At 46.9% G+C, this 71,623-nt stretch overlaps 3 protein-coding genes and 1 pseudogene across 5 annotated transcripts in view; 2 read left to right on the forward strand and 2 right to left on the reverse strand.

Moving 5' to 3' along the window:
* The first annotated feature begins 16,897 nt into the window (after positions 1 to 16,897).
* Positions 16,898 to 20,909, forward strand: LOC123126509 (CBL-interacting serine/threonine-protein kinase 21-like; annotated as a pseudogene).
* Positions 20,910 to 22,316: 1,407 nt separating this feature from the next.
* Positions 22,317 to 25,185, forward strand: LOC123126525 (cytochrome P450 85A1). 3 transcript variants are annotated; one of them, XM_044546715.1, is made up of 8 exons: positions 22,317 to 23,155; positions 23,353 to 23,536; positions 23,631 to 23,710; positions 23,797 to 23,959; positions 24,033 to 24,139; positions 24,365 to 24,483; positions 24,568 to 24,717; positions 24,910 to 25,185. In XM_044546715.1, the coding sequence occupies exons 1-7, from the start codon at positions 22,412 to 22,414 to the stop codon at positions 24,677 to 24,679; spliced, it is 1,509 nt and encodes a 502-aa protein (XP_044402650.1). In that variant the 5' UTR covers positions 22,317 to 22,411; the 3' UTR covers positions 24,680 to 24,717; positions 24,910 to 25,185. The 3 variants fall into 3 exon arrangements, 2 of the variants coding, with proteins under 2 accessions (XP_044402650.1, XP_044402649.1); XR_006461777.1 differs by having other exon boundaries at positions 22,319 to 23,155; positions 24,568 to 24,743; XM_044546714.1 differs by having other exon boundaries at positions 22,321 to 23,155; positions 24,568 to 25,185.
* Positions 25,186 to 28,274: 3,089 nt separating this feature from the next.
* Positions 28,275 to 32,290, reverse strand: LOC123126557 (D-xylose-proton symporter-like 2). The gene is made up of 14 exons (XM_044546716.1): positions 32,030 to 32,290; positions 31,767 to 31,882; positions 31,440 to 31,518; positions 31,301 to 31,360; positions 31,123 to 31,189; positions 30,902 to 31,026; positions 30,714 to 30,815; positions 30,265 to 30,633; positions 30,042 to 30,089; positions 29,786 to 29,848; positions 29,403 to 29,483; positions 29,000 to 29,098; positions 28,670 to 28,807; positions 28,275 to 28,544 (listed from the first exon to the last, which is right to left on the reverse strand). The coding sequence occupies exons 1-14, from the start codon at positions 32,039 to 32,041 to the stop codon at positions 28,416 to 28,418; spliced, it is 1,488 nt and encodes a 495-aa protein (XP_044402651.1). The 5' UTR covers positions 32,042 to 32,290; the 3' UTR covers positions 28,275 to 28,415.
* Positions 32,291 to 70,650: 38,360 nt separating this feature from the next.
* LOC123126573 (probable NADH dehydrogenase [ubiquinone] 1 alpha subcomplex subunit 12) overlaps positions 70,651 to 71,623 on the reverse strand; it is a 2,758-nt gene continuing 1,785 nt past the window's right edge. The window contains exons 4-5 of the mRNA XM_044546717.1: positions 71,477 to 71,586; positions 70,651 to 71,022 (exon numbers count right to left, since the gene is read on the reverse strand). Of these exons, the coding sequence (XP_044402652.1) occupies positions 70,858 to 71,022; positions 71,477 to 71,586 (275 nt within the window). The 3' untranslated portion in view covers positions 70,651 to 70,857. The remainder of the gene's footprint in view (positions 71,023 to 71,476; positions 71,587 to 71,623) is intronic.

Raw genomic sequence — 71,623 nt, forward strand, 5'->3', positions numbered from 1 at the left:
GCTTTTTGATCCATCGCTCTCTCAAGTAGTGACCATCAGGATTATACAGATCACAATAGGCATGCCTCTTTTATCATTCCATCACTATATCAGGTATATCTTTTCCTCCAAAGGGTTACAAATGTTTTGACCTACACATCTTAAGTTTATGCTGGAAATATATCTTCCAATGCTACACTGTAGTTAAAGTTGAAAATCGAGGATCTATTTTTATATTTAACACCATCTCAAATCATGAGAACCTTAAGATTTGCTTAGTAAATTGCATTGTCAATGACGGTGTTTATTTGGTAGTTATCTCCATAACACATTTTGGCTTATTTTTTCGCATATTATTTTGCCATGCCAAGAACTATATAACTCATGCAGAGATGTTTGTAAATGTACTGCATTTGGTGTCTGCTTTCTCATCATAAAAAAAGAAGAGGCTAAGGTATATTTTTGGTGGCACAAATTTGGTTCATGTCAATAAGAAAAAACTTCCCACCTCAATTTAACTTTTGCAATATATCATTTTTGTGACCTCCAGTTTCTTAAGTTTTTGTATGCAACTTGCAATTGTTCCTCCATTATATAATTCCTTATAAACATCTTTTCATCAATCACAAACCAATATGTGTTGTTCACCGGTGTTTAATGTAGGTCGTATGTAATCCCTTCCACACAAAAAGGCTAGCTATGTACATGTAGATCTACATTTACTAGGTTGATTTATTATAAAATAAACCTATACCTCACAACCAACACACTTTTTTCACCTATATAGGTTAAGGAGATGTATCTGGTCATCCTGCAAATATGTTATGTGGTACATACACTCTATGATTGCCTCCTTTTTTGTGTTATCTCCCATACTTCCTAGGGATTTAGTATTTTGTATATATATTGAACAAGAGCACTGATGAATTGACTTGATGAGTTTTGTTTTAGACATATGGCATTCCAAACCATTTTCAGACCGTTAACTATGCTATTATGATTACCCATTCTGTAAATGATTTTCATTGCCTGACGACCGTTCATATCCATCCAGCCCCACATATTTAATACTGCTATTTTGTTTTTGTCCAAGGTTGAGCTTTGGGGAGTAAACACAAGTATTGTAATTTTTTGATTGGGGACCTCCAGTGTGGTATCTCTGCTTTCATTACTTCTCGGTTAATCCATCATAAGCCCTTTTAGCTTTAAAGATTAAAATTTGTAGCTTATGTGCCTTTACTTTCAGTGGTACTCTATGAATAATCTCTTCCTGTGGATGTAAACTCCAAGTTAGCCATTAACACATGGTTCTAGCAATATGGAGTGTTTGGTCGACCAATTCAATGATTTTGGTGTTATATTGTAATGCAAGTTTTACTCTAATACGTGCAATACTCATTCTTATGTCCATGTGCATTGTACATCGTAGCAAGCAAAGTAAAAAAAATTGATGATCTCCTTCATTGTACATCGTGGCAAGCAAAGTAATTTTTTTTGGATGATCTCCTTCATAACATTTGTTCCATTTACTATGTCGCATATTGTTAAGTGTGTTACCAAGGCATGATGTACTATCCTTTTTCATACATTGAGCCTTTTCATGTCTACCCAAATACGACTTTTGTCTCAGATTGTTAATGAAAAATTTACTACTACAAGTTTCTGCAGCAACGTGCGGGATGTCATCTAGCTTTTCTAATATTCCGTGTATAACCATTGAGCAAGAAATTAAGCTCAAGCGTATTGAATGAACCTCCCACAACAATTGTTCATTCATTTTCCTAGATGGATACTTTTATAAAAAATGTTTAAACATGATTATCACTGCTATATAGCACAATTAAGTGACAATTACACACAACGAGCCAACCAATTAAATTAGACCGCATACAAAATAAACATAGAAGACTTAACCCACGACCGAAGAATAGGCGTTGATGAAGCCATGTACCTAGGGTAGGGTCATGGACCTGTCCAAGGTACCCTCCCCAAGGACATCTCTAGAAGAAGTTGTCTTTCAGTCAACCTGGAAGAATTCCACTCGACGGACTTGAAGACAGCTCGACCATGAAGACTCACTCGACCACCAGGAGATCTGGGGTCACTCCGCATCCAAATGGTCTGTTATTAAGTAGTCTTTATGGCCATGATATCACTTTATGTAAGACGTTACCAGTAATGTCTGGTCTTTATGTACATTGAATCCTCCTCTATGTGGGCTGGCTGGGGTCCTGGCGCACTCTATATAAGTCACCCCCTCCACAGGCAGAAGGGTTCGCACCCCTATATCTCTCACGCATATAATCCAGTCGACCGCCTCCGGGCACCGAGACGTAGGGCTGTTACTTCCTCCGAGAAGGGCCTGAACTCGTAAAACTCTTGCGTGCACAACTACTCCATTGCTAGGATCTTGCCTCTCCCTTAGTACCCCCCCTACACTACTGTCAGACTTAGAACCACGACAGTCGGCGCCCACCGTGGGGCAGGTGTCTTAGCGACTTATTGGAGAAGTTGCAATTTTTTCGATTCCCTTCGTCATGGTTTCAGGCGGAGTTTTGGTCGAGGGCCGCGAGATCCGTCTCGGCGCGCTTACGTTTGTCGTCGATGACTCTGCCTGGCTGTAGGAGGCTCCGCTCGACATCGATGCGCTCCCAGTCCGCGGAGCTACGCACTTTCGGGCGTGCGTCCGCGGTGTCCTCCTGCGGCAACTGTCGACCCAGTATCGGCCGGTTTTTGTGTCATCCTCCCTCCCAGCTTCCCGCTGGTGCAAGCGCTCCGGTCGGTCGAGGCTTTAGCGGTGGGTGAGGCACGCGGTGGCTCGCTAGTCTACCACCGCCCAGGTCACGGCAATCGAGCCCAACGAATCTCTCTATGGCCTGTTCGACCTGTCGACTGGCTCCGCAGAGACTGCATCCGAGTGCGACTCCAGTGATCCAGCGGCAGAGGTCCTGATGGTCAATGGACCACACGGTCCCGCCGGCTTTCAAGGTGTTGAGGGAGGTGACGGCGGAGGCGATCCGTCGCACGTCCATGAGGAATACCTCCCCGAGCCCCTCAATTCGCTGCAGAGGGAAGAACTTCGCCGCCGGAACATGGATGCACTTCACACTCCAATCGTTGGAGAAACCCCTGAGGCTCGCGCCTTAGAGGACACCCGCTTGGCCAACTTGGCTGAGCGCACTCGACTGGAGAACCTTCAGCGAGCACTCGACGAGCGCGCACGGCAACAGATTCCTGACTCCAGTCGACGCCAGCTCTTTCCACCTCTGACTCAGGTATATCGAACTCCGATTGAATTTAGCAGCTGCTGCCCGTATAGCAGAATCAATTCAGCCTTCCCAGTCAGAGGCTTGATGCAGATCAGAGATTTGCTCCGAGCAGCGGGAGATCAGAGTTCAGCTGTATCGCAGTCGCGGAACAGGATTCACAGCAGATCCGTGGCAGTGAGCACAGTCCAGTCGGCTCATAGCCCTAGATCGCCCCCGAGGCGTGAAGGGCATGGAGACCGGCACGATCAGTACAGGAACCGAGAGCAGTAAGATCACCAATTTGATCGCAACGATCGACGTCGAGTACCCACTCCTCCCCCAAGGGGTGGGTCCTATGTGCCTCGACAGCAGGATGATAGACGCCAGCACAGTGGCGGACGAAGGATCCCAGTCGACCCTAGGGAACCAGGCTTTGATGCAAGATCCATCATCGTTCAAGGCCTGGTCGACCAGAACAGAGCTCATAGAGAGGGTAAGACAGAGATGTACCCACCAGCAGCCGAGTGCATGTCTCCGGACCAGAGTGTTTCAGCAGAGCCATCAGAGCCGCAGTGATTCCTCCCAACTTCAGGTTGGCGACTGGAGTCAGTAAGTTCAACGGTGAGTCTAAGCCTGATACTTGGCTTGAATACTACCGAGTGGCTGTCCAGATCGGCGGCGGAAATGACGAGGTGGCCATGAAACATCTGCCTCTTATGTTGGAGGGATCAGCCAGGGCATGGCTGAATCAGTTGACACCCAGCAGCATTTACACGTGGGAAGACCTCTCCCGAGTGTTTGTCAGAACGTTCGAATGAACATGCAAGCGACCAGCAGGACTCACAGAGCTGCAATCTTGTGTGCAGAAGTCGAATAAGACTTTGAGAGATTACATCCAGAGATGGATCACATTGCATCACACAGTCGAGAATGTATCTGATCACTAGGCAGTCTGCGTCTTCAAGGAAGGCGTTAAGTACAGAGAGCTAAGCCTGAAATTTGGTCGAACCGGAGACATGTCTCTGAGTCGAATGATGGAAATAGCCACAAAATATGCCAATGGTGAGGAAGAGGATCGGCTCCGAAGCAGCAAGCACAAGTCAGTCGCCCAGGAAACCGGAGGAGGGAGCTCCAGTCGGAAGAAAAAGCGGAAAGCCGAGCCAGCTGCTCCTGGAGAAGCCTTGGCCGTGACTCAAGGAAAGTTCAAATGAAAGCCCAAGGGGCCTTGGAACCCCAAGAAAGTAAAGGATAAAGAAGGAAACGACGTGATGGATTTACCGTGTCACATCCACACGAAGAAAGATGAAGAGGGTAACTTCATTTACCCGAAGCATACCACTCGACAGTGTCGACTCTTGATACAGCAGTTCCAAGGGAAACAGTCCAAGGATAAGGAAAAAGAGTCAGACAAAGTTGAGGACAAGGGGGATAGTGATGAAGAATATCCTCAGGTCAATTCCACCCTGATGATTTTTGCTGACGTTGAGAGCAAAAACCGACTGAAAGTTATAAACCGAGAGGTGAATATGGTCGCTCCGATGACGCCCAATTATCTAAAGTGGTCTTAGACGGCCATCACATTCGACCAGTCAGATCACCCGACGCACATAGCCACCCCTGGGAGGCAGGCACTGGTGGTCGACCCATTCGTCGAAGGTACTCGACTGACTAAAGTATTGATGGATGGCGGCAGTAGTTTAAACATATTGTATGCAGAGATGCTGGAAGGGATGGGCATTCCGATGTCCAGACTCAGCACAAGCAACATGAGTTTCTATGGAGTCATTCCTGGCAAGAAGGCCGCATCACTCGGCCAGATTGCTCTCAATGTGGTTTTTGGTGACTCCAAGAACTTCCGCAAAGAAAAGTTAACGTTTGAGGTTGTAGATTTCCAGACTGCCTACCATGCTATTTTGGGCAGGCCGGCTTATGCATGTTTTATGGCTCGACCATGTTACGTGTACCTCAAATTGAAGATGTCTGGCCCTAAAGGAGTGATCACTGTTATTGGTAATCGCAAGAAGGCGGAAGAGTGCTTCCAGAAAGGCTCAAAGATCATTGATGCTCAAATGGTGGCAGAAGAGTGGCAGGAACACCAGAGAAATGCAGACCCGAGTGATTTGTTGCGAGCCAAGAAGCCCGCTATGGAGTCAGTGTTTCAGTCGTCCGGTGAGACAAAACCAGTTCACATCCACCCGACCGACCCCAACGCTGCTCCGACTAATATCTCCACAACACTCGACCCCAAATAGGAAGAAGCGCTCATCTAGTTCCTCCGTGAGAACTGGGACATCTTTGCATGGAAACCTTCTGACATGCCAGGTGTACCCAGGGGGCTGGCTGAGCACCGTTTGCGAGTCGATTCAAAGGCGAAACCTGTCAAGGAACATCTGCGACGGTCCGCTGTTCAGAAAAGGAAGGCTATTGGCGAAGAGGTGGCTCGGTTCTTAGCAGCAGAGTTTATCCGAGAGATTTACCACTCCGAGTGGCTCGCCAATGTTATCATGGTCCCTAAGAAGGACAAGTCACTTCGCATGTGCATTGACTTTAAACATATCAATCGGGCTTGCCCGAAAGATCATTTTCCTCTTCCTCGCATCGACCAAATAGTTGACTCGCCCGCGGGGTGTGAGCGACTGTCTTTTTTAGACGCTTATTCCGGGTACCATCAGATCCGTGTGTTTGGACCCGATGAGATCAAAACAGCTTTCATCACCCCATTCGGGTGCTTCTGTTATTTCACCATGCCATCAGCCTCAAGAATGTCGGAGCCACGTTCATGAGGATGATTTAGAAGTGTTTGCTCACTCAAATCAGCCGGAATGTGGAAGCATACATGGATGACATTGTGGTCAAGTCTCGGAAAGGTTCCGACCTGCTGACTGACCTCGCTGAAACATTTGCCAACCTCAGGAGGTATGATATCAAGCTTAATCCATCCAAGTGCACATTCGGAGTTCCTGGCGGGAAGCTGCTCGGTTTTCTCGTTTCCGAACGAGGAATCGATGCAAACCCAGAGAAAGTGGGCACTATACTCCGAATGAAACGACCTGTGTGGGTGCACGATGTTCAGAAGCTTACTGGTTGCTTGGCCGCTTTAAGTCGATTCATCTCTCGTCTCGGTGAGAAGGCATTGCCTCTGTACCAACTGATGAAGGAGTCAGAAAAGTTCGAGTGGACTCCTGAAGCTGATGCAGCGTTTGCAGAGTTGAAAACCCTGCTTTCCACCCAGCCAGTGCTTGCTGCCCCAATCAGCAAAGAGCCTTTGCTGATTTACATCGCAGCCACAAGACAAGTCGTCAGTACAGTACTTACGGTCGAGCGGGAAGAAGAAGGGAAAGCCTTCAAAGTTCAGCGCCCAGTATATTACATTCCTGAAGTCCTAACCCCATCAAAGCAAAGATACCCTCATTGTCAGAAGCTCGTATATGGGATTTATATGACCACGAAGAAAGTTGCTCACTACTTCTCTGACCATACCATCACAGTCGTCAGCGACGCCCCCTTATCAGAGATTCTGCACAACAGAGATGCAACTGGTCGAGTGGCAAAATGGGCGATTGAACTCCTTCCCCTAGATATCAGATTTGAGGCAAAGAAAGCTATCAAGTCCCAAGCAATAGCAGATTTCCTCGCCGAGTGAACCGAACAACAGTTACCAACTCAAGTTCACTCGGAGCACTGGACTATGTTCTTTGATGGCTCTAAAATGTTGAATGGTTCTGGTGCCGGGCTAGTGTTGGTTTCCCCCCGAGGAGATAAGCTCGGATATGTACTCCAAATTCACTTTGATTCCTCCAACAATGAAGCAGAATACGAAGCACTTTTGTATGGGTTGCGTATGGCCATTTCACTCGGCGTCCATCGCCTCATGGTGTACGGTGACTCGGATTTGGTGGTTAATCAAGTGATGAAGGAGTGGGACGTCAGAAGCCCAGCTATGACTGGTTATTGCAATGCAGTTAGAAAGCTGGAGAAGAAATTCGAGGGGTTAGAGCTTCATCACGTACCCCGACTAAAAAATCAAGCAGCTGATGACTTGGCGAAGATAGGTTCCAAAAGAGAAGCCATTCCCAGTGGCGTGTTTTTGGAACATGTCCACGTGCCATCGGTTCAAGAGGATCCTTTCACCGAAGAAGCCCCGCAGCCAAAAAGTGCCACGGATTCGACTGAAGTCGAGGTCCCAGCTGTGGTCGACTTAATCATGGAGGTTCTGGTTATCACTCCCAACTGGACAGTGCCTTACGTCGCGTATATCCTAAGGAAAGAGCTCCCAGAGAATGAAGAAGAGGCTAGGCAGATCGTCCGTCGATCCAAGGCCTTTACTGTCATGAAGGGACAGTTGTTCAGAGAAAGTGCGACTAGAGTCAGCCAGAAATGCATAACACCGGAAGAAGGTCGAATGATTCTCAACGACATCCACTCGGGGACCTGTGGCCATCATGCGTCCTCTCGGACCATCATGGCTAAAGCATACCGAGCGGGTTTTTACTGGCCCAGAGCAAATGAAATGGCGAAGGAGATAGTCGACAAGTGTGAAGGATGTCAGTTCTACTCCAATATGTCACACAAGCCCGCCTCAGCCTTGAAGACCATTCCAATCATCTAGCCTTTCGTTGTTTGGGGGTTAGATATGGTTGGACCACTGAGAATTGGCAGGAGTGGCTTCACCCATGTATTGGTGGCAGTCGACAAGTTCACCAAGTGGATCGAAGCCAAGCCCATTAAAAATCTTGATGCTGGCGTTGCCATCAGCTTCATCAGAGAATTAATATTCAGATATGGAGTTCCGCATAGCATCATCACTGATAATGGGTCAAACTTCGATTCCGATCAATTCAAAGCCTTCTGCGCTTCTCAAGGTACACGAGTCGAATACGCTTCAGTCGCCCACCCCCAGTCGAATGGACAAGCAGAAAGAGCAAATGGCCTAATTCTCAAAGGACTGAAACCCCGGCTGATGCGTGACCTCAAGCACGTAGCAGGCGCGTGGGTCGACGAACTTCCATCAATTCTTTGGGGATTGAGGACTACTCCAAATCGGTCGACTGTGAGAACTCCGTTCTTTCTGGTCTACGGAGCCGAAGCAGTTCTGCCAAGTGACCTGCTTCACAATGCACCACGAGTCGAGCTCTACTCAGAAGTCGAAGCAGAACAAGCCCGGCAGGATGCAGTCGACCTTCTGGAAAAAGAAAGAGAGATGGCCATGATCCGATCGACCATCTATCAGCAAGACTTGTGCCGATTCTACGCCAGAAATGTGAAGAGCCGAGCCTTCCAAGAAGGAGACTTGGTCCTCCGAGTGGACCAACAGAAGCCACACAAACTCGCCCCTACTTGGGAAGGCCCCTTCATTGTTACCAAATTTCTCCACAACAGAGCTTACCGTCTTTACAACGTCGATCGCCAGATTGACAAGCCACGAGCTTGGAATGCGGATCTGCTCCGTCCCTTTTATACTTAAGTTTTCACTCGGATGAGTTGTAATAAAAGTACTTCTGTAGTTTATTTATCAAAGACAAGAGTTTTACAATTTTCCCAGTGATTGTTGTTACTTTTGTCCACATAAAGCATTACCCCAGTGGGTGGCTTAGCTGCGAATCCGTTTTGCCTAAGTTTGTAAAAAATCCTTACCGAGTGGTGAGCCAGCCTTCCACTCGGAGGCTTAGCTACGAATCCGTTTCGCCTAAGTTTAAACAAAATCCTACCGAGTGGTCAGCCAGCCTTCCACTCGGAGGCTTAGCTGCGAATCCGTTTCATCTAAGTTCAAACAAAATCCTACCGAGTGGTAAGCCAGCCTTCCACTCGGAGGCTTAGCTGCAGTCCAAGTACTCGCCTAAGTTCAAACAAAATCCTACCGAGTGGTAAGCCAGCCTTCCACTCGGAGGCTTAGCTGCAGTCCAAGTACTCGCCTAAGTTTAAACAAAATCCTGCCGAGTGGTGAACAAACCTCCCACTCGGGAGCTTAGCTGCAGCCTAGTGTTCGCCTAAGTACAAATACAATGTGCGCTCCGCAAGGAGGACAAAGCGCAGGTCGACTTCTACCTTCTCCTTCCGGGCTACGCCACAAATACAACGTGCAACCCGCAAGGAGGACGAAGCACAGGTCGACTGCTACCTTCTCCTTCAAGAGGTACACCACAAAAAACCTACCGAGTGGAGAGCAAACCTCCCACTCGGGGGCTTAGCTGCAGCCCAGTGCTCGCCTAAGTTTTTGAAAATCCTACCGAGTGGAGAGCAAACCTCCCACTCGGGGGCTTAGCTACAGCCCAGTGCCCGCCTAAGTTTTTGAAAATCCTACCGAGTGGACAGCAAACCTCCCACTTGGGGGCTTAGCTGCAGCCCAGTGCTCGCCTAAGTTTTTGAAAATCCTACCGAGTGGAGAGCAAACCTCCCACTCGAGGGCTTAGCTGCAGCCCAGTGCTCACCTAAGTTTTTGAAAATCCTACCGAGTGGAGAGCAAACCTCCCACTCGGGGGCTTAGCTGCAGCTCAACGCTCGCCTAAGTTTTTGAAATCCTTCCGAGTGGAGAGTAAACCTCCCACTCGGAGGCTTAGCTGCAGCCCAGTGCTCGCCTAAGTTTTTGAAATCCTTCCGAGTGGAGAGTAAACCTCCCACTCGGAGGCTTAGCTGCAGCCCAGTGCTCGCCTAAGCATGACGAGGCACAAGCTGATTGCAATTTGTGCTTCGTTCCTACCTGCAAAAGTGCATCACAAACACTAGTAAATATTTCGAGTGAAGGACAATGATCGTTCGAAGGCAAATGCAAACATATTCAACGGTAAACCCAAGTTCAGATAACGTCCTATGGGTCCAGAAACGCTCAGGCACCAAGCCTGTTAAAGTTTATCGATTACAAAAACCACTCGGCATTCCGAGGCAAATTTAAGGCATCAAGCATAGAAGTTTTTTACTCCTCCTGCGGAGGACTGGAAGGTGCAACGAACTCGTCCAGGTCGATTCCATCTGCAATCCGAGTGGCAGCAGCAATGAAGGTCTCCAAGAAAGATCGGAAGTCATGCTTCTTGGTATTGGCCACCTTGAGAGACGTCAACTTGTCCTCTCGCGCGTCCTTGCAGTGAACATGGACTAGAGATAGAGCAACGTCGGCACCACATCTGGCAGAAGACTTCTTCCATTCTTGCACTCGACTTGGAACTTCGTTCAGTCGAGTCATCAGAGACTCGAGGTCGTTCTGAAGTGTTTCTCCTGGCCAAAGTGCTGTGTCGATGCGCGATGTTGCAACCTTCAGTCTCGCAAGATAGTCGACCACAGCAGCAACGCGAGACTCGAGACGGAGCACGTTCATGGTGGCTTCATCCTTCACAGGAGAGTTGATGGGATCCAAGCCAGTCTCCACTCGACTTGTCTCCTCTTCAAAGTTTTGGCAGAATTCTGTGGATACGATCCAAGGATAAGCTAAGGTTCCTACAATAAGTCGGTGATTACCAGTCGGGTATAAGGAGTTACCTTCGAGCATGAGGAATAACTTCTTGGCGAGCCCTCCCAGATAAGCCTCTAAGTCGTTCTTCTTTCCCGCCAGTTCACTATCCTTGTCACTCAGGGCTATCTTTTCCCTCTTCTGTTGGGTGACCTCCTTGTTGGCCGCGTCGAGAGCAGCTTTCAGATTGGTATTCTCCTCTTCAAGTTTGCTGATTGAAGCCAACTTTTCTTCTGCGAGTTTCGTCTTGTCCGAAGCCGCTTTCTGCGCCCCGGCGAGGTCAAGGTCCTTCTTCTTCAGAGCATCCCTTGGTTTATCTGCAAAATGACAGTGAGATCAGACTCGGGAATGGACAAAAAATAAGGGCAGTCGTCAAGGTTCTCACCAAACATACCTTTTGCCTCCTCATTCGCCTTCATAAAGTTCTCCTGGACAAGCTTCAGATCAAGTTCGAGCTGGATATGCTTGTTCTCCAACTCAGTGTAACGAGACACAAGCTCGCAAGATTTCTGCGAAAGATCAGTCAACAGACATCAAAGACAAGTCACTTCCGAGTGACTAAGAGAAAAACCGTAGCATTTCTAAGACTACAGCCGAATCAAAATATTCAACTGTAGTCTCGGGGACTACACCCAGTGGGTGCACTCAGCGTGCCCCCACTGGCTCTACCGGCTCGGATCGATCAGTCCACCGAAAATAGCCAACTGCCAACAGTTAGACACAGTTTCAAAAAAAACAGTGAAGTATTCTTCAGACCATAGCCGACTACCAGCAGTCGACCACGGTCTCGGGGACTACACCCAGTGGGTGCACTCAGCGTGCCCCCACTGGTTCCATGATTCCATTCGACACACCCAGTGGGTGTATGACAAATATTAAGATTTTTAGACATAAAGACTATCAGGTATCATATCCTAACGGAACAGGCGGTGTTCAACTAACCTGGACATTGCTCTGAAGAGCTGAACTTGCATCATAAGCTGCTTGGCTGGCGTCTCGGATCGCCTTCACCTGCTCCATCATAATCCCCGCCTGGCGTATGGCTTCCTTGGCAGCACCTGCTTGGTCCTCTGGGATATGGTGTGTGGAGAAGAGGGAAGGTGGATCAGCACTCGACGACAGAGGGCGGGCACTCGTCAACGGCTCCACAAAGGACACGGTAGCCCGAGCAATGTTGCCCCCCTCCGGAACCAATGTCTCAGGTGTTGACGCAACCTGAGCAGTCTTGCCAACAGACGCTTTCCTGTTCCTCCTTTGCCTCAGTGGTGCCTCATCGTCATCATCAGGGAGATCAATGATAATGCTGGGTGGAGCTACAGAAAAGGTTCAAAGTTAAAAATAAAGATCCGATCGACCGAAAGTGAAACTGCACAGATCATACCAGGATGGGAAGTGGCAGCATCCTCCATTTCTTGATCTTCATGCCTGGCTGAGGTCTCAGAAGTAGCAGCACTGCGATTTCAGAAATCAGTCGGTCAATGATCGGGTCGACCAAGAATGTATCCATGTTGAAAGAGAAAACATGAGTTGTGCCATTACCCAGAAACAGTCGGAATCTCCATCCTCATCTTTGGTAGGGCCTTCGCCGGTTTTGTCGGTGCCGCTTGGGGTTGCTTCGACGCTTTCTCAGTCGGCGCCGGAGAAGTCGTCCGAGGGCGTTTGGCCGACTGCCCAGCAAGCACGACTCCCTTGCCACGCTCGACTGCAGGATCATGGGCGAGCTTGGACCGTCTTTCAGTACGAGGAGGCTCGACTACCTCCTCCTCTTCCTCCTCCTCTTCCTCATCAGAGCCAGCATCTTCTTCACCCTTGTCGCCGTCCGACTCCCACTCCTCCCGGCTTTCACCTCCACTTCCTTCTTCTTCTTCGGTCTGTTCTTGCGCCCCATTGGGCATCGAGTACATCTCGGTAGTGATCTGGAAGACAACAAACAAAATACAGGTCAGTCAACCGAATTGCAGCAAAGCGGAATGAAGAAAACAGAGTCACAGTCAGAGAAATGTGGTCAGACCTTGTCTGGTTCGTAGGACTGGTCGAGTGACGGGATCCTCCTGGCTCCGCGAGGATTATCCCTGTTTCCTGTGATGGCGGCCATCCACCTCTCCAGAGTGACATCGTCGACTTCCTCCGGGTGGACCCGAGTGGTATCTTCAGTACCAGAGTACAACCACATCGGATGGCCCCGATATTGAAGTGGCTGAATGCGCCGTCGAAGGAAAACCTCTAGAAGATCCATGCCTGTCACTCAGTCGTGAATGAGCTGGACCACGCGCTCCATCAACATCCTAACCTGAGCCTTCTCCTACGGAAGCACCTTCAGAGAAGATGGCTTGTTCACTCGGTCCATGGAGAACGGAGGGAGGCCAATCGACTGCCCTGGCGTCGACTGGTCTTGGCAGTAGAACCAGGTCGACTGCCACCGTCGAACTGACTCGGGAAGGGTCATGGCTGGAAAGGCGCTCTTACTCCTCATCTAAACTCCAAGACCCCCACACATCTGGATCACTTGGGTTCTCTCGTCACTCGGGCTAGCCTTTTTCACCGTCTGAGAGCGACAGGTGAAAATGTGTTTGAAAAGACCCCAGTGCGGCCGACAACCCAAGAAGTTTTCGCACAAGGACACGAAAGCGGCGAGGTAGGCAATGGAGTTGGGCGTGAAGTGATGAAGTTGTGCCCCAAAGAAGTTCAGAAACCCCCAAAAGAAAAGATTCGGTGGCAGAGAAAAACCGCGATCTACATGGGTGGCTAAGAGGACACACTCACCCTCCTGAGGCTGCGGCTGCCACTCCTTCCCCGGAAGCCTTGCTGACCCATGAGGGATCAGTCCTTCGTTGGCCAGGTCGTCGAGGTCCTTCTGGGTTAGGAATGGCAGTTTTGCCCATGGGTATGGGTACCCGCGGGTACCCTACCCGAATAAAATGGGCATGGGCAAGACTTGAAGAGGTTTTGTACCCATGGGTAATGGGTATCCATACCCGCAAATATATGGGTAGGGCATGGGTATGAAATTGCGCCCATTGGTAACCCAATGGATACCCATAAAAAATAATAAATGATAATAAGTCCTATGACATGTGGTGTCAACATCCAACTCCCATAGCCCATCCCTAAATCTTGTATTCCCTGAACTGGCCAGAGCTCATATGCTCACACCCGCTTTGTCGCCCCCTACATCATATATGTCTCCTCGAAAAGATGAAATCTTGAATTCTCATCATCGAAAACTCCTGTCCATCTCTTGATCCAGCGATCCCCAATTCCCACAGCCGTCTCCCACTGCGTCGAGATTCCACCAACCGTTGCTAATACTCGCTTGATTCCTCCAAGAGGCCACCCACCGGAGGAGGCTGCATCGGTGCTATACTACTCGCTTGTCATCACTTGAATTTTAGACTCATTTCTCTATTTTTTATGAATTTAAATACCATATATTGTACCCATTGGATACCCATTGGGTATAGGATACCTGATGGGTATGGGCATGGGTATCGATTTATACCCATGGGTATTGTAGTGGGTGGGTATAGAAGATTTCTACGGGTATGGGTTTGGGCAGAAGGAGGTTGTACCCGCCCATACCCTACCCATTGCCATCCCTATTCTGGGTGATGGTCGAGCGGATCCAATCTCCCTGGATCCAGCCTTGCGGCAGGCCGGACCGCGATGAGGATCCGCCCCGACTAGTCGCTCTCCCCTTCGCCTTCACCGTCGCCTTCTTCGCCCGCTCCAAAGCCGTCGTCTTTTCCTTCACCATCGTCGCTGGCGAGGCGCGCAAGGAGCAACGGGGCGGAGGAGGAAGCGAGCGCAGTGGGCAAGCTCGAGGAAGAGGGAGAGGGGATTGAGGGCGCACTTTTCGAAAAAACCCCGTCCGGTGCCTTATATGAAGCCTCTCCCGAGTGGCTGACTGATGGGCCCGAACGATCCTGTCAAATCCCGCGACAGGCGCGCGCGCGATACGTGGCGAAAAAGATGGTGCGGGGATCGAGGCGTCTTTGCCTTATCCCATCCGAGTACCGCGGCCTCCTCCGCTTCGCGCGCTCCCCGAAATTCGGATCCCGTCAAATCCGCAGATACCAGAGCAACCTGTCAGACAGCAGATTTCCTCCGTTCCGTCGCCCGAAAAACCTCCAAGTTCGTAAAGTTCACTCGGCAGGCGCAAAGAATAGATCAAGGCGACTGAAATAGAAGTTGACGCCATCACCGAAAAGTCGTTGATCCAGAGTAAGACACTCACGCAACACGAAAAGCAGGTCGGGAGAATTCTCAACTCCTTCCTCACTCAAATCTCGATCTATTTGGGGGCTAATGATGAAGCCATGTACCTAGGGTAGGGTCATGGACCTGTCCAAGGTACCCTCCCCAAGGACATCTCTAGAAGAAGATGTCTTTCAGTCGACCTGGAAGAATTCCACTCGACGGACTTGAAGACAGCTCGACCATGAAGACTCACTCGACCACCAGGAGATCTAGGGTCACTTCGCATCCAAACGGTTTGTTATTAAGTAGTCTTTATGGCCATGATATCACTTTATGTAAGACGTTACCAGTAACGTCTGGTCTTTATGTACATTGAATCCTCCTCTACGTGGGCTGGCTGGGGTCCTGGCGCACTCTATATAAGCCAACCCCCTTCACAGGCAGAAGGGTTCGCACCCCTGTAACTCTCACGCATATAATCCAGTCGACCGCCTCCGGGCACCGAGACGTAGGGTTGTTACTTCCTTCGAGAAGGGCCTGAACTCGTAAAACTCTTGCGTGCACAACTACTCCATTGTTAGGATCTTGCCTCTCCCTTAGTACCCCTACACTATTGTCAGACTTAGAACCACGACAGGCGTGGCAAAGCGGGCCTGCCCCATGCTCTAGTACACATACACAAGTGAACGAGACGGTCGACCTAAAAGACGCCTCACGAGGGGGCTCTGCATGCTAACGCTGCCCACATGTCATGAACCTCCAGAGCCACCAAGGCAATGAGGGACAGGATAACACGATCGGGCAGCGAGGAGGCGGCTAGGCAGGCAACGGGAGGAATCGTGAATGGATTAGGCGACGCGAACGTCACGCACGTGAGGCTGTGGATGGTCTCATTTGGATACTCCAGCAGGAAGCTTAGTTAGGGCCGAACTGGGCCATGGCCCGACTAAGTTGTTTGCACTCTCTACTTTACCTGTGCTTTGGAGCCTAGACCACATCATCTGCAGTTCTCTTCTTTGTCTCAAAAAAAAATCTGCAGTTCTCTTCTTTGACTGGTCAGCTCAGATTTTTCTCTGAAGCTCCGTACTCCAGCATCATTTCAAAGAGTCCTGGCCCCAATAGTTGGAGTTTTGTTGTAAATAAAAAAACAAGACATGTGATTGGCTGGAGACGTTGGCAGGAAGTATCAAAGGAAGGCTGAAGCTCGCTCACCTTGTCCTTCCTCACATCTCGATTTCATAGCTAGTCGCCCGAGGATCACTTCGCCGATCCGTTGATAAAGTGTCCTCCCTGGTGGTGTGTATGTACGCATGCATCTGTTGTTTGTAGCTTATTAATCGTCTCAGGCGTATTTTTATTTGGGATGAAAAGGGGGGACGAACTGAACCATGCCCGGCCCCTACCGCATCATCATAATTTCATCCTTCAGTTTCTGTGCTATCCTCAAATCGACTTTCCATGATGTCCCGGGGAGCCCCGCTTGCTAGTGGATACATGCGGCTGCGCGGCCGGCGGTGGGCAGTGGATTGGCGGCCGTAAATGCTGTTGGCTCGCTTGCGGGTGCGGCAGCCTCTGACTAGGGCTAGGTGAGAGCGCGCGCAGTGGAACTGGATCTTGCGGCTCAACGGCTGCAGTACTAGCTAGACTTGGCCTAGCTATATCGGGCGCACACGCCCGGTCGAGGAATCAACGGACGGCGTGGCTGGCGCCTGGCGGTGCCACCGGGAAGAGGGCTGGGTTCGCCGCCGTTTACTTCATGTTTTCATAGTGAGTTGATGAATAGCAGTAATGTGACCTTGCTTTTTTTTTTTTTGAGGATCCTTGCTTTTGTTCTTAGCACGATTAGCTAGTTGCATGACCCTGTAGTACTCCCTCCATCCCAAAATAAATGTCTTATTTTAATACAATTGTACTAAAGTTGAGACACTTATTTTGCGACAGAGGGAGTGCTAGCTAGCCTCACAAATAGCATTAATTTCTCTTAATTCAGGAGTGTTGTACTCATTTCATTGTATACTTGCAGTGATTGCAAATGGACCACGAAGCCAGCAGTAATAGACACGGCATCCTGGAGAGGATGCTGCTCGATGAAAGCGCAGAGCCCACGGACCTGCCGTTATCACTTTTGGAGGACATCACGGATCGTTTCTCCCTGATCAGGAAATTGGCAGCGGTGGATTCGCCGTGGTTTACAAGGTACCACGCCTTTAATCAGCTTCTTTTCTCAAACTGCCTCTCAAAACTAATAATCGGCATAATCTAAAAACTACACTACATAGTTAGCATTTGTTGCTATACTACATAGATAGCATTTGTTGTGGAACATGACAGATATCAGCCGAGTTTGGTATGTTGTAGCAATGTAATACTTTGTGCTATCTTTGCTTCATGAATTCGGCAGAACGCCGGCTTATAAAATTCTTGCAACATCTGCATAAAACTCCTTTTTTTGGCATCAGTTCGTAAAGCCCTATTTTTCATGAAGCAGAACGCTTGTTCATAAAACTCTGTCATATGTATTAAACTATTCTCTCTTTTTTTCCTATGAGGAGGCGCCAAATTGGGATTTGGTGGGACATAAGACTTTCATTTGTACTTCAGATTATCGCTACGATCACGGCAATTTGTTAATTAACTGTTTTATTGATTAATGAAAATGGATAGTATTTTGTCTTGTTAAAGGAATACTCTTTTCTTTTTAATGAATTCGGCAAACTAAACTATATATGCACACTACAATCACATCACGAGGCACACTCAAGCCGAGGATATTGACAATATGGTTCGCAACCACAGGGAATGATCGGAAAACGGACGGTTGCTGTAAAGAAGCTGTCAAACACAGTTGATATTACTGAGAGTAAATTCCACAGAGAGGTTAAATGCTTAATGAAGACCAAGCACAAGAACATAGTACGTTTTCTGGGGTATTGTGCTGACACACAAGGAAAAATGGCAGAATATGAGGGGAAGCTTGTCATGGCAGATGTACGAAACTGGTTACTCTGTTTTGAGTTTGTACCCAAAGGGAGTCTTGAGAAGCATATGTCTGGTAGCATCATAATCTATTTCTTCCATATTTATTTACTCTATTACATTTTTTCCGTCAATCTAAACTAATTCATAAAATACAAAATCCGTCTCTTTCGTGTACAGATGCATCTTGCGGACTTGAATGGAGAGAGCGCTATCGAATAATTAGGGGAATATGTGAAGGCTTACATTACCTTCATGAGAAGCGCATTCTTCATTTGGACCTTAAGCCTGCTAATGTCCTGCTTGAGATTGGCATGGTACCCAAAATTGCTGATTTTGGTCTCTCGCGGTGTTTTGATGAAGGGCAAACCCGAGCTGTTACTCAACATCTGTGTGGATCTCAGTAAGCCAGCATGTTGGAAGCTCTTCATTTTGGTTATTTGGGACTTCACGTTTTGTTTGGGCATTCATTGATCAAACTTTATATGATCTTCCCTAGGGGGTACTTGGCTCCAGAAATCTATAGAGGGCACATCGCATTCGCGTCAGACATATATAGTCTTGGTGTTATAATCATGGAGATACTGACAGGAGCAAAGGGATATTTTGAAGAGGAGAAAGTAAGAACAATTTAAGCATTTTCTTTATTGAAAGGGATTTTCTCCCTTGATTTCATTGAAGAAACCAAAGTAGTTTTTTACAGCCAAAACGATCCTCCACCAACAGAACAAACCAAGTAGGTAAATGGCACCTAAGCTACCAAACAGCAGCTAGAAAGGAACCTATGCTGCAAGCTGGAGACAAATAAGGAGAAACCAGGCAAGGTAGAAAAACAGAGGAGATAACACTCAGACTAAGGTTCTGAAGAACAGCACTCAACAATTGTGTTGTACTAAGCACAACAGGTGGATTTTAGTTGTGCATGGCAATAAATCAATATGCGGAATCAAAGTTCATCCTTCGTCAATTTATATGTGAAAAGTTTATTGCTCTTAAGTCATACTATTACATAACTAAAGCTATGGAAAAGACATCGAGAAGAAAGAGGGATTTATATATTTCTTGGATCAAAATACAGGTAATAAACCTAGGAGTAAAGTTATGATAATTTATTTCGGAAGTTATCTAGAATTGCTGCTAGCTATCATGTGTCGAGGTATTTGACCTATTTATATACATATGCAATCTAATTAGGTATAGTTATGATGATTTAATGTTCTATCATTCTTATGTGTCCGTTCAGGTCCATTTTATAAAAAAAAGATCACCACATTAACAACCATATGTTTTGCTTTTTGTGATGTTATTTTAAGCATATTTTTCTTTTTTGGTTGACCACCTTGTGCAAGTATGTAAAACAGATAGTAACTCATGATTGCTACTTTGTAGGTAGTTGAAAGTTGGATGAATCGACTGGATCAGGCACCAGAGGGGCACACACAGTTAGAACAAGTAAGAGTATGCACTAAGATCGGGATAGAGTGCATGGACTTGGACCCAAAGAAGAGACCAGCTGTGCAGCACATAATTGATAGGCTTGATAAAACAGCAAGAGCTGACTATTCATGCCAAACTGGCATGAGCAGTTCACTAGCCGAGCTGCAGCCAAGCTTACTCGAGGAACAGTCTGGGAAAATAATTGGAAAGCTTGTAGCTGAGAGCCTTATAAAGGATATCAATGAACGCCCAGAAACGGAAGATCACTGCCAGCAGGGTCAAGAAAATGCAGATCAATGGTCATTACGGGAAGCACAAGATACGGAGCGAAAGGTTAACCGACCAGGAACAAGCATTTTCGGCTCTAAATCTAGCTTCTTGGAGAAGCTAAAAAACTTGAATATCTTTAGCAGGAAAGCACGCAGGAATTTCGTGAGGAATGGTGGCTCACACCTACAGAATGTCAGGGGCCTAACGATTTTCACAAAGGCGGAAATACAGAAAATCACAAAAAACAATTCAGAGTTTCTTGGTACCGGAAGATTTTGTAAAGCCTACAAAGGAACTCTTCCTGACAATACCATGGTGGCAGTTAAGACCTTTATCACGCTAAGCAATAATAGTCTGAGGCGGGAGTTTGAGGTGATAATAGAAGTCCATAAAGAACTGATCCACAAGAACATCCTCAAGCTCTATGGTTGCTGCCCTGGGATGGATGTTCCAACGTTAGTATTTGAATTTGCTGCTAATGGGAGCCTCGAGAGCATTGTCCATGGCAGTAAACAAAAACTTCCTTTAGACTTGCGCATTGACATTGCAATTGGGTTTGCAGAAGGCTTAAGATACATGCACTCCTACGCAAATTGTCCCATGCGACATGGTGATGTCAGACCGAACAACATATTTCTCGATGACAAGTTGACACCAAAAATTGGAAACTTTGGGCTTTCGAGGCTTTATAGTTTAGAGGAGATGAGGCTACAGGCCTCTGAATCAAGTGATACACGCAACCAATTGATGCTGCATAATATGGGTTACATGGACCGAAAGTTCATGCAAGATGGACATGTAACATTAAAGAGTGAGGTCTACAGCTTTGGAGCTATTCTCTTGGAACTCATTACCAGGAAGAAGAACATATTTGATGAAAACCGCATCCTCGTCGATGAGTACCGCAAAGTTTATGAGAGAGAAAAGAGTGGACGAGCAATGTTTGACAAGGAGATTGCAACTGAAGACAATATGTTCGCCCTGGAAGAAATTGGCAAGGTTGTAATTGAGTGCCTGAAAGAAGACAGTAAGGAACGACCAGATATGACGGAGGTGACGGAACTACTTGTGATGATCAGGAGAGAGAGGAGGCTCGTTAAGGCACGCAATAAGGCGATTACTACTAGTGTTCCATATGCATAGTGGGTGACCACATTGTTCAACCAAATGAACTAAAAAGAATTAAAGTCAGGGTACCAAGGCCAATTGCATTCGTACGTGGATTGTGTACACGCCGTCACAAACACAAAAGGACTTGAGAATTTATTTTATTTTCTGTTCTTTTTTGAAAAAGAGGCTGAAACCCCCGCCCTCTGCATCATGTGGTGCACACCGCCATAGGGATGAACTTGAGATATTATCTGTTCAGGAAAAATGTCCAACTTGGATAACCAATGAGCATTAGAAATTGCGCATTGCGCAACAGCACCTGCACGTTCCCGAACAGACCTCGCACGTGCAGATAACCCGTGCACTCAGGCCTGGATTACGCACTGAACTCGCCGGCATATGTCTTTGTGCTGAAAATATTCCACGCACATTTAACACTCACGATTCCAAGGGCAAGGGGAACGCCACATATCATGCGTGCATTCGTAGTGGAAGCAAAAAAGAAAAGCTTTTGGTGACAATCGTACCACCCGGATCTATGGTGACTTTGATCCCCCTCCTTTTCTCCACCCTTGAAGAAATTCCACGCTCGGATTCTTTTCTCGAATAAGAATAATTCTTTATGCTCTGAATAACACGGGCTCGAACGGAGGAGCGTGGCCAATATGCAAAAATTCGGGAATTTCAGATATCCTTTCAGATTTTTCAAAGTTCACTTAATTTTAACTAATTTTGATTAAATTTAATTTTGTTTTGAATCGTTTTTATCTGGCTCGAAATTCCGGGGTTTAAAGTATACCCACCAAAATATAATCAAAAAATCTATTGAAATTACTCTGCATGATAGCTCATTAATCAGATGAACCTTGAATCTGGTCATCATCAATCAAATATACTCCCTCCGTTCCTAAACATAAGACCTTTTAGATATTTCAATTTCTTATATTTAGGAACTGAGGGAGTAGAAAAGAGAGCAGTAATCTCCTCCGTGTCTACTTTTCTTCGTCAGCTCCAGTACACTAGTAGCTGCTCTCTCTCTCTATCTATCTATCTCTTTGCGGGAAAGGAACTTTCATTAATCAAACCAAGTGGTTACTTTCACCAGTAGCTACTCTAGCAAAGGTAGGTTAATCACACGAATGCGATGGTGAACACGAATGATATGATGATGCATGATCGAAGGCCATATGCGGCCCATAGATATGCGGGCGACAAGTCATCACTGGTTAAGTTAGTGGGAAATTGGCTGGGTTCCTCTTCCTCGAGATACTCCTCGACTAGACCAGAATATGCGGCCGTTGAGTCAATGGGAAAACACACAACTCAACTAATAAAGCTGACTGAACTTTGGTTCGTGCTGGTTGGTCATGTCTGCCTGCCTGCCTGCCTGCCCTGGAAGCTAAGATCATGACGACACACAGCACTCGCCATGCAAATGGAATGAAACCCGGCATTTCGTCAACTACCCATTTGCATGAACAGCGAGATGATGATACTCATCTTGAAACGCGAGCGAGGTGAGGCCGAGGACGGCGGGAAAAGATGCGATCGATGCAACTAGCGCAAGTGCGGTTGGAATCCATCAGATCAGGTATCCTTCCAGGATCCATCGCCATGATTGATCTGGAGAATGGTTGCACCCGACCGACTCGGTCATATATGGCGCGCGTGCATGCTTGCTTAGATATGCGTGCGTGCCAGCGCCAGTGTGAAATCACATTAGTAGTCACTAGCTCGCGAGCGCCGGCCGGAGATGATGTCGACGATGGCGGAGCTGGCATGGCGCTTTGCGGCCGCACACGTCCTGCTGTTGCCCGCGGCCGTCGGCGGCATCGCCTACCTCCTCCTCCGCGCTCTACGTGCTTCACAACTCCGGCAGGATTGCAGGAGCCCGCCGCCGGGAGGCATCGGCGGCTGGTGCCGGGGCGCGGTCGGGGCGGAGACGCTGTCCTTCCTGGCCGACAACAGCAGCGGCAGGGGCTTCTACCACTTCGTCCACGCCCGCGCGCTCCGGTACGGCGCCTGCTTCCGCACCGTGCTCTTCGGCCGCACCCACGTCTTCCTCCTCTCCTCCCGCGCGCGCGCCGCCGCCGCCAGCCTCCTGGCCGCCGACCCGCCCCACTTCGCCAAGCGCTACGTGCGCACCGTCGCCGACCTGCTCGGCGAGCACAGCCTCCTCTGCACCTCCCACGGCGCCCACCGCCGCATGCGCCGCGCCGTCGCGGGCCTCTTCGCCTCCGCGCCCACGGCCGCCTTCGCCGCCGCCTTCGACCGCCTGATCACCGCCCGGCTGCTGGCCGACGGCTGCAAGGGCCAGGCCGTCGTGCTGGACGCCGCGCTCGACGTCACCTTCAGGGCCATCTGCGAGATGCTCATCGGGCCACGGGACGACACGCGCGAGCTGGAGCAGCTGCAGAGCGACGTCATGGACGTAACGCAAGCCATGCTCGCGCTGCCAATCAGGCTGCCTCGAACAAGGTTCTACAGAGGCCTACAGGTACCCTTTTTTTCTAATGTTTTTACAGTTTTGCTTTTTTCTTTTTACTTTTTTCGCCACTCGAAACCATCACTGTCCGATCTAGATTGACTAGATACCAAGATTCGCGCAAGTATACATGCTTTTAATTACTACTGTACATCACAAGGGAACGATTTCTAGCTAGATTCTTTGTATCAAATTGTTTTTGATGTCAGGCAAGGAAGAGGATCATGGATGCACTGAGGCAAGAAATATCCACGAGGCGAGAAAATGGCCTGAAACTAGATCACCGGGACGACTTTCTGCAGACCCTTCTTCTCAAGAGCCATATGGATTCACCTGAAGAAGCGCTCACGGATGAACAGATTCTGGATAACATTTTGACACTCATAATTGCAGGTATACATGTATGCAAGTCCTAATTTAGTTCTTAACTACAAAGACTTTAAGTTATTTTAGCTACAAACAAAGCCTTGTTTGTAACTGAGTGCAGGGCAAGTGACAACAGCAACAGCAATTACCTGGATGGTCAAGTACCTGGGCGACAACACAGATCTCCAAGAGAAACTAAGAGTGAGCAAGCTGCATATTTGGCCCATGTATGAAGAATAAATTACTTCATTTCTTGATTGCAATTCTCTCTGTATACGTATATGCAGTCAGTTCAGCTGGATCTGGCATCCAAGCACAATGATGCACCTCTTACCCTACAACATCTGAACACCATGGACTACGCATACAAGACGGTCAAAGAATCCTTGAGGATGGCCACCATAGTTTCTTGGTTTCCAAGGGTGGCACTCAAGGACTGCCAGGTTGCAGGTAACTAAACCTCGCTGATTTATTTTCTTTCTCATTGCTGGAAGCTACCATTAACAGAAACAAGTAACAACAGGATTCCACATTAAGAAGGACTGGCTCGTAAATGTCGATGCGAGATCCATACACTATGATCCAACCATCTATGACAGTCCGACAGTGTTTGATCCTTCCAGGTTCAATGTATGTATTGTTGTAAGCCTGAAGAAATTATACTCCCTCCGATCCATAATACTTGTCGTTCAAACGGATGTATCTAGACGTATTTCAGTGCTAGATACATCATAGACGTATTTCAGTGCTAGATACATCGGTTTGAGCGACAACTAATATGAATCGGAGGGAGAGGGAGTACTAGATTTATATAGTTTTGTGATATAGACAGATTGATGGTATTTCTATGGACAGGATGATATGAAGCCATACAGCTTCTTGGCATTTGGAGCAGGCAGCAGAACATGCCTGGGGATGAACCTTGCCAAGATTATGATGCTAATATTCCTTCATCGCCTTGTCACAAATTTCAGGTTTCAACTCTAAAGCCAAGTTTCTTTATTTGATGCAAACAGCTAGAGCTGGAGAATAAAACTAAAAAATTCTGATGTTTTCAGATGGGAAATGGCAGACCACGATACAAGCCTTGAGAAATGGGCAATGTTTCCGAGGCTAAAGAATGGCTGCCCAATTCAGCTCACGCCGATACGCAAGGACAAGATGCACTGATGATGCACATCTAGTAAATCTGTCAGGATATGCATCCAGTTATGAAGCTATGTGATTTTCCTTGGTTGTTACATACTCCAACAGATGAAACAAATTCTTAATTCCTTCTTTTGGATGAGCCAAGATCAAGCCTAGCTAGCTGATAATTTCAAAATAAAGTCAAATAAAAGAAAGGGACAATGAAGTGCTGCTGGTCTTTCTGATATTTTTATTGACATGTATGCATGCAGATGATAACTAGGTGCAAGCAGGGCAAACCCTCAGAAATTTCTTTCAAAGCTGAGATGAATTAAAACCAACAGATCGTCAAAGTCTCAGCCAATGCAGATATGGATCGGACTGAATCATCAATCAATCTGCATACAAGAAATGAACTGACCAAAGCTGGATTCAATCCAGCATAGTTTCCCTCCCCTATTTAAAAAAGGGTCGATGAAGAATGTGTTTGGAATATGCCCAAGATGCTACCCATGTTCAATGATTTATTTAGTAATGTACTTGAACAATCATGGGCAAGTATGTGACTTGCTTATGAAAGTCCATATTCGTCTGTCTAATAAATATTCTAAATAACGACTAAAGAATGAATATTCCAAATAAGTCCCTAGTCTGAACTCATATGACGATTCAAATTAATTGACCAGCATACATATTGATTAATGATCATGTTTCAGAGGTCATTGAAATACAGATGTCTAACTGTTATGGTGCTGCTAGAAGGAGGGCGCGAGAGGGCCAGCCGGGGGCCTTTCTGCCCACGGCCAGGCAAGAGGGAAGGGATTTCCTTCTTAATTCTTGCTTGATTAGATTGATACATCTCCTCTCTTTATATAGAGAGGTTTACTTGACTCCCAAGCAAGGCTTACTTGACCCTTAAGCAAGCGACCCTTATCTCTAATTAACTCTAAGACTAATGGGTCCATTAAGCCCATTACGTACTCTAACACTACACCCCACCTAAACATGCAGCTTGTCCTCGAGCTGCAACCTAACCAACTTATAACCATGACTCGACGCAATACAAACCTAACACCTAAAAACAAGCCTTTTACATCTCGGCTTATTTTATTATTCTCAACCTAAAATGGACTGGGACGCTTTATTTTGGACCCCTTAACAAAAAGTGGACACCATCCGCACGTCGGACGTGCACGTGTACAGCCACCTGGATCCCATGGACACCACCTGGACAAAAGGAGTGCATGTGTATGACCACCTGAAAGTGGTCGCAAGAGTGACCAGCAAAGGCGCCCTCGCGGCGGTCGGTGGCGGAATGCAGTGGTGCTACGCGGTGCGCTGCTGTCGGTGACATCATGCCTTCTCCCTGCCGGACGGCTGTTGGTTTGCACCGCACAGGGAAGAGTGGAGGGCTTGCGATGGAGAATGACAAGGAGGGGTGCGCCCCCCCAACCGCCGATGTCGCAGACTTTGAGGTCGCTGCCCGCGGGGAAAACAGCATGCCCCCGCCCGTGGGGGAAACCGCATGCCCAAGATCCCCGACGCAGCGGATGAGGTCGGGGTCCTTTGCGCAGCAAAGGGCAACTTGGAGGAGCGGCAGCTGCAGACCACGCATCTCCCGCACACACCGACGCGCTAGGAGGCCGCGCGCAGCAGCCTGCAGCCTCACCGCCGCCGACATGTGGCGGGTAGCAATCCAAGACGGAAGCGGTGACGGCGACGGCGGGGACAGGACTTGGTGAAGTGGGACTCCCGCCGGTGCGGTCGATGCGGGGCCGGAGCTGACAGGCGGTGGCTGCTGCAGCTGCAGCGATTGCTGCGGTGGCGCACCGGGCAACGGCAGCGGCTGCTGCGGCGAAGCGCCGGGCGCGGCGGAGGCCGCCAGGAGCAGCGGGTACCACTGCAGCCAGGGCTGGGCAGTGGTGGCGATGGATGGCAGCTGCAGTGGCCCGATGAGCGCGGCGAAGGCCGCCTGGTGCGGCGGCTGCCACGGCAGCCACAGCGGCGCGGGGGCGGCGATGGGTGCTGGAGGCGTGGCGAGAGCCGGCGCCGGCCACTGCGGCCACTGCGGGGTAGCGGCGGGCGGCGGCAGCAGCTGCAGCTGGGGCTGCAGTGTCCCAGCGAACGCCGCGGAGGCCCCTGGATGCGGCGAGTACCACGGCAGGGCCGGCGGCCCGGTGGCGGCGGTCGGCGGCGGCCCGGTGGCGGCGGTCGGCGGCGGCCCGTAGGGGCTGGCCAGGTACAGTCGGATCCCCTGGACGGCTGTGACGAGGTCGTTGAGGACCCCGGTAATCTCCTCCGGGGTGTAGGCGGCGGCCGGTGGTGCGGTGGAGGGCGTCGGCATCTGGGCGGTGGCGGCGCCGGAGGATGCGACCAACGGCATGGACGAGGAGGGCAGCGGCGCGGTGTAGATGGCCAGCGGCGCGGTGGTGACGGTCGGCAGCGGAAGCGACGGGGCGGGCGGCGGCGAAGACATGATCGGAACTGAGCTACCTGATACCAAATTGTTATGGTGTTGGTAGAAGGAGGGCGCGAGAGGGCCGGCCGGGGGTCTTTCTGCCCACGGCCGGGCAAGAGGGAAGGGATTTCCTTCTTAATTCTTGCTTGATTAGATTGATACATCTCCTCTCTTTATATAAAGAGGTTTACTTGACTCCCAAGCAAGGCTTACTTGACCCCTAAGCAAGCGACCCTTATCTCTAATTAACTCTAAGACTAATGGGCCCATTAGGCCCATTACGTACTCTTAACACTCCAAATTGTTATGGTGCTGCTAGAAAGAGGGCGCGAGAGGGCCGGCCGGGGGCCTTTCTGCCCACGGCCGGGCAAGAGGGAAGGGATTTCCTTCTTAATTCTTGCTTGATTAGATTGATACATCTCCTCTCTTTATATAGAGAGGTTTACTTGACTCCCAAGCAAGGCTTACTTGACTCCTAAGCAAGCGACCTTATCTCTAATTAACTCTAAGACTAATGGGCCCATTAGGACCATTACGTACTCTAACACTAACCAATTGTATGGGCACATCTGCACATGCTAGGGAACATGGGATTGTTAGACAATGCAAGTACATTGTATCTTATATAATTGTTACTCATAGGTCGTGTACAATATGTATTAGTCTCCATAGATTTTAAATTGTCATGTGTATTTGAGTTGTGTAATGGCTACTCAATAATTGGGCAGATTAAAAAGTTAGCCTAGTTAAGGATATTCCTGTCAGATAATCAAAAAAAGGCCGAGCTTATTTCTACCAAAAAAAGAAGGTCGAACTGATTCCTGATTTTATATACTTCCTACTGTGTTTCGCCAGAGATGTTTCTCAGGCAATACCATTTTTTTTCTGAAATTTCATCTAACTCATGGGTGTTGGTACAGAACTTTTTTGGTATGCCCTCGAACAATATTTTGCTTGAGAGTATCTTTCCAATAGAACCTCATTTTTCACGTATATCACAAACTTGGTAGGTTTTTTTATGTGCTTAAACAGCTTTTTGCTGGATGTCATTATCTAAATTTTCATCGATTCTGTGTGTTTGCACACGTTTTGATTTCAGTTTTTTCCATTGAGACATCATTTTCTAGATTTCACAGATTCTGCCCTTCGACAGTTTTTCCCTCATGAAGACGCTTCCACTTGGACACCTTCTATTTAGATATATATCTTATTCAGAGAAAAATAAGTAGTTTCTCAATGTAATACTACGCTTACAAAATAGCTGAGTAATAAGAGCAGTAAAGAAGATGCTAACTAAGATGAGACTACAGATAGTTGGATCTACAGTTTGGCTTCGATTTCTTCCAGGGTGAGCCCTTTTGTTTCGGGCACAATGCAGAATATGAATGTGAGAGACGCCACCGCAATCACCCCGAACGAAGCAAAGAGAACCCCAGTGCCAATCAAGTCCTACAGTGCAATGCAGAAAAATGAAAAGATCACTAACTTGATAGTACTAACCTTAAGAAAGGATTAACTTGATAATACACTCCGAGGACCAAGGCAAAACTAAGGAAAGAGCAGCAGGCTTGTACCTCTAGTGGGGAGAAAGCAAAAGTGACAAGCGCGTTGGAGGCGAAGTTCACAAGAACAGCAACACTCAATCCACGGCCACGCAGCTTCAGCGGGAAAACCTCTGAAATCATAAGCCAGCCAATCGGACCAAATGATAACTGCAAAGTAACCACTTCTCATCAGATAGCCAAAGAGCCAAATTTAACTCACAGGTAAAGTTTAACTGCTCAAAGTTTGGTGTAAATGCAAGCCAACTAGTATTTCAGAAAGGCAAGGCCAACTATATTCCTCCCTCGAATCATCTTGTACTATTTTTATGGCAAATAAGGGTAAGCCGACTCTGTAAGTACCTGGTAGCAGCCAACATACAGTAGAAGTGCTATTACAGCCACATAAGGAGCACCCGTAAACAAGGTATAGTATGAAGACAATAAGAATAGGGAGACAGCCTGCACATAACAACCATCAACAGGAGAGTGTGAATAAGTGAGGATACATCTCCATCAAAGTATCGTTTTAAAAAAAAATATCATGCTTCCTAGCCCCTGATAGCCTTCGACATTGGGGTATATTTGAAGTTAACAATACCTTGTTCCACAGAGACACATAGTTATGCATGAAAATATATTATTCAGTTATATGAATATATCATTTCATTACACAGAAATCATTTGAATACTAACTTCAACTTGGTTATGTTTTTGCAGTTCGTCATATTCAAATAAGAAATCTACATGTTGAAGCCAGACTTACAATTCCACTAACACCACCAATTAGTAATGGTCTTCTACCAAGTTTGTCAACCACAAGAACGGCAACTCCAGTCATAATCAGCTACAGAGATGAAACCACAGCATTAGTAATACTTTCTTGTTTTTTAACACAAATACAGACATATGCAATTTAACAGAAAATCATACTAGTTTTCTTATGCACTTATCAGCATTGCATCAAATCTTACATATATTGGGCTGGATTCAACTAAAAATAGTATGGAACCACCGTGTGTATGTTGAATTTTTCTCAAGGCATTCATAATTTGTACGTGTGAAACCTCTGAACCATCTTAAAGTGGGCAGATATCACTGCTGGTTATTATAAGTCTAAAATAAACTTGTGCAAAAATTGGCACCTACCTTCAGCACGCCAAGAAGAATTGATACACGAGTGGCATCAGATGCTCCAGAGAATCCAGCACTCTGTGTGCAAATAATGATAGCTGTCAATAACACAGCAAGAAAAGCAAAGAATTGATGGTGTTTGAAGGCAAGGACATGCCAATCCAACTAGCCCTGCAAGATTGACCCCCACCCCTATACTGGAAATGGTAATCTTAACACCAGATAATGGCATACTTGAGTTGAATAATTTCATAGGCAGAATTATTAGTACCTGAAAAATTGTCGCAGCATAATATAGCACACTTGGTTGACCAGTGACCTGGCAAATACATAGAGGAGGAGAAGAATAAACACCGCATAAAGATCAACCTGATATTATTCGAACTGAAAAGATCAACCGGATATTATTTGAACTGAAAAGATCAACATGATATCATGGAGAATGTACGAACAGAACTCTAGGACAGGTCAACAAAAAAGATTAAAGAGGGTACCTGCTGAAAGAACACCAAACCACATCCAATTATCATTGCTTTGAGACACTTTCCTTGAAAGATCTCACTGAATCCTGCTTTTTTCTCTTCACCAACGTATGACAGTTCTTCCAGAATCAAATTAACCTGCTCCGAAACCAAATCAGGTGACGCTTGACCCCTCAATCGACATAAGCAACGTGTAGCATTTTCTTTTGTCTCCCGCAGATCTCCTTTTCCTTGTGTGGCACATAACAGAAGCCACCTAGGTGAACAAGGTAACCAGCACATTCCGATGCCCATAATGACACATATCGGAGCACTGGCGGCATACATGTAGCGCCAACCAGAAATCACTTCAACAAAGAGATTGCCTACTATATAACCAAGCTGCAGAAGGAAATGGAAATAAGTAGGCTGGAAGATAAGTGGGCGGAAAAGGGGAAAAGATGTATCTACTATGAACTTACAAGCATCCCAAGAACAATAAAGAACTCCTTGAGAGAAATGAGCATGCCTCTAATCTGACTTGGAGCAGTCTCAGCAATATACATGGGAGCAGCGTGCATAGCCTAATGAAAGCGACTCACATAAGCCTCATATAGAAATGTATGTATGTGTCCTTATCCAATTCAAGTATGACATTAAGTATTGTTACCAATCCAATTCCTATGCCATATAAAAAGCGACCAACCACCATGATAAGGAAGTTAGGAGCCACTGCTGTGAGAAGAGCTCCAATCAAATACATGATAGAAGAAACAACAAGCTCTCTGCGCCTTCCTGTGGTAAGCAATTAGGCAACGATCATATCAGAACAACAGATAGACTGCACAGCATACCATGGAGTAGAGCACGAGGACAGCAGAACATGCGTACCTAGAAAATCCGCAATGGTGAATGCCGTGGCGGATCCGATCAAAGCACCGTAGAGTGAGCCGCTGACCTGCATCGCAAACAATGGAATGACAAGGCACACCGCAGATTAAAATGAGGCCAAACGTGGTGATGGCATAATTACAGAAGATTGGTCTGATGTTTAAGAGTAGAGCATTACCACGAGGCCAGTTTGCACTGATGACAGGTCGTACCATGCTGTACCACTGGATGTGGGGGACTGCAATCGATGCACAGAAGATAATTATGACCAACTGTAAACTGCTGTGGTGTTGGAGAGAGTGGTGAGGAAGTGGTACCTTGAGCGATATGGTGGCACCAGATGTTGCCCCGATGTCATAGCCATAGAGAAGCCCACCCAGAGCTGGGAAGAAGAAGCTGCAGACGGTACAACGAAGCATTCAGATAAGCGATATGTTTTGTACTCTGTACTAGTACAGCTCTAAATGAGTTGATGGTTTTCAGTGTTGAATGAATGAAAAGCCTGAAGCGTGATTTGGGTGCTCCCAAGCAGCAGCAGCATGGGTGGTGGCAGTACAGCAGTAAGTTTAAAAAAAAAAACTGAATCTAGCAATGAACGATGAGTTAAGCTAGCGGTAGAGAGGAGGAGAGGGGGAGGGGCGTACGGGAGGATTGCGGCGGAGACGGAGTAGGCCTCGCAGGCGGCGGGCAGCAAGGGCCTGGCGGCGTCGCGGTCGTCGGGCGGCGGGGAAGAGACGTGGATCTCCACATCCCTCTCGCCCTGCACCAGAAATTCGAACCGGCCGAGCCGATGAAATCGATCAGCCGACAAAAGGTCCTACTGGCGGGCGACGTGCCAGGGGCAGGCAGGGGAGTAGCTAAATGGAAATTGGTGGGGTGAGGAAGAAGAGCAGTAGTAGCAACGAACCTTGGACGCCATTAATGTCGATCCTCGATACTGCGCTGTTCTGTTCCGTGCTAGAAGTAGTTAGTACTAGCGCGCTGTGCTGAAGAAAGACCCGGAGAGGAAGAGGGTTTGGTACCAAACCAACCAACCGGCTAGGCTAGCACGAGGAAGGCGAGGTTGAGTTCCGTACACGAGGACTTAACCATAACCAAGTGGGAGGACTTGGCCCCTGGAGGAGTCACGTCGTCGTCCACGCCTGCTCTTTCTCCACGCTTCCGCGACTCTCTCCTTCCCCCCCTCTCTCTGTCTAGGTTTTATTAATTTATTTATCTCCATGGTTTCTTAGCTCGATTTTTTATATCTCAGTTTGTTTCTTGTGAACAAGTCATCGCCTTCACTAACAATAATGCACGCGACCGGCTGCATGTACTTGTTGAGGTTATTCTTTTCTTCGCAGAGAGAAGGATAGGCATTGCAATCAAAAAGAGCATCTTAGCCATATTCACACACAAACAATGATACCAAACCCTCCCTCCGAGAATTGTTTGCTCCGGCGGTCCGGCCCCACACACTCCTCCTCTTCCAATTCTTCATTGTCGGCCCCTCCCCTCTCCTCTCCGGCTAGTCGGCGACGATGAGGTGGGTGAGGGGGCCATCCCTCTGTATGTAGGCCAAGATCAACGCAAACACACTAGACTACTGCCTTGGATTGCTAGTTAGGACCAGCGCCGGCTTTTGATTTCAACCTACTTTTTTGCAACCTTTTGGCATGTGTCGGTTCTCGCCTATAGTTGCGTGCTCCTTCTCTCCACCTTGCATTAAGCATGTTCTCCTTCTCTTCGCCTTGTTTCAAGCACATCACAAAGGACAGAGGGATTGCACCATCCGAGCTCCACTGCTTTCTATATTTAAATATTTTGAAATTTGTGTTTTTGAAGTTTCAAAAAATGTGAAATTTTTCCCAGGGATTACACATACCAAATACCCGTGGCAAGTTTTGGTAAAAATCTCGTTTGTTTTGGGCTATAGAAAAAAACAAAATTTTGATTGTATATAGTAGAAGATGGATGCCATTTTTGTCAGAAATTTCTCCTTTTTGTATTTCTCAAAATACAAAGTATTTCTTTTCAGCTTTACCGGGCCTTAGGAATGTGTGTACGTATTCACATATTTGACTTAAGATTCTTTTTTGCAATGGAAGTTTGTTTTTCAAAAAATTCAAATACGAAGGGCAATGGAGCCCGGGAGCTGCAAGCACTTTTCGGTCACAGAGTCAATAAGGTGGTGAGGACGGCTCCATCGGTGGCGCGTGATTTTGGCCCTCGACTTCACTCCTGTTTGTGGTAATATTGGCGGTGAGGTGAGAGCCTTCTCTCTCTTTTTAGTCGCTAAAGAGAAGAACTAGGCGATTCCACCAATTCAGAGGTATCAACGTGTTCCGCATCTAAGGGGAATATTCCCTTAAGATGAACCAACGAATTCCAACCAAACTAGAAAAGGGACGCGGATTTGGTGAACATGGGTGCGCGTGCACCCTTTATGGATAGTAATTTCGAAAAAATACTAGAAAAAACAAAAAAAATCTGAATTTATTTTTCTAATATACATAATCAACCGGTCTACTCGCATATGAAGTTTCACAAAGAAATCACATCCGTGGTAATCTGGGCAAAATGACAAATTCAAAGCTATATTAAAAAACATTATTTAATGAATATATGGTCGCATTTGTATTTTCTTCACTAAAAATACCATGGGTGTCTATACATCATGAAACTTCACACGTGAGTAGAATGATCGACTAAGTTTCATACCACGAAATTTCAGAATTTTTTTAATTTTTTTAATTTTGTTTTATGAATTTACAATTCACGTGGGTGAGCGCGCACCCATGTCCACCTTTGTATTTTTGCTAGAAAAGATGCATTTTTATTTGATTTGGGTTACTGGTTGGGGCGGGCTCAGGCTTGGGGGTTGAGCTTTTTAATGTCCGGTCAGAAAAGCCCGGCCCAAGAAATGTCCAGGCCTATAGAGTAGTTGTTCGAGGCACAGCAACAAAAAGATCCTAAAAGAATGGATATTATAGGCAGGCCCCCCGGGTCTTCATTGCCCATCTTCTTTTTTATCATCGCGGCAACCTGTTTTAGGGTGTGTTTGATTTAGAAATACAGTGGGATGGAATGGGTCGGTCTTGGACTCATGTCCCATCCCTACTAAATGAGAAAATTTCACTCTAGGTTACATAACTTGCGTCGGGTGACACCAGGGACGGATTCAAGGGGGGGCAAGGGGGGGCGAGACCCCCCCCCCCCCTAACGATCGCGTCGCCTCGTTCAGAGCGATAAGTTTTTCCCTATTTTTTCTCCTACCCAACTGCTCGTCGCTTCCTTGCCCCCCCCCCCCCCCCCCCGCCTGTAGCTGTGTCGTTCGTAAAGCCTTAGGATGTAAACAATTACCTACCAGCCCAAAAGAACAAAGCATCACGCAGCCCATCATAGGTGAGAAAGGGTCCGATTAGCAGGGCACGCAGCCATGCGCCCACGCACACACAGGTCGTGCTATCGCCTCGTTTCCCAGCCGCCTGCTATCGCCTATGGGATCTTTACACGACTCCACATAGCTATCAAGAGAAGCAGAGAAGCGACGGCCGTTGGCGAGCGCCGATCCGCAGGCTATTTGCCGGTAGCCGGTAGGCCAGCCCCGAGGATTAGCCACGATAAAATGAGGAAAAAGGTACTTTATTTTGATTGATAGATTCATGCCTTGATTAGATTAGTCCGCGCTTTTTAGAACCATATAAACATATAGTTGGAAAAACTACAAACATCGGGGAGGAGCTAGCGACAAAGTTTAGCTTGAAGAAATAATTGATACCTTCGATACCCATGCTCGTAAACCCGACTTCGAATTAATACATATGTAATTTTACTTTTTATCTTAGATCAACAGACATGCATTTTACCCCACAAAAAAATACTACTATTTAGATCTCATGATATTTAGTACTGTATGTGTTAATGTATCCTATGATTTCCATCCTTCTGGTTCGTGCCCCCCCCCCCCCTATCACAATTTTCTGGCTCCGTCCCTGGGTGACACTTTAGGACCACTACTTTAAAATACCCGAACTACGGTCCAAATACTTGCACTAGGGGTTCACTTTGGTCCGTATGTACGATTTCGTCTATGTATTTGCTGACTTGGCTGAGTCAGCGCCCGCCAGCTCAGCTTTGACCGCCACCTGGTCGAGCTAGGGTCAATAGTAGTCCATACGGGGGTTTTTGCAAAACGACATGACCATAAATCGCAGCCACCTGGTCGGACCGCACCAGCTTGCTGTCTGTCTGTTGGGGAACATAGTAATTTCAAAAAAATTCCTACGCACACGCAAGATCATGGTGATGCATAGCAACGAGAGGGGAGAGTGTGTTCACGTACCCTCGTAGACCGAAAGCGGAAGCGTTAGAACAACGCGGTTGATGTAGTCGTACGTCTTCACGGCCCGACCGATCAAGCACCGAAACTATAGCACCTCCGAGTTCTAGCACACATTCAGCTCGATGACGTCCCTCGAACTCCGATCCAGCCGAGTGTCGAGGGAGAGTTCCGTCAGCACGACGGCGTGGTGACGATCTTGATGTTATACTGTCGCAGGGCTTCGCCTAAGCACCGCTACAGTATTATCGAGGAGGACTATGGTGGAGGGGGGCACCGCACACGGCTAAGAGATCAATGATCAATTGTTGTGTCTAGAGGTGCCCCCCTGCCCCTGTATATAAAGGAGCAAGGGGGAGGGGGCGCCGGCCAGGGAGGAGGCGCGCCAAGGGGAGTCCTACTCCCACCGGGAGTAGGACTCCCCCCTTTCCTTGTCCAAGTAGGAGAGGGGGAAGGAAGGGAGAGAGGGAAGGAAGGAAAGGGGGGGCGCCGCCCCCCTACTTGTCCAATTCGGACTAGAGGGGGAGGGGGCGCGCAGCCTGCCCTGGCTGCCCCGCCTCTTCTCCACTTTGGGCCCAAGTGGCCCATTAACCCCCCAGGGGGTTTCGCTAACCCCCCGGTACTCCGGTATATATCTGATAACCTCCGAAACTTATTCCGGTGTCCGAATATAGTCGTCCAATATACCAATCTTTATGTCTCGGCCATTTCGAGACTCCTCGTCATGTCCGTAATCACATTCGTGACTCCGAACAAACTTCGGTACATCAAAACTCATAAACTCATAATATAACTGTCATCGAAACTTTAAGCATGCGGACCCTACGAGTTCGAGAACTATGTAGACATGACCGAGAACCGTTCCCGGTCAATAACCAATAGTGGAACCTGGATGCTCATATTGGCTCCTACATATTCTACGAAGATCTTTATCGGTCAAACCGCATAACAACATACGTTGTTCCCTTTGTCATTGGTATGTTACTTGCCCGAGATTTGATCGTCGGTATCTCAATACCTAGTTCAATCTCGTTACCGGCAAGTCTCTTTACTCGTTATGTAATACATCATCTCGTAACTAACTCATTAGTCACATTGCTTGCAAGGCTTATAGTGATGTGTATTACCGAGAGGGCCCAGAGATACCTCTCCGATAATCGGAGTGACAAATCCTAATCTCGAAATACGCCAACCCAACAAGTACCTTCGGAGACACCTGTAGAGCACCTTTACCCAGTTACGTTGTGACGTTTGGTAGCACACAAAGTGTTCCTCTAGTAAACGGGAGTTGCATAGCGATTATCACAAAGGTCACTCCATTTGGTATGATTACTGTGACATAGATAACTAGACACCTAATGTTGTTGCCAGTCTAGTGGAGGAAATTGGATATGAGTTTGAGGGCAGGATCAGGGCTTATTGGTGTGTTCCTGGGTTGACAGTCTACAAGAATGGATTAAGAGAGATTAAGTTAGGGGACAACACTATGACAGAAAACATAAAGGATTGTGCTCTGAATGGCAACCACTTCCAACAGATTTTCCTTGATCATGATGAGAGCATGAGATCATTTATTTCTTATGTTCCTATTCACTCTAATGATGAGGATCCCAGGTTCAGTGGCATTAGGCCCAATAAGGAGAATGCACACCAGCAGCAAAAGGAACAGCCACAACAACAGCAAGAGGAGCAGGCTGAGCTCACTCTACAGCAAGAGGAGCAGGCTGAGCTCACTCTAGTGGAACAGGAGCAGGCTGAGCTTCTTGAAGTGGAACAGGAGTTGTCTCAGCATGAGCATGATCAAGAGCATGAGCTAGATGAAGCAGAGTTAGGAAGTGGAGCAGAGTCAAAAGAAGATGATTTCATACCAAGTCCACCCCAGCCAGGAACTACTTACCTTTCATCTCAGTTTGGGTTTAGGGCTAGAAGACCATGTAGGATTTTGAACATGGATGCAACAGATGCAGTTGGTGATTTAGTAATCCATGGTTCAGATGAAGAATACAATCCTCAGCTTGTTGATTCAGACATTGATCTTGAAGATATGATGAACTATTTGCCACAAATGTTGACTGTGAGAAAGGTAAAGGTGTAGCATTGCAAGAAGAACATGATGATCCTATTGAAGATGTGGATATGTGTCTGCCTTCTTTTGATGAAGATAAGGTGAAGCTAAATTTCAAAAGTTTTAGAGAGGAAGACCTCACTAAACCACAATTTCATGTTGGTCAGACCTTTGGATCTGTTGAGTTCCTTAGGAAAGCTACCAAAGAGTATAGTTGTCAGGAGAGAGTTGACATTAAATGCCCTAGAAATGATAGGAAAAGACTCAATGCCATTTGTGAAGATGGGTGCCCTTGGACCTTGTCTGCATCATTTGATGGGAGAATCAACTGCTTCATGATAAAAAAATACAACCCAAAGCATACATGCATAAAGAAATGGTGTGTTAAGTCATTCACTGCTCCTTTTATGGCTGGAAAATATGTTGATTCTTTCAGAGCAGATGAAAACATGAATATGATTTTTTTGCAAGGGTGGTTCAGAAAGATTGGAACATGACAGCAATAAGGAGCAAGCTCAGAAGGGCTAAGAGGCTATGAAGAAAGTCATTGAAGGAGATGAGCTGGAGCAGTACAATAGCATGTGGGATTATGCACAAGAATTTAGAAGATCAAACCCAGGCAGTTCTTTCTATGTGGGTGTCAGTGATGGCATATTTGGAAGTTGTTATTTCTCTCTGGATGCCTGCAAAAGGGGTTTCATGCAAGCTTGTAGTCCTGTCATTTTTTTGGATGGATGCCACCTGAAGACAAAGTATGGAGGTGTTATGCTGTGTGCTATTGGCATGGATCCTAATGACTGCATTTACCCTCTAGCTTTTGCAGTTGTTGAGGTAGAGAACACTGACACATGGAAATGGTTTTTGTCAAATCTGAAGAGTGACTTGGGAATTGTAAACACAGAGCCATGGACTATAATGTCAGACAAGCAAAAGGGGTTGATCAGGGGAGTGAGGCAGCACTTTCCTGATGCAGAGCACAGACACTGTGTTAGGCATATATGGCAGAATTTTCAGCAAACACACAAAGGAGATGTTCTTAAGAACCAATTGTGGAAGTGTGCAAGGAGCACAACACCAGAGCTGTTGGCTGAAAGCATGGAGGAAATGAAGGCCATCAGCCTAGAAGTATACAAATGGCTTGAGCAGCTACCACCCAACACTTGGGTTAGGGGCTTCCAAAGAGAATTGGTTAAGTGTGATATCCTTCTGAACAACAACTGTGAGGTTTTCAACAAGCATATTCTTGAGGCTAGGGAGATGCATCTCAGATCAATGATTGACAAGATCAAAACACAGCTCATGGTAAGATTCTACAACAAAAGAAAGGAGGCAGAGACCTGGCCTCGCTCAATATGCCCAAAAATTAGGAAAAGAATTGAGAAGAATATAGAGCTGTCAGCCACATGCATGGTTTCAGGGGCTGGTGATGGCATCTTTCAGGTTGACAACAAGAATAGGACATACATTGTTGACATGAAGGAAGAAATTTATACATGCAAAAGGTGGGATCTTAGTGGAGTGCCATGTCACCATGCAATTGCATGCTGCAGGCATGAGAGGATTGATCCTGAGAGTTTGGTGCACTCCTGTTACAGTATAGAAGCATTCAAGCTAGCATACAAACCCATTATCAAGCCTTGCAGAGATAGGAATGAGTGGCAGAAGATGAATGGTTGTGAAATCAAGCCACCTGTCTATGAAAAAAAAGTAGGAAGGCCTTCAAACAAGAGTAGGAGAAAGTAGCCTTATGAGATTGAAAAGAAAGATGGAACCAAGGTGATGAGCAGACATGGAATTATAATAACATGTTCATACTATCATGAATCAGGCCACAACATCAAAGGATGCAATCAAAGAAAGACTGGCATTTTGCCAAATCTAGCAGAGAGAACAACAAGAAGGGGTCTAAGGGCCATTCCTGATGATGTGTCAGATGATGAACTTGTTCTGCCACAACAAGTTGATGGCCAAGGTACACAGGAGGAAGTTCATGGCACACAAGATGATGGTCAAGTTACACAGGAGGAGGTCCATGTTGATGGCCAAGTTACCCATGAGGAGGTCAATGTTGATGGCCAAGATACACATGAGGAGGTCATTGTCACACAAGATGTGTTGGAAATGTGCCCTAGAGGCAATAATAAAATGGTTATTATTATATTTCCTTGTTCATGATAATTGTCTATTGTTCATGCTATAATTGTATTGACTGGAAACCGTAATACATGTGTGAATACATAGACCATAACATGTCCCTAGTGAGCCTCTAGTTAACTAGGTCGTTGATCAACAGATGGTTATGGTTTCCTGACCATGGGCATTGGATGTCATTGATAACGGGATCACATCATTAGGAGAATGATGTGATGGACAAGACCCAATCCTAAGCATAGCACAAGATCGTGTAGTTCATTTGCTAAAAGCTTTTCTAATGTCAAGTATCATTTCCTTAGACCATGAGATTGTGCAACTCCCGGATACCGTAGGAATGCTATGGGTGTACCAAACGTCACAACGTAACTGGGTGGCAATAAAGGTACACTACAGGTATCTCCAAAAGTGTCTGTTGGGTTGGCACGAATCCAGACTGGGATTTGTCACTCCGTATGACGGAGAGGTATCTCTGGGCCCACTCGGTAATGCATCATCATAATGAGCTCAATGTGAGTAGTTGGTCACGGGATCATGCATTACGGAATGAGTAAAGTGACTTGCCGATAACGAGATTGAATGAGGTATTGGGATACCGACGATCGAATCTCAGGCAATTAACATACCGATTGACAAAGGGAATTGTATACGGGATTGCTTGAATTCCCGACATCGTGGTTCATCCGATGAGATCACCGTGGAACATGTGGGAGACAACATGGGTATCCAGATCCCACTGTTGGTTATTGGCCGGAGAGCTGTGTCGTCACGTCTGCATGATTCTCGAACCCGTAGGGTCTACACACTTAAGGTTCGATGACGCTAGGGTTATAGGGAAAGTTTGTATGTGGTTACCGAATGTTGTTTGGAGTCCCGGATGAGATCTCGGACGTCACGAGGAGTTCCGGAATGGTCCGGAGGTAAAGAATAATATATAGGAAGTGAGGTTTTCGCCACCAGAAGTATTTCGGGCGTCACCGGTAATGTACCGGGACCACCGGAAGGGTTCCGGGGGTCCACCAGCCCCGGAGGCTTGCATGGGCCAAGGGTGGGAAGGGACCAGCCCTTGAGTGGGCTGGTGCGCCTCCCACCAAGGCCCAAGGCACAGCTAGGAGGAGAGGGGGAAACCCTAGGCGCAGATGGGCCTAAAGGCCCACCCTAGGGCGCGCCCCCCCCTCTCCCCCTCTTGGCCGCCCCCTCCAGTCCCATCTAGGGCTACCGCACCCCCTAGGGTGGGAACCCTAGAGGGGGCGCAGCCACCTCCCCTCCTCCTATATATAGTGGGGGTTTTGGGGCTGCCAAACACACGAATCTCTCCCTCTTGGTGCAGCCCTACCTCTCCACATCCTCGTCCTTCGTAGTGCTTGGCGAAGCCCTGCTAGAAACCACGTTGCTCCACCACCACCACGCCATCGTGCTGCTGCTAGAGTTGTCTTCCCCAACCTCTCCCTCCTCCTTGCTGGATCAAGGTGCGGGAGACGTCACCGGGCTGCATGTGTGTTGAACGCGGAGGCGTCGTTGTTCGGCGCTTAGATTGGAATCGACCTTGATCTGAATCGCTGCGTGTACGACTCCTCCAACCACGTTTTTGCAACGCTTTCGCATCGCGATCTTCAAGGGTATGAAAATACACTCCCCTCTCTCTCGTTGCTTGTCTCTCCATAGATTGATCTTGGTGATGCGTAGAAAATTTTAAATTTCTGCAATGATCCCCAACAGTGGCATCATGAGCTAGGTCTATGCGTAGTTTCTATGCACGAATAGAACACAAGTTGTTGTGGGTGCCAATTTTGTCAATTTACTTGCCATTACTAGTCTTATCTTGATTCGGCGGCATCATGGGATGAAGAGACCCGGACCGACCTTACACGTACGCTTACGTGAGACAGGTTCCACCGACTGACATGCACTAGTTGCATAAGGTGGCTAGCGGGTGTCTGTCTCTCCCTCTTTAGTCGGATCGGATTCGATGAAAAGGGTCCTTATGAAGGGTAAATAACAATTGGCATATCACGTTGTGGTTTTGGCGTAGGTAAGAAATGTTCTTGCTAGAAACCTATAGCGGCCACGTAAAAAACTTGCAACAACAATTAGAGGACGTCTAACTTATTCTTGAAGCATATGCCGTGTGATGTGATATGGCCAAAAGGATATGATGAATGATATATGTGATGTATGAGATTGATCATGTTCTTGTAATAGGAATCACGACTTGCATGTCGATGAATATGACAACCTGCAGGAGCCATAGGAGTTGTCTTAATTTATTGTATGACCTGCGTGTCAATGAAAACGCCATGTATTTACTTTACTTTATTTCTAACCGTTAGCCATAGTAGTAGAAGTAATAGTTGGCGAGACAACTTCATGAAGACACGATGATGGAGATCATGGTGTCATGCCGGTGATGATGATGATCATGGCGCCCCAAAGATGGAGATCAAAAGGAGCAAAATGATATTGGCCATATCATGTCACTATTTGATTGCATGTGATGTTTATCATGTTTTTACATCTTATTTGCTTAGAACGACGGTAGCATAAATAAGATGATCCCTCATTAAAATTTCAAGAAAGTGTTCCCCCTAACTGTGCACCGTTGCGAAAGTTTGTTGTTTCGAAGCACCACGTGATGATCGGGTGTGATAGATTCTAACATTCACATACAACGGGTGTAAGCCAAATTTACACATGCAAAACACTTAGGTTGACTTGACGAGCCTAGCATTTATAGACATGGCCTCGGAACACAAGAGACCGAAAGGTCGAACATGAGTCGTATAGTAGATACGATCAACATGAAGATGTTCACCGATGATGACTAGTCCATCTCACGTGATGATCGGATACGGCCTAGTTGACTCGGATCATGCATCACTTAGATGAGCGGAGCGATGTCTATCGGAGTGGGAGTTCATTGAATGATTTGATTAGATGAACTTAATTATCATGAACATAGTCTAAAATATCTTTGCAATATGTCTTGTAGATCAAATGGCCCACGCTAATGTTGCCCTCAACTTCAACGCGTTCCTAGAGAAAACCAAGCTGAAAGACGATGGTAGCAACGATACGGACTGGGTCCGGAACTTGAGGATCATCCTCATAGCTGCCAAGAAAGCATATGTCCTAGAAGCACCGCTAGGTGAAGCACCCATTTTCCCAGCAACTCAAGACATTATGAACGCCTGGCAGTCGTGTAGTGATGATTACTCCTTGGTTCAGTGCGGCATGCTTTACAGCTTAGAACCGGGGCTCCAAAAGCGTTTTGAGCAGAATGGAGCATATGAGATGTTCCAAGAGCTGAAAATAGTTTTCCAAGCTCATGTCCGGGTCGAGAGATATGAAGTCTCTGACAAGTTCTACAGTTGTAAGATGGAGGAAAACAGTTCTGTCAGTGAGCACATACTCACTATGTCTGGGTTACACAACTGTTTGTCTCAGTTGGGAGTTAATCTCCCAGATGACTCAGTCATTGACATGATCCTCCAGTCGCTCCCACCTAGCTACAAGAGCTTTGTGATGAACTACAATATGCAAGGGATGGAGAAGTCCATTCTTAAGTTATATTCAATGCTGAAATCAGTAGAGGTGGAGATCAAAAAGGAACATCAAGTGTTGATGGTAAATAAGACCACTAGTTTCAAGAAGGGCAAGGGTAAGAAGAACTTCAAGAAGGACGGCAAGGGAGTTGCCGCGCCCGGTAAATCAGTTGCCGGGAAGAAGCCAAAGAATGGACCCAAGCCCGAGACTCAGTGCTTTTATTGCAAGGGAAATGGTCACTGGAAGCAGAATTGCCCTAAATACTTAGCGGACAAGAAGGCCGGCAACACCAAAGGTATATGTGATATACATGTTATTGATGTGTACCTTACCAGTACTCGTAGTAGCTCCTTGGTATTTGATACCGGTGTGGTTGCTCATATTTGTAACTCAAAACAGGAGCTGCGGAATAAGCGGAGACTGGCAAAGGATGAGGTGACGATGCGCGTCGGGAATGGTTCCAAGGTCGATGTGATCGCCGTCGGCACGCTACATCTACATTTACCTACGGGATTAGTTTTAAACCTCAATAATTGTTATTTAGTGTCAGCTTTGAGCATGAACATTGTATCTGGATCTCGTTTAATGCGAGATGGCTACTCATTTAAATCCGAGAATAATGGTTGTTCTATTTATTTGAGAGACATGTTTTATGGTCATGCCCCGCTGGTCAATGGTTTATTCTTATTGAATCTCGAACATGATGTTACACATATTCATAGTGTGAGTACCAAAAGATGTAAGGTTAATAATGATAGTCCGACATACTTGTGGCACTGCCGCCTTGGTCACATTGGTGTCAAACGCATGAAGAAGCTCCATGAAGATGGGCTTTTGGGGTCTCTTGATTATGAATCATTTGACACATGCGAACCATGCCTCATGGGCAAGATGACCAAGACTCCGTTCTCCGGAACAATGGAGCAAGCAACCAACTTGTTGGAATCATACATACTGATGTGTGCGGTCCAATGAGCGTTGAGGCTCGCAGTGGCTATCATTATGTTCTCACCCTCATTGATGACTTAAGTAGATATGGGTATGTCTACTTAATGAAACACAAGTCTAAGACCTTTGAAAAGTTCAAGGAATTTCAGAGTGAGGTGGAGAATCAACGTGACAGGAAAATAAAGTTCTTACGATCGGATCGTGGGGGAGAATATTTGAGTCACGAATTTGGTACGCACTTAAGGAAATGTGGAATTGTTTCACAACTCACGCCGCCTGGAACACCTCAGCATAATGGTGTGTCTGAATGTCGTAATTGCACTCTATTGGATATGGTGCGATCTATGATGTCTCTTACCGTTTTGCCGCTATCATTTTGGGGATACGCTTTAGATACAACCACATTCACTTTAAATAGGGCACCGTCTAAATCCATTGAGACGACAACCGTATGAATTATAGTTTGGGAAGAAACCTAAGCTGTCGTTTTTAAAAGTTTGGGGATGTGATGCTTATGTTAAGAAACTTCAACCTGAAAAGCTCGAACCCAAGTCAGAAAAATGCGTCTTCATAGGATACCCTAAGGAAACCATTGGGTATACCTTCTACCTCAGATCCGAAGGCAAGATCTTTGTTGCCAAGAACGGATCCTTTGTGGAGAAAGAGTTTCTCTTGAGAGAAGTAAGTGGGAGGAAAGTAGAACTTGATGAAGTACTGCCTCTTGAACCGGAAAGTAGCGCAGCTCAGGAAGATGTTTCTATGATGCCTGCACCGACTAGAGAGGAAGTTAATGATGATGACCAAGGTACTTAGGATCAAGTTGCTACTGAACTTCGTAGGTACACAAGGACATGTTCCACACCAGAATGGTATGCCAACCCTGTCTTGGAAATCATGTTGTTAGACAACGGTGAACCTTCGAACTATGAAGAAGCGATGGCGGGCCCAGATTCCAACAAATGTCTTGAAGCCATGCAACCCGAGATAGGATCCATGTATGAAAACAAAGTATGGACTTTGACAGACTTGTCCGATGATCGGCGAGCATAGAAAATAAATGGATCTTTAAGAAGAAGACTGACGCGGATGGTAATGTGACCATCTATAAAGCTTGTCTTGTCGCTATGGGTTATTGACAAGTTCAAGGGGTTGAGTACGATGAGACCTTCTCACCCATAGCGAAGTTGAAGTCTGTCTGAATCATGTTAGCAATTGCCGCATTCTATGATTATGAAATATGGCAAATGGACATCAAAACGGCATTCCTTAACGGTTTCCTTAAGGAAGAATTGTATATGATGCATCCAGAAGGTTTTGTCGATCCTAAGAAAGCTAACAAGGTATGCAAGCTCCAGCGCTCCATCTATGGGCTTGTGCAAGCATCTCGGAGTTGGAACATTCGCTTTGATGAAATGATCAAAGCGTTTGGGTTTATGCAGACTTATGGAGAACCATGCGTTTACAAGAAAGTGAGTGGGAGCTTTGTAGCATTTCTCATATTATATGTAGATGACATACTATTGATGGGAAATGATATAGAACTTTTGGAAAGCATAAAGGCCTACTTGAATAAGTGTTTTTAAATGAAGGACCTTGGAGAAGCTGCTTACATATTAGGCATCAAGATCTATAGAGATAGATCGAGATGCCTCATAGGTCTTTCGCAAAGCACATACCTTGATAAGATATTGAAGAAGTTCAATATGGGTCAGTCCAAGAAGGGGTTCTTGCCTGTATTGCAAGGTGTGAAATTGAGCTCGGCTCAAAGCCCGACCACGGCAGAAGATAGAGAAAAGGTGAGTGTCATCCCGTATCACTACAAAAAAGGACACATCCGTGACATTTTGGGCCGAACGATTTTTTTTCCTGTCATACTTATGACACTTCTATGACGATAATTGTGACAGAACCCGGTATCATCATAGATGTGGTGGGCTCCTACTTCTATGACAAAAAATCATGATAAAAAATGGGCTTTTCGTCTTGGGCGGGCCGGAGACGCAGCTACATGACATTCTTTGGGCCGTCCATGACGGAAAAAACCATGGTAGAAGCGAGGGCGAGGAAAATTTCGGTGAGTTTCCGGTTACGGTGGGTGGTTGGGGGCCGAGCGATGCGCATTTCTCTCGTATACGTACACGCGTGTGTGCGAGGCATTGGCTCTAACTGAACCCGAGTGAGGCATTGGGCTCTAACTGAACCCGAGCGATTGCACTGAAGGCTATGCGTTACTGAACCCGAGCAATCGATCGATGGCTGTTAACTGAACCAGATCGAGCGATTCCTTCGCTACTGCTGCTAACTGAAGCCGATCGATGATGCCTTTGGATGAACAGTGAGCATTGTGGGGGGGGGGGGGTTGGATGAACAGTGAGCGGTGGGGGTGGATGAACAGGACCTCGTGGCGTTGCCTCTGGATGAACAGGACCCCGATTGATTGAGCCGGTTGGGGCTGGATGAACAGGACCCCGTGGAGGGCTGGATGAACAGGACGACCCCGTGGAGGGATGGATGAATAGTAGATGGTGGAGGGGTGGATGAATAGGAGCCCGTGGAGGGGTGGTTGAACAGTAGCCGGTGGAGTAGCGCACGGTGGAGTCTGGATGAACGGGAGCCCGTGGATGAACAGTCGCACGTGGAGGCTGGAGGAGGTTGACGGTGGATGAACAATAGCTCGTGGAGGCTGGAGGAGGTCGACGATGGAGATGAACAGTATCCCGTGGAGTCCCGTTTTGCAGTGCGCCACACCCCTCCAGATGAACAGGACCCCCGTCTCGACCGTAGCGCTCCAACACAAGTCCGTTTCCTCCGTTTTGTGGTACGCCACACCCCTCTCGATCAACAGGACCCCGTTTCGACCGTAGGAGGTCCAACACAAGTCTGTTTCCTCTGTTTTGCGTACGCCAGACCTCTCCCAATGAACATGATCCCGTTTCGAACATGGCCAGTCAAACACAAGGCCGTTTCCTCCGTTGTGCGGTACGCCAGGCCTCGTTTCCATCGCCTGTTCCATCCAAGCCCTCCCGATGAACACGACGCCGCATTCCGTTCCGACCCAGCCGGTTGGCTCCCCATGAGTACGACGACGACGTTGTTTCTCCATTCTGACCCAGCCATGTACACGAGCCCGGGCCGTACGTATGCGCGAGTAGGCGTTCGAGACCCCGCCCGTATGTACGTACATGGTCGTATTTTCTTTCTTGCACACTGGGCGCTGTACGTATGTGTACATGCTACGTGCGCGCCTCTACTATGACACGCGCGTGCCTCTACATCCACCAATATGTACGTACACGTTCGTGACCAGAATGACAATGCTACGTTCTCTTCGATGATACGTCTCCAATGTATCTATAATTCTTGATTGTTCCATGCTATTATATTACCCGTTTTGGATGTTTATGGGCTTTACTTTACACTTCTATATCATTTTTGGGACTAACCTACTAACCGAAGGCCCAACCCGTATTGCTATTTTTTTTGCCTATTTTAGTGTTTCGAAGAAAAGGAATATCAAACGGAGTCCAAACAGAATGAAACCTTCGGGAGCGATCTTTTTGGAACAAACGTGATCCAGAGGACTTGGAGTGGAAGTCAAGAAACGAAGGAGGTGGCCACGAGGGTGCCCGGCGTGCCCCCTACAGGTGGGCACGCCCCCCACCCTCGTGGGCCCCTCGGGCGTCCACCGACGTACTCCTTCCTCCTACATATACCCATGTACCCCGAAAACATTAGAAGCGACCACAAAAAACTATTTCCACCACCGTAACCTTCTGTATCCGCGAGATCCCATATTGGAGCCTTCGCCGGTGCTCCGCTGGAGGGGGAATCAATCACGGAGGGCCTCTACATCATCTCCAAGGCCTCTCCGATGAGTTGTGAGTAGTTTAACTCAGACCATCGGGTCCATAGTTATTAGCTAGATGGCTTCTTCTCTCTCTATGAATCTCAATACAAAGTTCTCCTCGATCTTCTTGGAGATCTATTCGATGTAACTCTTTTTGTGGTGTGTTTGTCGAGATCCGATGAATTGTGGGTTTATGATCAAGTTTATCTATGAGAAATATTTGAATCTCCTCTGAATTCTTTTATGTATGATTAAGTTATCTTTGCAAGTCTCTTCGAATTATCAGGTTGGTTTGGCCTACTAGATTGATCTTTCTTGCAATGGGATAAGTGCTTAGCTTTGGGTTCAATCTTGCGGTGTCCTTTCCCAGTGACAGCAGGGGCAGCAAGGCACGTATTGTATTGTTGCCCTCGGGGATAAAAAGATGGGGTTTATATCATATTGCATGAGTTTATCCCTTTACATCATGTCATCTTTCTTAATGTGTAACTCTGTTCTTATGAACTTAATACTATAGATGCATGTTGGATAGCGGTCGATGTGTGGAGTAATAGTAGTAGATGCAGGCAGGAGTCGGTCTACTTGTCACGGACGTGATGCCTATATACATGATCATGCCTAGACAGTAATTCGTTCACCCACCGTAATACTTATGCTATCTTGAGAGAAGCCACTAGTGAAACCTATGGCCCCCGGGTCTATCTTTTACCATATAAGCTTTCAATCTATTTTTATTTGCATCTTTACTTTTCCAATCTATATTATAAAATACCAAAAATATATTTATCTTATCATATTATCTCTATCAGATCTCACTTTTGCAATTGGCCGTGAAGGGATTGACAACCCCTTTATTGCGTTGGTTGCGAGTTCTTGTTTGTTTGTGTAGGTGCATGGAACTTTTGAGGAGCCTCCTACTGGATTGATACCTTGGTTCTCAAAAACTGAGGGAAATACTTACGCTACTATTGTTGCATCACCCTTTCCTCTTCAAGGAAAACCAACGCAAGCTCAAGACGTAGCATTCGACCAGGTGGGTCCCGACTGTCAGGCACTTCCTTGTGTGCGAAGATGTAGATGGTGGGTCCCAGCTGTCAGGGAGGCGAATCGTTTTTTTGCACGAGCACACTTCCTTGCGTGCGAAGATGTAGCTGGTGGGTCCCAGCAGTCAGGGGGTGAATCATTTTTTTGTGAAATATGGTGGCCTGTCCGGTGGGTCCCTGCTGTCAGGTGGAGGAATAATTATTTTGCGCGTAATAAGGAGGCACTTCCTTGCGCCCGCTGTGGACCCAGCTGTCAGCCTCTCCACATACAGTACTCCGATGGAAGTCGTTCCTTGACCACGTTGACCATGCCGCACGGAGAGCACCAAGGCGGTGGACGACGACGAGGCCTAGGAAGGGGACGATGCAGAGCCGGGGAATACGCGGCAGTGGAAGCCCGCACGGAGAGGAGTATGAGGGTTCACTAGTTCGGTTGCGGTGTGAGGCTGCCGTCGCCGCAGAATAACAGGGGGTGTGGGTGAGTAGAGGGATGGCCTGGCCAGCGGTGGGAGTAGTAGGGGGCGGTGAGGCCTCCGCGGCATCACAGCCGGCCACAAGAGGCAAGAGCACGCGGCACGACCGGCTCTGGTTTGGGCGGCTGGAGCAAGAAGACCAGAGGTTGAAGAAGAACTAAGGCCGTTGGATGAACATCGTACGGTAACCGGAGCTAGAATCGTTCATATTAACTAAGTTGACAAAGCCCTCCGTCCCCGTCAACTTGGTAGGCCCACAAGTAAGCCTCCCACTATGCTGGGTTTTAGCTGGCAGAGGGAGTATTCATTTTTTTTGTGCGTAATAAGGAGGCACTTCCTTGCGTGCGAAGATAGATGGTGGGTCCGACCTGTCAGCGGGGGGCACGTTTTTTTCATGAAATACAAAGGCCCTTCTAGTGGGTCCCAGATGTCACGTGGATGAATCATTATTTTGCGTGTAATAAGGAGGCATTTCCTTGTATGCGGCCGTGGACCCAGCTGTCAGCCTCTCCACGCACAGTCTACTTCTGATGGTGTCGTTCGTTGACCACGTTGACCACGCCGCGCCGAGCACATCCAAGGTGGTGGACGATGGCGAGGCCCCAGACAGCAACGAGTCGGAGATGGGAAGACGCAGGAGTAGAGTCGCAGACAAAGAGGTGTACGAGGGTTAACTGGTACTAGTGCAGTGTGGCTCGGCAGTCGGCGGAGAAGAACAGGAGGTGTGGAGGGGTGGAGGGATGGCCTGGCCAACGGTGGAGTAGCGCTTCATAGCGAAGCGTGCTAAGCAGAGCTGCTAGTAGGAGGAGGTGGGAGGTGGTCCCGGCGGCGCTAGAGGAAGAAGACGAGGGATTGAAGATGGATACCGGTCGTTGGATGTAAATCCAATGGCTAACATGCCAGAATCATTTGTTGACTAAATTAACAGCGACTTGCGTTGGCTTGGACCTATTGGCCCACATTTCAGCCTCCAGAAATGTGGCACGTATTCAACCCATTTTTTCAGAATTTACAGTCTTTTTTTGCACAGTAGAATTTACAGTCAGTTTGATCTTTTTTTTGAATTACAGTCCATTAACTGGGCTGGGTGAACAAATAATGTAGCATCCATGCCGCCCATTTATTTTATTTCCTAAAAAAGTACATTCCATTTGCACTTTTTCAAAATACATGATTTTGTTGGGCTGATTCTAATTATAATGTTGGGTTGGGCCAGCAATATTATCAAAAAATAAAAAGGGGCTGAGAATTTTGTTATAAATATATTTAAATAATAAGTGATATTATTACATTCGTACTTAAATCTTACCAAGCTTTTGTACACAATCACTAGGATTTTCATGCCAAAACAATCCAGGATTTTATTGTTAAGAAATTATTTTTATAAGTTAATAAGATGTGGGATATTGTTTTCTTACATATGTAAGTATCTGTTAAATATATGATGACAATAAAAATAATATATAACATATAAAATAATTTAAATATATATAATATAGTTAGAAGGGAAACATAAGTTGGACCTGGCGTTCCTATTCTTATATAGAAAAATAGAACAGACCTCTGTGTTTTCTTAAAAAAATACATAAATTGGGCTGCCAATGTTTCAGGAAAAATAAAACCTCGGATGGGAGGTCCATAGGCCGGTCAATACATGACAGTCCTCAAGAAAATACAAACAGGTCTATGGACCTCCCATCCGAGGTCGTGGGCTGCGCATGTTAAAAATGAAAGCCTAGACGGGGCAGCCCAAAACCCAGCTGATACTTGCTGCCCCAGTGATAATAAATGATACATGCCAGCTCCCCGGCTTCATTGTGAATTTATCTCCTATAATAACTACGTTGAAGCACCTAAAAAAATATAACTATGTTGACAAACCCGTGGGCCCTGCTACGTCTTGAGCTTGAGTTGGTTTTCCTTGAAGAGGAAAGGATGATGCAACAATAGTAGTGTAAGTATTTACCTCAGTTTTTGAGAACCAAGGTATCAGTCCAGTAGGAGGCTCCTCAAAAGTCCCACGCACCTACACAAACAAACAAAGAACTCGCAACCAACGCAATAAAAGGGTTGTCGATCCCTTCACGGCTACTTGCAAAAGTGAGATCTGATAGAGATAGTATGATAAGATAAATATATTTTTGGTATTTTATAATATAGATTGGAAAAGTAAAGATGCAAATAAAAGTGATAAGATAAATATATTTTTGGTATTTTATAATATAGATTGGAAAAGTAAAGATGCAAATAAAAGTAGATTGAAAGCTTATATAATAAAAGGTAGACCCGGGAGCCATAGGTTTCACTAGTGGCTTCTCTCAAGATAGCGTAAGTATTATGGTGGGTGAACAAATTACTGTTGAGCAATTGATAGAAAAGCGAATAATTATGAGATTATATAGGCATGATCATGTATATAGGCATCACGTCTGCAACAATTAGACCGACTCCTGCCTGCATCTACTACTATTACTCCACACATCGACCGCTATCCAGCATGCATCTAGAGTATTAAGTTCATAAGAATAGAGTAACGCATTAAGAAAGATGACATGATGTAGAGGGATAAACTCATGCAATATGATATAGACCCCATCTTTTTATCCTCGATGGCAACAATACAATACGTGCCTTGCTGCCCCTGCTGTCACTGGGAAAGGACACCGCAAGACTGAACCCAAAGCTAAGCACTTCTCCCATTGCAAGAAAGATAAATCTAGTAGGCCAAACCAAACTAATAATTCGAAGAGACTTGCAAAGATAACTCAATCATACATAAAAGAATTCAGAGGAGATTCAAATATTTCTCATAGATAAACTTGATCATAAACCCACAATTCATCGGATCTCGACAAACACACCGCAAAAAGAGTTACATCAAATAGATCTCCACAAGAGAGGGGAGAACATGGTATTGAGATCCAAAAAGAGAGAAGAAGCCATCTAGCTAATAACTATGGACCCGAAGGTCTGTAGTAAACTACTCATACCTCATTGGAGGGGCTATGGTGTTGATGTAGAAGCCCTCCGTGGTCGATTCCCCCTCCGGCGGAGCGCCGACGAAGGCTCCAAGATGGGATTTTGTAGATACAGAAGGTTACGGCGGTGGAAATTGTGTTTCTTTGGCTCCTTTGATGTTTTCGGGGTACGTGGGTATATATAGGAGGAAGAAGTACATCGGTGGAAGCCCGAGGGGCCCACAAGATAGGGGGCGCGCCCTATAGGGGTGGGCGCGCCCTCCACCCTTGTGGCCGCCTCGGCTGCTTCTTGGCTTGCACTCCAAGTCCTCTGGATCACGTTCGTTCCAAAAATCACGCTCCCGAAGGTTTCATTCCGTTTGGACTCTGTTTGATATTCCTTTTCTTTGAAACACTGAAATAGGCAAAAAAAACAGCAATACGGGCTGGGCCTCCGGTTAGTAGGTTAGTCCCAAAAATGATATAAATGTGTAAAGTAAAGCCCATAAACATCCAAAACGGGTAATATAATAGCATGCAACAATAAAAAATTATAGATACGTTGGAGACGTAACAGGCCCCAATGTCAGTATAGCATTAGGAGGAAGTATTTTTTTCGATGAGGCACTTGCTTGCGTACGGCCATAGACCTGGTGGGTCCCGATGTTGGAAATATGCCCTAGAGGCAATAATAAAAGTATTATTATATTTCATTGTTCATGATAATTGTCTTTTATTCATGCTATAACTGTATTATCCGGAAATCGTAATACACGTGTGAATACTTAGACCACACTATGTCCCTGGTAAGCCTCTAGTTGACCAGCTCGTTGTGATCAACAGATAGTCATGGTTTCCTGACTATGGACATTGGATGTCGTTGATAACGGGATCACATCATTAGGAGAATGATGTGATGGACAAGACCCAATCCTAAGCATAGCATAAAAGATCGTGTAGTTCGTTTTGCTAGAGCTTTGCAAGTGTCAAGTATCTCTTCCTTCGACCATGAGATCGTGTAACTCCCGGATACCGTAAGAGTGCCTTGGGTGTATCAAACGTCACAACGTAACTGGGTGACTATAAAGGTGCATTACAGGTATCTCCGAAAGTAGCTGTTGGGTTGACACGGATCGAGACTGGGATTTGTCACTCCGTATGACGGAGAGGTATCTCTGGGCCCACTCGGTAATGCATCATCATATTGAGCTCAATGTGACCAAGGTGTTGGACACGGGATCATGCATTACGGTACGAGTAAAGTGACTTGCCGGTAACGAGACTGAACAAGGTATTGGGATACCGACGATCGAGTCTCGGGCAAGTAACGTACCGATTGACAAAGGGAATTGCATACAGGGTTTGATCGAATCCTCGACATCGTGGTTCATCCGATGACAACATCGAGGAGCATGTGGGAGCCATCATGGGTATCCAGATCCCGCTGATGGTTATTGACTGAGAGCGTCTCGGTCATGTCTGCATGTCTCCCGAACCCGTAGGGTCTACACACTTAAGGTTCGGTGACGCTAGGGTTATGAAGATATGTATATGCAGAAACCCGAATGTTGTTCGGAGTCCCGGATGAGATCCCGGACGTCACGAGGAGTTCCGGAATGGTCCGGAGGTAAAGAATTATATATAGGAAGTGCTATTTCGGGCATCGGGACAAGTTTCGGGGTTATCGGTATTGTACCGGGACCACCGGAAGGGTCCCGGGGGTCCACCGGGTGGGGCCACCTGTCCCGGGGGGCCACATGGGCTGTAGGGGGTGCGCCTTGGCCATCATGGGCCAAGGGCACCAGCCCCTATAGGCCCATGCGCCTAGGGTTTCCCCCTAGGAGGAGTCCTAGTGGTGGAAGGCACCCCTAGGTGCCTTGGGGGGGAGGGAAACCTCCCCTAGGCCGCCGCCCCCCTAGTAGATCTCATCTACTAGGGCCGGCGCCCCCCTGGCACCCCTATATATAGTGGGGGAGAGGAGGGACTTCATACACCAGCCCCTGGCGCCTCCACCTCCCCCCGTTACGTCTCTCCCTCGTAGTCTCGGCGAAGCCCTGCTGCTGTGACGCCCTGCATCCACCACCACGCCGTCGTGCTGCTGGATCTTCATCAACCTCTCCTTCCCCCTTGCTGGATCAAGAAGGAGGAGACGTCTCCCGTCCCGTACGTGTGTTGAACGCGGAGGTGCCGTCCGTTCGGCGCTGGTCATCGGTGATTTGGATCACGTCGAGTACGACTACATCATCACCTTGCAAGCTTCCGCACGCGATCTACAAGTGGTATGTAGATGCAAACTCTCTCCCTAGACTCGTTGCTTAGATGAACTCATAGATGGATCTTGGTGAAACCGTAGGAAAAATTTTAATTTTCTGCAACGTTCCCCAACAGTGGCATCATGAGCTAGGTCTATGCGTAGTTCTCTTTGCACGAGTAGAACACAACTTTGTTGTGGGCGTGGATTTTGTCATCTTACTTGCCTCTACTAGTCTTTTCTTGCTCAACGGTATTGTGGGATGAAGCGGCCCGGACCAACCTTACACGTACACTTACGTGAGACCGGTTCCACCGACTGACATGCACAAGTTGCATAAGGTGGCTGGCGGGTGTCTGTCTCTCCCACCTTAGTTGGAGCGGAATCGATGAACAGGGCCCTTATGAAGGGTAAATAGAAGTTGACAAAATCACGTTGTGGTGATTCGTAGGTAAGAAAACGTTCTTGCTAGAACCCAATTGCAGCCACGTAAAAGATGCAACAACAATTAGAGGACGTCTAACTTGTTTTTGCAGCGATTGATCATGTGATGTGATATGGCCAGAAGTTGTGATGAATGATGAATTGTGATGTATGAGATCATGTTCTTTGTAATAGGATTCACGACTTGCATGTCGATGAGTATGACAACCGGCAGGAGCCATAGGAGTTGTCATTATTTTTTGTATGACCTGCGTGTCATTGAATAACGTCATGTAAACTACTTTACTTTATTGCTAAACGTTAGTCATAGAAGTAGAAGTAGTCGTTGGCGTGACAACTTCATGAAGACACGATGATGGAGATCATGATGATGGAGATCATGGTGTCAAGCCGGTGACAAGATGATCATGGAGCCCCGAAGATGAAGATCAATGGAGCTATATGATATTGGCCATATCATGTCACAACTATATAATTGCATGTGATGTTTATTATGTATTATGCATCTTGTTTACTTAGGACGACGGTAGTAAATAAGATGATCCCTTATAAAATTTCAAGAAGTGTTCTCCCCTAACTGTGCACCGTTGCTACAGTTCGTCGTTTCTAAGCACCACGTGATGATCGGGTGTGATGGATTCTTACGTTCACATACAACGGGTGTAAGACAGTTTTACACAGCGAAAACACTTAGGGTTAACTTGACGAGCCTAGCATGTGCAGACATGGCCTCGGAACACGGAGACCGAAAGGTCGAACACGAGTCGTATGGAAGATACGATCAACATGAAAATGTTCACCGACGATGACTAGTCCGTCTCACGTGATGATCGGACACGGGCTAGTCGACTCGGATCGTGTAACACTTAGATGACTAAAGGGATGTCTAATCTAAGTGGGAGTTCATAATTTGATTAGAACTTTATTATCATGAACTTAGTCTAAAACCTTTGCAAATATGTCTTGTAGATCAATGGCCAACGCTAATGTCAACATGAACTTCAACGCGTTCCTAGAGAAAACCAAGCTGAAAGATGATGGCAGCAACTATACGGACTGGGTCCGGAACCTGAGGATCATCCTCATAGCTGCCAGGAAACAATATGTCCTAGAAGGACCGCTAGGTGACGCTCCCGTCCCAGAGAACCAAGACATTATGAATGCTTGGCAGTCTCGCGCTGATGATTACTCCCTCGTTCAGTGCGGCATGCTTTACAGCTTAGAACCGGGGCTCCAAAAGCGTTTTGAGCATCACGGAGCATATGAGATGTTCGAAGAGCTGAAACTAGTTTTCCAAGCTCATGCCCGGGTCGAGAGATATGATGTCTCCGACAAGTTCTACAGTTGTAAGATGGAGGAAAACAGTTCTGTCAGTGAGCACATCCTGAAGATGTCTGGGTTGCACAACCGTATGACCCAGCTGAACATTAACCTCCCAGATGAGGCGGTCATTGACAGAATCCTCCAGTCGCTCCCACCAAGCTACAAGAGCTTTGTGATGAACTACAACATGCAGGGAATGGAAAAGACCATTCCTGAAGTGTTCTCGATGCTGAAGTCAGCAGAGGCTGAAATCAAGAAAGAACATCAAGTGTTGATGGTCAATAAGACCACTAAGTTCAAGAAGGGCAAGGGTAAGAAGAACTTCAAGAAGGACGGCAAAGATGTTGCCGCGCCTGGTAAGCCAGTTACCGGGAAGAAGTCAAAGAATGGACCCAAGCCTGAGACTGAGTGCTTTTATTGCAAGGGGAAGGGTCACTGGAAGCGGAACTGCCCCAAATACTTAGCGGATAAGAAGGCCGGCAACACCAAAGGTATATTTGATATACATGTGATTGATGTGTACCTTACCAGTAATCGTAGTAACTCCTGGGTATTTGATACCGGTGCCGTTGCTCATATTTGTAACTCACAGCAGGAGCTGCGGAATAAACGGAGACTGGCAAAGGACGAGGTGACGATGCGCGTCGGGAATGGTTCCAGAGTCGATGTGATCGCCGTCGGCACGCTGCCTCTACATTTACCTACGGGATTAGTTTTGAACCTTAATAATTGTTATTTAGTGCCAAGTTTGAGCATGAACATTGTATCAGGATCTCGTTTAATACGAGATGGCTACTCATTTAAGTCTGAGAATAATGGTTGTTCGATTTATATGAGAGATATGTTTTATGGTCATGCTCCGATGGTCAATGGTTTATTCTTAATGAATCTCGAGCGTAATATTACACATGTTCATAGTGTAGATGCCAAAAGATTTAAAGTTGATAACGATAGTCCCACATACTTGTGGCACTGCCGCCTTGGTCACATTGGTGTCAAGCGCATGAAGAAGCTCCATGCCGATGGACTTTTAGAGTCTCTTGATTATGAATCGTTTGACACGTGCGAACCATGCCTCTTGGGCAAAATGACCAAGACTCCGTTCTCCGGAACAATGGAGCGAGCAACCAACTTGTTGGAAATCATACATACCGATGTGTGCGGTCCAATGAGCGTTGAGGCTCGCGGAGGATATCGTTATGTTCTCACTCTCACAGATGACTTGAGTAGATATGGGTATGTCTACTTAATGAAACACAAGTCTGAGACCTTTGAAAAGTTCAAGGAATTTCAGAATGAGGTGGAGAATCAACGTGACCGAAAGATAAAATTCTTACGATCAGATCGTGGAGGAGAATACTTAAGTCACGAATTTGGTACACACTTAAAGAAATGTGGAATCGTTTCACAGCTCACGCCGCCTGGAACACCTCAGCGAAACGGTGTGTCCGAACGTCGTAATCGCACTCTATTGGATATGGTGCGGTCTATGATGTCTCTTACCGATTTACCGCTATCATTTTGGGGATACGCTCTAGAGACAGCTACATTCACTTTAAATAGGGCACCGTCTAAATCCGTTGAGACGACACCGTATGAATTATGGTTTGGAAAGAAACCTAAGCTGTCGTTTCTAAAAGTTTGGGGATGCGAAGCTTATGTCAAGAAACTTCAACCTGAAAAGCTCGAACCCAAGTCGGAAAAATGCGTATTCATAGGATACCCTAAGGAAACTGTAGGGTATACCTTCTACTTAAGATCCGAAGGCAAGATCTTTGTTGCCAAGAACGGATGCTTTCTGGAAAAAGAGTTTCTCTCGAAAGAAGTAAGTGGGAGGAAAGTAGAACTCGATGAAGTACTACCTCTTGAGCGGGATAGTGACGCAGCACAGGAAACCGTTCCTGTGATGCCCACACCAACTGAAGAGGAAAACCATGATAATGATCAAGGTACTTCGGATCAAGTTACTGCTGAACTTCGTAGGTCCACAAGGACACGTTCCGCACCAGAGTGGTACGGCAACCCTGTCCTGGAAATCATGTTGTTAGACAACAATGAACCTTCGAACTATGAAGAAGCAATGGCGGGCCCGGATTCCAACAAATGGCTTGAAGCCATGAAATCCGAGATAGAATCCATGTATGAAAACAAAGTATGGACTTTGACAGACTTGCCCGATGATCGGCGAGCGATAGAAAACAAATGGATCTTTAAGAAGAAGACGGACGCGGATGGTAATGTTACCATCTATAAAGCTCGACTTGTCGCTAAGGGTTATCGACAGGTTCAAGGGATTGACTACGACGAGACATTCTCTCCCGTAGCGAAGCTAAAGTCCGTCCGAATCATGTTAGCAATTGCCGCATACTATGATTATGAGATATGGCAGATGGACGTCAAAACAGCATTCCTTAACGGGCATCTTAAGGAAGAACTGTATATGATGCAGCCGGAAGGTTTTGTCGATCCTCGGAACGCTAACAAAGTATGCAAGCTCCAGCGATCCATTTATGGACTGGTGCAAGCATCTCGGAGTTGGAACATTCGCTTTGATGAGATGATCAAAGCGTTTGGGTTTATGCAGACTTATGGAGAAGCCTGCGTTTACAAGAAAGTGAGTGGGAGCTCTGTAGCATTTCTCATATTATATGTAGATGACATACTCCTGATGGGAAATAATATAGAATTTCTGGACAGCATTAAGGCCTACTTGAATAAGTGTTTTTCAATGAAGGACCTTGGAGAAGCTGCTTATATATTAGGCATCAAGATCTATAGAGATAGATCGAGACGCCTCATAGGTCTTTCACAAAGCACATACCTTGATAAGATTTTGAAGAGATTCAGAATGGATCAGTCCAAGAAGGGGTTCTTGCCTATGTTACAAGGTATGAGACTGAGCTCAGCTCAGTCACCGACCACGGCAAAAGATAAAGAAGAGATGAGTGTCATCCCCTATGCTTCAGCCATAGGATCTATTATGTATGCCATGCTGTGTACCAGACCCGATGTAAACCTTGCCGTAAGTTTGGTAGCAAGATACCAAAGTAATCCCGGCAAGGAACACTGGACAGCGGTCAAGAATATCCTGAAGTACCTGAAAAGGACAAAGGACATGTTTCTCGTTTATGGAGGAGACGAAGAGCTCGTCGTAAAGGGTTACGTCGACGCTAGCTTCGACTCAGATCTGGATGACTCTAAGTCACAAACCGGATACGTGTATATGTTGAATGGTGGAGCAGTAAGCTGGTGCAGCTGCAAGCAGAGCGTCGTGGCGGGATCTACGTGTGAAGCGGAGTACATGGCAGCCTCGGAGGCAGCACATGAAGCGATTTGGGTGAAGGAGTTCATCACCGACCTAGGAGTCATACCCAATGCGTCGGGGCCGATCAAACTCTTCTGTGACAACACTGGAGCTATTGCCCTCGCAAAGGAGCCCAGGTTTCACAAGAAGACCAGGCACATCAAGCGTCGTTTCAACTCCATCCGTGAAAATGTTCAAGATGGAGACATAGAGATTTGCAAAGTGCACACGGATCTGAATGTCGCAGATCCGCTGACTAAACCTCTCTCGCGTGCAAAACATGATCAACACCAGAACTCTATGGGTGTTCGATTCATCACAATGTAACTAGATTGGTGACTCTAGTGCAAGTGGGAGACTGTTGGAAATATGCCCTAGAGGCAATAATAAAAGTATTATTATATTTCATTGTTCATGATAATTGTCTTTTATTCATGCTATAACTGTATTATCCGGAAATCGTAATACACGTGTGAATACTTAGACCACACTATGTCCCTGGTAAGCCTCTAGTTGACCAGCTCGTTGTGATCAACAGATAGTCATGGTTTCCTGACTATGGACATTGGATGTCGTTGATAACGGGATCACATCATTAGGAGAATGATGTGATGGACAAGACCCAATCCTAAGCATAGCATAAAAGATCGTGTAGTTCGTTTTGCTAGAGCTTTGCAAGTGTCAAGTATCTCTTCCTTCGACCATGAGATCGTGTAACTCCCGGATACCGTAAGAGTGCCTTGGGTGTATCAAACGTCACAACGTAACTGGGTGACTATAAAGGTGCATTACAGGTATCTCCGAAAGTAGCTGTTGGGTTGACACGGATCGAGACTGGGATTTGTCACTCCGTATGACGGAGAGGTATCTCTGGGCCCACTCGGTAATGCATCATCATATTGAGCTCAATGTGACCAAGGTGTTGGACACGGGATCATGCATTACGGTACGAGTAAAGTGACTTGCCGGTAACGAGACTGAACAAGGTATTGGGATACCGACGATCGAGTCTCGGGCAAGTAACGTACCGATTGACAAAGGGAATTGCATACAGGGTTTGATCGAATCCTCGACATAGTGGTTCATCCGATGACAACATCGAGGAGCATGTGGGAGCCATCATGGGTATCCAGATCCCGCTGATGGTTATTGACTGAGAGCGTCTCGGTCATGTCTGCATGTCTCCCGAACCCGTAGGGTCTACACACTTAAGGTTCGGTGACGCTAGGGTTATGAAGATATGTATATGCAGAAACCCGAATGTTGTTCGGAGTCCCGGATGAGATCCCGGACGTCACGAGGAGTTCCGGAATGGTCCGGAGGTAAAGAATTATATATAGGAAGTGCTATTTCGGGCATCGGGACAAGTTTCGGGGTTATCGGTATTGTACCGGGACCACCGGAAGGGTCCCGGGGGTCCACCGGGTGGGGCCACCTGTCCCGGGGGGCCACATGGGCTGTAGGGGGTGCGCCTTGGCCATCATGGGCCAAGGGCACCAGCCCCTATAGGCCCATGCGCCTAGGGTTTCCCCCTAGGAGGAGTCCTAGTGGTGGAAGGCACCCCTAGGTGCCTTGGGGGGGAGGGAAACCTCCCCTAGGCCGCCGCCCCCCTAGTAGATCTCATCTACTAGGGCCGGCGCCCCCCTGGCACCCCTATATATAGTGGGGGAGAGGAGGGACTTCATACACCAGCCCCTGGTGCCTCCACCTCCCCCCGTTACGTCTCTCCCTCGTAGTCTCGGCGAAGCCCTGCTGCTGTGACGCCCTGCATCCACCACCACGCCGTCGTGCTGCTGGATCTTCATCAACCTCTCCTTCCCCCTTGCTGGATCAAGAAGGAGGAGACGTCTCCCGTCCCGTACGTGTGTTGAACGCGGAGGTGCCGTCCGTTCGGCGCTGGTCATCGGTGATTTGGATCACGTCAAGTACGACTACATCATCACCTTGCAAGCTTCCGCACGCGATCTACAAGTGGTATGTAGATGCAAACTCTCTCCCTAGACTCGTTGCTTAGATGAACTCATAGATGGATTTTGGTGAAACCGTAGGAAAAATTTTAATTTTCTGCAACGTTCCCCAACACCCGACTGTCCGCCTCTCCACGTATAGTCCTCTCCAGATTCCTCTCGTTTGTTCAGCATGTTCACAACGGCAGATAGCGGCGTCGCGGCGAGCGCACAAAGGCACGAGAGGGGATCCAACCACCTGAGGAAGTGCCTTATTACTAACGAAACTACTGAACTAGCCTAGTGGCCAAGTGATACTACCCGATAGCTGTTCCGCCCGGGTTCGATTCCACCTGTGCAGGGAAAATATCTCTAAATTTTTTGCCTTTGCGTTTATTGACTTGTGGGTCCCCATTGTCATCTACGCACACCATGTCCAACACTTGCCAAAACTTCGTCCCTCATTTTCTCTGTGTTTCGCACACTCGACATTGTGTGTGCATTTTGACTGTGCATCATATGAAGATGTGCTATGCATGAATGTTGATCAGCATGATGTTAACTGGCTGGTAGTTCCATTTTCGACCATGAATAAAACTTCCAACATGATGTTAACCCTGTTTGAAAAGGCCGTGTTAATATAAATGCTCTGCCTCTGAAAGTTGCAGTTTCTTAACTTTTATACTCCTATGAAACTACATTTTTAAGTGCTAAAAATATATCTCTAGAATTCATAAAATACTTCATATGCTCAATACTGCAAATTTGAAATTCAAAATACATTCATATCTGAAAGTACTCTCAAAGTACACAACACAAAACACAATTCACAACCTGCAAATACTGACAACCCTAAGCTCCTCCTGACAATTCACAACCTGCCAGACTATTGGGCTGGGGGGCAGTCCCCTCCTATTCCTCGGCGGTAGACAGCCGCCCCGTGAGACAATGTGAACGGCGAGGGAGAGGATGGCGGGGAAGCATCGTCGGGCCAACTGCTTTTCTCCTCTTGCAGTTGGGTTCGGTCAACGAAGACTCCACTGGCACGCTCTGGCAGGACACCCTCACAAATGGCACCCTTTAGATGCTCGATCCTTCAATCTCTGGTGGATGCTCCATCTAGGATTGATACTCCCACCACCGCTCCCTCACGATCGGATTCGGTGAATCTATTTGCTCCATCGCCCAGAGGAGCAGCTCTATGTACTCCCGTGCGACTCCCTCCAGGAGTATCGCCGCCTTTTCGCTCTGTTGCAGATATTTGCCCATGGATGTCGTCGTTGCCGCTAGTTGGTCCTTGTTGTCAAACCAAGACTGTATCTCCAACATCGTAGCTAGCTTCACAGGGTGGCCATCTGCGATCCTCGCGTATCGGTTGTACTCCTCCATCGATCTACTTCTCCCCAGCACCTTCACTCGCCGGCGGTGGTTTTTGAATGGAAGAGGAGAGGAGCAGCGCTGGTTTTGGATTAGAACGGGAGAGGAGCGACGCTGGTTTTGGACTGGAACAGGAGATGAGGGGCGGTGGTTTTGAAATGGAAGAGGAGAGGAGCGGCGCTGGATTTAGATTGGAAAAGGAGAGGAGCGGCGGTGGTTTAAGAGGAGAAGAGCGGAAGAGCGGCGCTGGTCTTGGAAGTATTTTTTTTGTTGTTTTGCATATTTTGGGTCAAAGTTTGACCACGTACTGTATTTCACAAGCAAAATGTGAATGCATGTCACCAAAAATTGTATCATTTGGTTCGTATCTGAATGTACTTTCAAATTATATTATTTTTGCAACGTATAACATATATTTTATGTGCAAAAATCATGGTCAATTATGACCCAGAATAAAAGGGAGACTAGTTAATGTGGGGTCGCTTTCTCAATTGAAGGGTAAATTGATTTTGATTTTGATCCCGTCACAGCGTGTCGGCCCTCTCGGCCAATCCTAAATCGTTGCCGCACGCTCCTCTCCCTCTTCTCCAGTGCAAAACCACCTCCTCTCCTCTCCATTATCTCCATTCCAAAACCACAGTCTCGCCTCTCCCTCTTCTGATCTTCTCCATTGCAAAACCACCTCCTCTCCTCTCCACCATCTCCATTCCAAAACCACTGTCTCGCCTCTCCATCTTCTCTATTGCAAGACCACCGCCTCTCCTCCCATCTTCCAAAGCTAGCACCTGACCACTTAGAAGGACATCTATGGAGAGGATGCAGCAGCGAATCAGGCAGATCGCCGGCGGTGACCAGGCAAAGTTAGCCAGGTTGAAGGAGATCCTTACTTGGTTTGACAATGAGTGGGAGATTTGAGGATGGTGTGGGCCATGTGGCAATGTATGCGAAAGAGCGAGACAACGGCGATGAGGGTGGCGATGTACATGTACTCCTCGGCGGCAGTCACACCGCAGTCCCCCGAGTTCATCGAGTATCTCCTATGGGTGATGGAGCAGGCAGATTCGCCCGAGGTAACAGTCAGGTGGAGGTGGTGGGCGTACAGGTCGAAGGTCGAGCACCCAGAGGATAACGAATCGATCGAGTATTGTGTGCCGTTCGTGAGGGTGCAGAGCCAGCCGAAGCCACATGAGTATTCGTTCTCCCACCGCAAGAGGAGGCCGGATGGCATGACGTTGATTCCCTGCCATTCTCCACGGTTCCCTCGACGCTCGCCTCGTTTCAACGGCGGCGGTAGGGTTTAAGCTAAGCTTCCCACTAACCTAATCTTCCACCTGCTCATGCTTACAATCAGTGTGACAACTAATGAAAATCATGCTTACAATAAGTCTTCGAGTACTACGCCAATCACCCTAAAATAGTTCTGGACCTTTGGGTCAAAGTTGTGACACAGTGTACAAATAAATAAAAATAGATTGGTGCTTCTTTCAGAAAAGAGTACTCCCTAGAAAACTGCCAATATAAGCTACTAGTATTTGGTTAGAGGATTTGCTGTCGGGAAAGATCCGTCCACAGAGAGCGCCACACATCCCACTGGTGGTGGTGGATCCCAGTGCATGCATGCAGCATGGTGGTGTCGGTAATTTTTACTTGTCACACCTTGCACTCTGCATATATGCCGGTTCCATACGTACATTTGTGCAGTTCCACCAAAATGCAGCTGAATAACCCTGTTTGCACAGATAATGAAAAGGCGTGATTACATTATAGTGGCACTAGTTGATGAAACACACAAAAAAAATAGAAGAAAATATTGCGATAGTATCATAGTATGCCATGCTGCGAGGGCGAGATGGGCCCTGCGACGCCTCATACGGTACGCCTCATACTGGAAATCGTCCCAAGTCTCCCAGATACACCTTCTGCCAGTGATGAACATCAGTGTACAACGGTAGTACAAGGAGGCGCCTTGAGACATTCAAATCTCTATTTTTGTACAGATCAACTAAAATTAAGCACCCAAGTTTGCAGAAACGCTTAAACATTAACAATGGGACTAGTTGATGAAACATACCTTAACAAAGAGAAGCACTTTCTTTATCACCATTGGAAATGAAATGATAGAGAGGACACTCGCTCTATTTTAACTGTATTATTACTTCATTTCATCAGTGACACTAGGGTCGACGTATCATATGCGCCTTCTGTCCAATGAGTGGATCACATCTGTCCCAACAATGAGCCGACACGTGTTTCCTCCAGCCAATGATGATTTTACACGTGGAAAATCCCCATTGGTCCGGGCTGTTAACGGGTTATCGGATCCAAAACCCGACCCAATAGCTTAACGGTGTTCCGTTACGGTGGATGCCACATGTCGGTCATCCTTGACGAAAGCACTTCTGTGACGCGTGATTTATCGTCTAGAAGTGGACACTTCCATGATGATAATTTTGGTAATGTAATGGAACACTTCTACGACAGCACAAGTATTACTATCTTGATTCTATCATAAAATCGTCATGGATGTACATGCATGACAGAAAACGCGACCTACTGTGACAAGCACGTATCATCACGGAAGTGTATTTTTTTGTAGTGTATGCCTCAGCCATAAGGTCTATCATGTATGCCATGCTGTGTACCAGACCTGATGTAAACCTTGCCGTAAGTTTGGTAGGGAGGTACCAAAGTAATCCTGGCATGAAACACTGGACAACGGTCAAGAATATCCCGAAGTACCTGAAAAGTACTAAGGATATGTTTCTCGTTTATGGAGCTGACGAAGAGCTCGTCGTAAAGGGTTACATCGACGCCAGCTTCGACACAGATCTGGATGACTCCAAGTCACAAAACGGATACGTGTATATTTTGAATGGTGGGGCGGTCAGCTGGTGCAGTTGCAAGCAAAGCGTCGTGGCGGGATCTACATGTGAAGCGGAGTACATGGCAGCCTCAGAGGCAGCACATGAAGCAATCTGGATGAAGGAGTTCATTACCGACCTAGGAGTTATTCCCAATGCGTCGGGCCCGATGACTCTCTTCTGTGACAACACTGGAGCTATTGCCCTTGCCAAGGAGCCCAGGTTTCACAAGAAGACCAGGCATATCAAGCATCGCTTCAACTCCATTCATGAAAATGTTCAAGATGGAGGTAAAGTGCATACAGATCTGAATGTCGCAGATCTGTTGACTAAACCTCTTCCACGAGCAAAACATGATCAACACTAGAACTCTATGGGTGTTCGATTCATCACAATGTAACTAGATTATTGACTCGAGTGCAAGTGGGAGACTATTGGAAATATGCCCTAGAGGCAATAATAAAATGGTTGTTACTATATTTCCTTGTTCATGATAATTGTCTATTATTCATGCTATAATTGTATTGACCAGAAACCGTAATACATGTGTGAATACATAGACCACAACATGTCCCTAGTGAGCCTCTAGTTGACTAGCTCGTTGATCAACACATGGTTATGGTTTTCTGACCATGGGCATTGGATGTCATTGATAACGGGATCACATCATTAGGAGAATGATGTGATGGACATGACCCAATCCTAAGCATAGCACAAGATCGTGTAGTTCGTTGGCTAAAAGCTTTTCTAATGTCAAGTATCATTTCCTTAGACCATGAAACTGTGCAACTCCCGAATACCGTAGGAATTCTTTGGGTGTACCAAACATCACAACATAACTGGGTGGCTATAAAGGTACACTACATGTATCTCCGAAAGTGTCTGTTGGGTTGGCATGAATCGAGACTCAGATTTGTCACTCCGTATGATGGAGAGGCATCTCTAGGCCCACTCAGTAATGCATCATCATAATGAGCTCAATGTGATTAAGTAGTTGGTCACGGGATCATACATTACGGAACGGGTAAAGTGACTTGACGGTAACGAGATTGAACGAGGTATTGGGATACCGATGATCGAATCTCAGGCAATTAACATACTGATTGACAAAGGGAATTGTATACGAGATTGCTTGAATCCCCGACATCGTGGTTCATCCGATGAGACCATCGTGGAACATGTGGGAGCCAACATGGGTATCCAGATCCCGCTGTTGGTTATTGGCCGGAGAGCTGTCTCGGTCACGTCTGCATGATTCCCGAACCCGTAGGGTCTACACACTTAAGGTTCGATGACACTAGGGTTATAGGGAAAGTTTGTATGTGGTTACCAAATGTTGTTAGGAGTCCCGGACGAGATCCCGGACATCACGAGGAGTTCCGGAATGGTCCAGAGGTAAAGAATAATTTATAGGAAGTGAGGTTTTGGCCACCGGAAGTATTGCGGGCATCACCGATAATGTACCGAGACCATCGGAAGGGTTCCGGGGGTCCACCGGGAGGGGCCACCAGCCCCGGAGGCTTGCCTGGGACAAGAGTGGGAAGGGACCAACCCCTGAGTGGGCTGGTGCGCCTCCCACCAAGGCCCAAGGCGCAGCTAGGAGGAGAGGGGGAAACCCTAGGCGCAGATGGGCCTAAAGGCCCACCCTAGGGTGCCCCCCTCTCTCCCCCTCTTGGCCGCCCCCTCCAGTCCCATCTAGGGCTGCTGCACCCCCTAGGGTGGGAACCCTAGAGGGGGCGCAGCCACCTCCCCTCCTCCTATATATAGTGGGGGTTTGGGGGCTGCCAAACACGCGAGTCTCTCTCTCTCTCTCGGCGCAGCCCTACCTCTCCACATCCTCGCCCTTCGTAGTGCTTGGCGAAGCCCTGCTGGAAACCACGCTGCTCCACCACCACCACGCTGTCGTGCTGCTGCTGGAGTTGTCTTCCCCAACCTCTCCCTCCTCCTTGCTAGATCAAGGCACGGGAGATGTCACTGGGCTGCACGTGTGTTGAACGTGGAGGCGCTGTTGTTCGGCGCTTAGATCGGAATCGACCGTGATCGGAATCGCTGCGTGTATGAATCCTCCAACCGCATTCTTGCAATGCTTCCGCATCACAGTCTTCAAGGGTATGAAGATACACTCCCCTCTCTCTCTCGTTGCTAGTCTCTCCATAGATTGATCTTGGTGATGCATAGAAATTTTTTAATTTCTGCAACGATCCCCAGTAAGATGATGGAGCAGATACACCAGTTGTTTTTCACGCAAATTCTCTACTTTTGTCCCTTCCTTTTTTAGTTGTATTTTTCAGGCCAATTCCTTTTTTGTTGTACTGATACTAGCATGTGATGAATGTTTTGCACAGGTGCAGCACTTTGGATTTACAATGCTGGATATGATGCAACAATCCAGACATGTTCCTAGAGAAGATACTGAAAGCATTTTGCCAGATTCATCATTCATCTCACTGGCAGCAACTTCTCACACTTCGGCATAGACAACAACAACTACAAATGAAGGCAACCTGACCATGAAGTTGCTGAAGATGAAAAGAGAGAAGGAAAGACAGATGGCAGCCAGGAGAGATGCAGCACTTGAGGCCATGAAATGAGATGGCAGAGAAGAAATCAGAGGAGGTAGAAGCGAAAAGGCAGGAAATTGCAAGGAGGAAAGTAGAGAAGTCAGAAAGAAGAAGAAGAGCAGCACAAGAGAAGAAAGTTGTGGAATCTGCAGCAAGGCTGGAAGCTGCAGCAGCAAGAAAAGCTGCATTGCAAGAAGAGAAGGAGGCCAGAGCCCTTGAAGCAATGGCAACTAAAGCAGAGGCAGCACTGAAGAGAAAAGAAGATCAAGAAGCAAAGAGAACTATGGCAGCACTAAAGAGAAAAGAAGATCAGGAAGCAAGGAAGAAACAACAAGAAGAGGCCAAGAGAATAAGAGCTGAGCAGAGGAAGCAAGCAGGGCCAAGTGGACATGTGCCCAAGAAGCTGAAGAGAGTGAACATGTTTGATGAGTTTAGATGATTCAGTGATGTTGCACTTGTAATTTTTTAGCAAAAACTACAATGAGACTCTTTCAAACTGTTAGAGCTGAGATGATTCAGTGTTGTTGCACTTGTAAATTTTTGGCAAAAACTTCAATGAGGTGATTCAGTGTTGTTGCACTTGTAAACCATGTGTGCTTATCTCTTCACAATGAGATGAAGTCAGCAAATCCCTGAAATCAAAATGAAAACTGTTAGAATGGTTTTGTCTTAACTGAACTTTGTCTGCAATGAACTTTGTCAGATAACTAAATTCAGACAAGTGTTAAAGTTTAGTTAACTGTAAAAATTCAGACAACTGCGAAAATCCAGTTAACTGTTAGAATGGTTTTGTACTTATCTCTTCACTGGTTTTTATACTTAACTGCATAAAATTAAAAAAACAAAAAAGGGGTGGCCTGGGTCTCAAAACCAGGACCTGTGGTATTGAATGTTGGGGGCAATGCCAGTGGGGTAAGTACTAGTGCTTTGATCAAGGGCAGATCTAAACTAACTAATTAGTAGTTGTTAGTGGCCCATGTCTTTTTGGTTTCCTTCTCATCTCTTTAAGCCCACCTACCCACCGCTCCACTCGCCACTCACATCCAGTCCACAGTCCACCCATGTCGCCTCGGTTACCCCGCTTCCAAAACCCCACTCCGCCCTCGCCGCCGACCACCACACCGCCGCTGCCGACATGGAGAACAGCCCCACCTGGCAGAGGGTCATCGATGTCCTCACAGGCGACGACAAGGTGATGCGCGCGGACCTGACGGAGATCGGGAAGTGGTTCCTGAGCATTGCGATGCTGCGTCACCACGCGCATGGCCTCAAGATCATGATCGACGACGAGCTGGACCGCGCTTGCACTGACCGCCTCGGTATCCCTCCTGCACTCATCCTCCGCTTCGTGATGCAGGAGACGCGCTCCGACGACCCAGGCCAGTGAGCCCGGTGGTGGAGGTACCGGTCCGCCACCGCGCTGTGGCAGCCGGATCCGTCGCGCGCTGGCTCGCGAGTGGAGCGCGTCAAGAACGTCGAGGTGGCCGTCCCCGCGCCTGTCAACACGGCCTACTGGGACCACTACCAGCCCGACCTCCTCGAGCTGGTGGTGGGCGTTGACTTGGCCAAGTCAACGAATACGTAGACAAAATCGTACATACGGGCCAAAGTGAACCCCTAGCGTAAGTATTTGGATCATAGTTTAGGTATTTTGAAGTAGTGGTGCTAAAGTGTCACCCAGCTCAAGTTATGTGACCTGTAGTGAATTTTTCTCCTACTAAATTGTTCGGGCCAAAACTGGAGCCCTTGTCCAGCTCAACCATCAGGCTTTGAGTCTAGGCTGTCGGGCCAGGCTTGCCATGCCCAGGTTTCCTGTTCCATGTGGTTGAGTGTCTACCCCTCAAAAACAAAATGTGGTTGACTGTCTTCCCCGTGTGTACATGTAGCTTCTTGACATCAATGATGACGGTGGCCTTTTCTCAAGAGAAAATGATAAGAAAAGAAACCCTTTAGTCAGCACCATATATCAAATACAGTACTACACTTCAGTGTCACGTATTAACATCAAAACAACACGGGCATGTTGCAACGCCACCGGATTTACCAAACAATATTATCTCCTTTCAGAATCTCAACATCCACGCACCATTGACATCAGTAGAAAAAGAAACTCTTCAATGCAAACACCGACGACCGAATCGCCAGTTTCTCTATTGCCACATCCACACACAGATTAAAATTGTTCAGTGGCAGGTATTCAGTATCAGATAGAGTACATTATTCAGGACCAGTCCATGAAACCAAACTGACTGGTGGTTTTAGATCGGCAACACCAAACCAAATGTGAAACATAGAAGAGGATTATCAGGTACCATTCAGATCAGGTGGCCTCTTCTTTCTTTGGTTCCCAAGGCTGGTACCTTGTCCAGTCCCTTTGCCCTGGGTTCAGAGCATGCCCCTTGGAGTGGTAGATCAAGTCATCACCCTGTCCGGTGTAGTTCTGTCTGTGCTCCCTAATGAACTTTTTAGTCTTCTCCTCCAGCAGCTGTCCCCTCCAAAAGAAAGTCATATTTATGAGCTACTTGGTTTCGAATTACCAATAGTAAAACTAGTGCACTGAATCTACTTGCACACATAAAAGGACATTTCGGCTAACAATAGCTTAAAAGTGATAATGTTTCTCAGCAGCCTATTGCACCGTTCAAATAATAATCAAACTTTTAAAAAAATTGGAGGGGAAATAAGAAAACTTTCATAGTCTCATTGATTCCATGGCCTTATACACAAACCTAAGTGCTCATTTATTTTATACTCCCTTGTTCGGAAATAAGTGACACTTTTTTAGTTCAAACTTGAACTAAAACAGCGTTACTTATTTCTGAACGGAGGTAGTACAACTTAGGTAATACATGTTGTTCAGGAATTCCTGCCTAAACGGATAAAGCATCTCAGAAATTTTATATGCGCAGGAAAATAGCACGAGGAAAGAGAAAGCTTGCCTTATCCCCAGTGCTGTCTGTAATGTGGTGCAGCCATCCATGCCATTCAGCAGGCACTTGGGATGCATTGTAGCGACCCTTGTCCGCATACTCTACCCACCTATGCCTTCCTGAAGATTGAACAATGTTTAGTTTCTACTACATCAT

The sequence above is a fragment of the Triticum aestivum genome, chromosome 1B (genome assembly GCF_018294505.1).
Source record: "Triticum aestivum cultivar Chinese Spring chromosome 1B, IWGSC CS RefSeq v2.1, whole genome shotgun sequence".
Taxonomy (NCBI): domain Eukaryota; kingdom Viridiplantae; phylum Streptophyta; class Magnoliopsida; order Poales; family Poaceae; genus Triticum; species Triticum aestivum.

Coding starts and splice junctions, on each gene's coding strand:
- LOC123126525 (XM_044546715.1), top strand. CDS start 22,412: ATGATGTCGACGATGGCGGAGCTGGCATGGCGCTTTGCGGCCGCACAC. Junction 23,711..23,796: donor ATCTCCAAGAGAAACTAAGA/GTGAGCAAGCTG, acceptor ACGTATATGCAG/TCAGTTCAGCTGGATCTGGC. Junction 23,960..24,032: donor CAAGGACTGCCAGGTTGCAG/GTAACTAAACCT, acceptor AAGTAACAACAG/GATTCCACATTAAGAAGGAC.
- LOC123126557 (XM_044546716.1), bottom strand. Junction 31,519..31,766: donor GTCTCCGCCGCAATCCTCCC/GTACGCCCCTCC, acceptor TACCGTCTGCAG/CTTCTTCTTCCCAGCTCTGG. Junction 29,484..29,785: donor TTCTTCTTGGCGTGCTGAAG/GTAGGTGCCAAT, acceptor TCATCTCTGTAG/CTGATTATGACTGGAGTTGC.